Source organism: Pristis pectinata, chromosome 39 (assembly GCF_009764475.1).
Source record: "Pristis pectinata isolate sPriPec2 chromosome 39, sPriPec2.1.pri, whole genome shotgun sequence".
NCBI classification, from domain to species: domain Eukaryota; kingdom Metazoa; phylum Chordata; class Chondrichthyes; order Rhinopristiformes; family Pristidae; genus Pristis; species Pristis pectinata.
In genome coordinates, this window is record NC_067442.1 from 3,379,914 (window position 1) to 3,440,450 (window position 60,537).

General features: G+C 55.6%; 2 protein-coding genes and 1 long non-coding RNA gene across 6 annotated transcripts; all 3 read right to left on the reverse strand.

Annotated features, from left to right (window-relative positions):
- Positions 1-4,430: 4,430 nt before the first annotated feature.
- On the reverse strand, positions 4,431-22,972 carry fxyd3 (FXYD domain containing ion transport regulator 3). Of its 4 annotated transcripts, none has more exons than XM_052045569.1 (8): positions 22,888-22,972; positions 22,132-22,177; positions 11,172-11,201; positions 10,165-10,197; positions 8,795-8,869; positions 7,417-7,453; positions 7,120-7,169; positions 4,431-6,101 (listed from the first exon to the last, which is right to left on the reverse strand). In XM_052045569.1, the coding sequence occupies exons 2-8, from the start codon at positions 22,169-22,171 to the stop codon at positions 6,082-6,084; spliced, it is 285 nt and encodes a 94-aa protein (XP_051901529.1). In that variant the 5' UTR covers positions 22,172-22,177; positions 22,888-22,972; the 3' UTR covers positions 4,431-6,081. The 4 variants fall into 4 exon arrangements, with proteins under 4 accessions (XP_051901529.1, XP_051901528.1, XP_051901527.1 ...); XM_052045568.1 differs by having other exon boundaries at positions 22,841-22,965; XM_052045567.1 differs by lacking the exon at positions 22,888-22,972 and adding an exon at positions 22,764-22,796.
- A 5,723-nt stretch (positions 22,973-28,695) lies between these two features.
- On the reverse strand, positions 28,696-39,896 carry hpn (hepsin; the record flags this gene model as incomplete). Its single annotated transcript, XM_052045572.1, is given in 10 exon segments — positions 28,696-33,366; positions 33,745-33,909; positions 34,083-34,225; positions 38,312-38,359; positions 38,362-38,406; positions 39,243-39,296; positions 39,299-39,429; positions 39,672-39,690; positions 39,693-39,719; positions 39,722-39,896. Coding segments are annotated over 10 exon segments (846 nt in total), but the record flags the coding sequence as incomplete, so codon positions are not given.
- Positions 39,897-42,180: 2,284 nt separating this feature from the next.
- LOC127587278 (uncharacterized) lies at positions 42,181-46,456 on the reverse strand. Its single transcript, XR_007958763.1, has 3 exons — positions 46,427-46,456; positions 44,669-44,794; positions 42,181-42,219 (listed from the first exon to the last, which is right to left on the reverse strand). It is a non-coding gene; the product is annotated as an uncharacterized LOC127587278 (long non-coding RNA).
- Between the last annotated feature and the right edge of the window lie 14,081 nt (positions 46,457-60,537).

Below are 60,537 nucleotides of genomic sequence, written 5' to 3' on the forward strand. Positions count from 1 at the left end.
AGAATATGCGGTGTCCACGGGTACCATGGAGGCGTTCCAGGACCGTTGGGCACTGCAGGGGATAAATGCCATCCTTGGTAGGGATGGGGATATTTTAATTTAGTTTAGTTGTGTTCGTGACTGTGTTTAGTTACTGTTATTGTCTCTGTTTGTTGTAGTTTTGTAGTATTGTAGATTGTGTTTTGTAAGAAAGGATTTTAAGAAAAGGTAACGTTTAGTTCTGCAACGTGAGTCGGATCTCAACACCGACCACCGGGTGTCATCGAGGTAGTCACAAGGAAGGCGCGCCAGTGTCTTTACTTTCTCAGGAGGTTCATCTTGTCACCGAACACTCCAACAACCTTCTACAGGTGTGCTGTTGGGAGTGTCCTGACCGGTTGCGTCACGGTCTGGGACGGCGATTCGAACGCACAGGAACATAAGAAGCTGCAGAGAGTAATGGACTCAGCCCCAATACATCACGGGCACATCCCTCCCCACCGTCGGTGGTATCTACAGGAGGCGCTGCCTCAAGAAGGCAACGTCCGTTGTCAAAGATCCCCCCCAACCTTCCGGGCCGTGTCATCTCCTCGCAGCTCCCATCGGGCAGGGGGTACAGAAGCCTGAAGTCCCCACACCACCAGGTTCAGGAACAGCGACTTCCCTTCAACCATTCGTTTCTTGAACTGACCGGCACAACCCTAATCACTGCCTCAGTACAGCAACACTGGGACCACTGCATTGCAATGGACTTCATTTATTTTAGTTCTAGTTTTGTTCTTTCTTGTAAAAATTGAGCATAATTGATGTTTTTCTTGTGAATGCTGCTTATCTGATGATCTGTGCCTGTGATGCTGCTGCAAGTAAGTTTTTTATTGCACTGTGCACACATGGACCTGTGCATCTGACCATAAACTCGACTTTGGACTTTGACCTGACTCTCCTTCAACCTGTGCCCTCTAGTTTTTAGACTCCCCCACCCTGGGGGGAAAAGACTGACCGTCCACCTTATCTACACCCCTCGTGGTTTTATAAACCTCCATAAGGTCACCCCTCAGCCTCCTTCGCTCCAGGGAAAACAGTCCCGGCCTGTCCAACCTCTCCTTATAACTCGAGCTCTCCAGTCCTTAAAATACGTAGAGTGGACAGCCAGCGCCTCTTTCCCAGGGCACCAACGCTCAATACAAGAGGGCATGGCTTTAAAGTAATGGGTGGGAAGTTCAAGGGAGATATCAGAGGGAGGTTTTTTACCCAGAGAGTGGTTGGGGCGTGGAATGCGCTGCCTGGGACGGTGCTGGAGGCAGGTACATTGGTCAAATTCAAGAGATTACTAGATAAGCATATGGAGGAATTTAAAATAGAGGGATATGTGGGAGGAAGGGGTTAGATAGCCTTAGGCGAGGTTTAAAGGTCGGCACAGCATTGTGGGCCGAAGGGCCTGTATTGTGCTGGACTGTTCTATGTTCTATGTCGTCCCGGGAATCTTTCCTGCGATTCGATAGCTCTTAAATGTTCTTCTTGTTCGTGCCTCCACCACCTCCCCTGGAGACCAACTACTCTGTGGGTGTGGAAATTTTACCCCTCAGGTCCCCTTTGAACCCCTTCCTTCCCACCTTAGTACCGTGCCCTCTCGTTTTAGACACGCCTGCCTTGGGAAACAAGACGCTGGCTCGCTACCCGATCTATGCCTCTCATTAAGTTATGTCTCGTTACCTCTCTGTGTCCTCCCCACCCTCCCTGCCACCTGTAACACACTTCCCTTTTGGACTGAACCAGTTTCGAAGTCCATCGATCCGAGATGTTTAACAAAGTCTTTCTCTCTTCAAGGAGGGAGAGGGAGGAAGGGAGAGGGAGGGAGAGGGAGGGAGAGGGAGAGGGAGGGAGAGGGAGGGAGAGGGAGGGAGAGGGAGGGAGAGGGAGGGAGAGGGAGGGAGAGGGAGGGAGAGGGAGGGGGGGAGTGGGAGAGGGGGAGGGGGGGAGAGGGGGAGAGGGGGAGAGGGGAGAGGGGGAGAGGGGGAGAGGGGGAGAGGGGGAGAGTGGGAGGGGGAGAGGGGGAGAGGAGAGAGGGGGAGGGGGAGGGGAGAGGAGAGAGGGGGAGGGGGAGAGGGGAGAGGGAGAGGGGAGAGGGGGAGAGGGAGAGGGGGAGAGAGGGGGAGGGAGAGGGGGAGAGTGTGTGTCTCCCTCCTTTCTCTCTCTCTCTCCAGTCACCCAGCACAGAGGCCCTTCGGCCCACTGAATCTGTAACCGATCCCATTTCATTCCGCCTCACCTTCCCGTCAACTTCCCACCGCCCCCCCCCCCCCCCCCCCCCCCAGATTCTACCCCTCATCCACAGACACCGGTGGGGAGGAAGGGGGGTGGTGGAGGGGGTGGGGAGTGATTCACAGCGGCCAATTAACCCACCGACACCACGTCTTTTTGTTGGGTTGGGGGGGGACATGGGATGAAACCGGAGCCCCTGGGGTGAAACCCACGCGGGCACAGGGAGAACGCGCAACCTCCACACAGACAGCGCCGGAGGTCGGGATCGAGCCTGGGTCTCCGGGGCTGGGAGGTAGCTGCTCTACCCGTGCCAGCCCAAGATCTGAGATACATTTATTGCAGATTTCTAGCGTTTGCCGCGTACTTAGCCCCGTTACAGGGTGTGGGGGGCTTTGGAGAGGGTGCGGGAGAGGTTCACCAGGACGCTGCCTGGATTAGAGAGCATGAGCTATAAGGAGAGTTCGGAGAAAACAAGCTAAGTTTGTCTGGAGCGGCGGAGGCTGAGGGGAGACCTGATAGAGGTTTGTAAGATTATGAGAGGCACAGATAGAGTAGACAGCCGGGATCTTTCTCCCTGGGGTCGAAATCTCTAACACCAGAGGGCATACGTTTAAGGTGGGGGGGGGGGGGGAGTGAGTTCAAGGGAGATGTGCGGGGCAAGTTTTTTTTACACAGAGAGCGGTGGGGGCCTGGAATGTGCTGCCAGGGGTGGGGGTGGAGGCAGATACGATAGAGGGGGTTAAGAGGCTCATACACAGGATGTGCAGGGGATGGAGGGAGACAGACTGTGTGCAGGCAGAAGGGATTAGTTTAATTAGTTCAGCACAACATTGTGGGCTGAAGGGCCTGATCCTGTGCTGTGTTCTGTGTTATGAGAGAGATGCTCCTTAAAACTGGAGACTGCAGCTGGTGACGTGAACATTTGGGTCTCTGCAATTATAGTCACCACCCTTGTCTCCCAATCTACAATCAACAATTCGTCATAACTATATTTGCCTGGGCCGGTACCTCATACGAGAGAGTGCCTGCCACATTGCAGATTTCATTTTAATCATCGGGTTCCAATTCAGGCAAACACTTCCAGAACGTTAAGATGCACAGGATCCACGATGATTTGGATACTTGAATTCCGAATTGTCCGTAGAAGACAGAGGGCAGTGGTCGATGTTCCATATTCCCTCCAGAGGTCCGAGTCCAGTGGTGTGGCACAGGGATCCGCATCAGGACCTCTGTAATGTGTATAAATAACTTGGATGAAAATATGGACGGGTGGGTTAGTAAGTTCGCAGACGATACAAAGATTGGTGGTGAGGTTACGTTGCAGCTGTATAAAACTGGTCAGGCCGCAGCTGGAGTATAGCATTCAGTTCTGGTCGCCCCCGTTACAGGAAGGGTGTGGGGGCTTCGGAGAGGGTGTAGGAGAGGTTCACCAGGATGCTGCCTGGATTAGAGAGCATGAGCTATAAGGAGAGGTCGGACAAACTTGGGTTGTTTTCTCCAGAGCAACGGAGGCTGAGGGGAGACATGATGGAGGTTCATAAGATTATGAGAGGCACAGACAGAGTAGACAGCCGGGATCTTTCTCCCCCAGGGTCGAAATGCCTAACACCAGAGGGCATACATTTAAGGTGAGAGGGGGAAAGTTCAAACGAGATGTGCGGGGCAAGTTTTTTTTTTTACACAGAGAGCGGTGGGGGCCTGGAATGTGCTGCCAGGGGTGGGGGTGGAGGGAGACGGACCGTGTGCAGGCAGAAGGGATTAGTTTAATTAGTTCAGCACAACATTGTGGGCTAAAGGGCTTGATCCTGTGCTGTGCTGATAACTACTGTGAAAGCCCAATTGGATTAATACGCCCCCTCCCACCTCCGGTCTCCGTATCCCTGGGTCAGACCCACACCGGGAGCACCGTGCACAGTGCCGGTCTCTGTATCCCTGGGTCAGACCCACACCGGGAGCACCGTGCACAGTGCCGGTCTCTGTATCCCTGGGTCAGACCACCCTGGGAGCACCGTGCACAGTTCCGGTCTCCGTATCCCTGGGTCAGACCCACACCGGGAGCACCGTGCACAGTGCCGGTCTCCGTATCCCTGGGTCAGACCACACCGGGAGCACCGTGCACAGTTCCCATCTCACATTTGAGAACATATTTGCACAATTTAATTTGTAATTAATGATAGAATTTCAAATGATTAGCCAATCCCTCTTTATTTGATCAGACAAGTGTGTCACTTATTATAAATCACAGAACATTTAAGGCCACTTTGTTAATTCACTAATACCACAGGAATTAAAAGATTGAAAACAGCGATTTAAAACTCAATAGACATCAGTACGAAGGGTTTGCACATCCATCTCTCTCCCCACCACCATTTCTAACCTGTCCTCCCACAGACAATCCCACCCACCTCATCAGCACAAGTACAATGAGCACAGCCTATGTAAACAGTCACGCTGCAGTTACATCCTCCCACCACTTGGAGGCGCCATAGCAGGCAGATGGGTGCAACTCATACAACAGAGCGGGTCACAGCAAGGGTTGTCGGGTGACAGTACATAGGCAAAGGCACGCAAAATTTTCTGGTTATACTGTCTGCTTTTCACTGGGGGGGGGGGGGGGCAGACTGTGCCTACTGTTATCGGGAGACTTTGCTGCAGTTCCTTTGGATGCCCCACTATTTAAATTGCTGTGAGATGACTTGCTGCAGGCAACAGACCAGTGAAAAGGGCTCTGTACACCACACACTATAATGGCAGATAGACTCTGTAGACCGATACATATGGTAGACACCATAAATCATGCATTAAAAGGCATTGTATACAGTAGATTATAACAAAGTCTACAGTCTGCTCTGCAAAGACTCAAGTATACTTGCTCCCCCAACCAGAAAGTTTTTTTTATTCTCTTTCACACTCTGGCCCCTTCTCTCTCCCATATTCTGCACTGCTCTCTCTCTCTCTCTCTCACACACACACACACACACTGACCCTCACTGGGGGACAGGTCCCACACACACACACTGACCCACTGGGGGAAACAGGTCCCACACACACACACACTGACCCTCACTGGGGGACAGGTCTCACACACTGACCCTCACTGGGGGACAGGTCCCACACACTGACCCTCACTGGGGGAACAGGTCACACACACTGACCCTCACTGGGGGATGGTCCCACACACACACACACTGACCCTCACTGGGGGACAGGTCCCACACACACACACACACTGACCCTCACTGGGGGACAGGTCCCACACACACACACACACTGACCCTCACTGGGGGAACAGGTCACACACACACACACACACACTGACCCTCACTGGGGGATGGTCCCACACACACACACACACTGACCCTCACTGGGGGAACAGGTCCCACACACACACACACTGACCCTCACTGGGGGAACAGGTCACACACACACACACTGACCCTCACTGGGGGATGGTCCCACACATACACGCTCTCACGGTAGAGGAACAAACATTCCACATCCTGCCAATCTCGACACCACCGGGAGACGCACACCAAAACAGATTTACACTCTAATCACGGTTAGAAGAATTATTAAAAGGAAATGTCCACACAGCAAACAGGAGATTGTACGGACAGCTTCTACACAGCGACTACAAAACACACACAGGGACGCAGCACGTCAGGGCAGTCCTGTAGAACCCAGGGTCAAACATTTCTGCCCAGTCCCTGAAAGACTGATTAGATACTTCTTCAGATGTGGTGCTTGGGGACTGAACTGATCTTAAGTAGGTACAGCACACAGAATGTGTACACACTGGGAAAGTGTCCTGGTCCTTTCCGTGGGAGGTGGAGGGCGGCTTTAGCACTCAGTTGCTTCACCTGTAGGCAGAGAAGTTGAAAATAAAATCAGCTGGGTGGTTTATCGCGACGTCTAACGGTACAGCGTCAAGACAACTCTCACGATGCCTGCAAAACTAAAGAGCTGGTCACTGAATTCAGGAAAGGGGGCGGTGTACACGACCCCATCCGTATCCACAGTGCCGAGGTGGCGATGGTCGAGAGCTTCAAGTTCACAAGAGCGAACATCACCAACAATTTGGCCCGGTCCAACCACGTAGACGCCACGGCCAAGAAAGCTCACCAGCGCCTCTCCTTCCTAAAGAAATTCGGCATGACCCCGTTGACCCTCACCAATTTTTTTTTAAACAGATGCCCCACAGAAAGCGTCTTATCCGGATGCATCCCGACTTGGGACGGCAACTGCTCTGCCCAGGACCACAAGAAACCGCAGAGAGTCGCGGACACATCACGGAAACCAGCCTCCCCTCCACGGACTCTGTCTACACTTCCCGCTGCCTTGGTAAAGCAGCCGGCATAACCAAAGATCCCCCCCCCCCCCCACCACCCTGGACATCCTCTCTTCTCTCCCCCCCATCAAAAGCCTGAAAGCACGTAGCAACAGGCTCAAGGACAGCTCTGTTATAAGACTGCTGAATGATAAGATGGACTGTTGACCTCATGATCTACCTCGTCATGGCCCTTGCATCTTATTGTCTGCCTGCATGGCACTCTCTCTGTGACTGTGACACTTTATTCTGCACTCTGCTTCCCTCTGTACTCCCTCGACGGACTTCTGTACGGAATGATCTGTCTGGATGGTACACAGACTAAAACTTTTCTCTGTACATAACAATAATAAACCAATTCCCAAATATTAAAGAGATCCACAGCTCTCGTCCTCAGACATTTCCCTCACGGAGTATGCCCCAAATCTGCCGGTTTCACCGGCTGATGAGGTAGCTGCGTCCCCTCCCGTAAGCCAGTCGTGGGACTAGCCCAGTAGAGAGGGCACCTGCCCCCTGGTTAGAACCACCCCCGAGCAACTCCCCTTCCCTACCTGGTTCGAGGAGGTGCTGTGCTGTTGGAACTCCACTGTTCGAGCGGCTCCTGGAGGGGAGGGGAGGGGAAGAGACACTGTCAGTGACTATCCAAGGCATTTATGTACATAGAACAGGACAGCACAGGAACAGGCCCTTCGGCCCACAGCGTCTGTACACAGACAAAACACACTTACTGACACACACACACACACACACACACACACACACACACACACAGAGGTACTCACAGACGTGCTCACACACACACACACACGCTCACACACACACACACAGAGGCACGAACACATCCCTACCTTTTTTTCTGGTTGAACTTGCATCTGCATTTGGCAGCTATATAACAAAGATAAAAGTTATCAGATCAAAATAATATGACAGGGCAAAGTTTACAACTGAGCGATATCGACACAGTCTGAATCAGTGCAACTCAGACACAGGGTGAGGCTCCCTCCGCACCGTCCCGTCACACACTCCCGGGATCAGACACAGGGTGAGGCTCCCTCCGCACCGTCCCGTCACACACTCCCGGGGTCAGACACAGGGTGAGGCTCCCTCCGCACCGTCCCGTCACACACTCCCGGGGTCAGACACAGGGTGAGGCTCCCTCCGCACCGTCCCGTCACACACTCCCGGGGTCAGACACAGGGTGAGGCTCCCTCCGCACCGTCCCGTCACACACTCCCGGGGTCAGACACAGGGTGAGGCTCCCTCCGCACCGTCCCGTCACACACTCCCGGGGTCAGACACAGGGTGAAGCTCCCTCTACACTGTCCCAATAAAGTAAATCGAACTCTATTACATTTTGAAAAGCAGCCCTAACTGAATGTACATTCCCGTGTCTGAAGACATCTCCCATCCGAGAAACTAAGGTCACATCCAACTCATAAAGTGTGAAGAAACTTCTCTCTCACCCACACCATCTAAAGAGCAGTGTAGTGATCGGGTCTTGTCCTTGTATTCCCTCCCCATCTCTGTGACCCCCCCCGGCCCCCACAACCCTCCCCGCCTCTGTGACCCCCCCTCCCCGTCTCGTCTCCGTGACCCCCCCTCCCTCCCCTACACCCATCCCCGTCTCTGTGACCCCCTTCCCTCCCCTACACCCCTTCCCGTCTCTGTGACCCCCCCCCCCCCACCCCTCCCTGTCTGTGTAACCACCTACACCCCTGCGTTCAGCTGTCCGGGACTGTGTCCCAGCTCTGGGGAGCTGCCACGAGACCAGCCTCCCCCATCGTTTGGGATCGGACGGCAGGGAGCAGGAACAGAAAGGGATTGTTGGAGATTTGGCTCGGAGTCAGGAACAGCAGCTCACGGATCAACAGCCGGCCGTGTGTCACCAGAGGCTGCTGGGGTGTGACGGGTACCGAGATGGTGTAGGGCTGTCAAACTGGGCAGGGGGAGGGTATGTCACCGCCAGCATTGATAAACCGGGCCAGTGCCAGTGAGGGGAAGCCTGCCCTGGAGATAAGGCAGAGCCAAGACCTTGCCCCCAACCGCCCCCGACGCACCCTCACCCTGAGCGACGCCTCCCACAGTCGATCTCCGAGTCTCCCGGGAAACGCAGCCGGTCGATCGCCAGGGTCCAGACGCAGCACCCTCCCCCCACCACCCCTCCTCCAGCTGTGTTCCAAACACCCCCCAGCCCCCTGGGGTTACATTAACCCTTTCAGCACCTACCCAGGAGGATGACGATGCCGATCACACAGAGCACAGCAGCAGCCACCAGCCCGATCACACGCAGCCTGTAGTAATCTGCGGGCGGGAAGGGGGCGGTCAAAGAGAAATGCAGGCCGTTCGTCCCCTCCTGTCTGTGCTGGCCCTCCCCTGACTGACCACCAGGGCATCCACCCCTCCCAGCAGTGCCTTCAACCTCCTGAGGGCGAGGGGGCAGAGCGCCCCACGGGGCAAATTCCACCCCGTTCCAATCCGGGATGTCCAGTCACTTATCCCGGGACGGTGATCCCTGCTCCTGGACGTCACACACCGCTCTCCCTCCACGCCCCCCAACTCCTGGGGTGTCCCTCCCCACTCCCCCCGCACCCCCAGCCCCTCCTCCCTCCCCTCCGTTGCTCTTGCCTCCCACCCCCTTCCTCTCCACCCCTCCCTCCCCTTCTCTTCCCCTCCCTCCCTCTACCCGACCTTCCCGCCCCCACCCTCTCCCGATCTTCCTGCCCCCTCCCTCTGCTCTCCCCCTCCCCCATCACTTCTCCCTCTCTCTCCTCCTCCCCTCCATCTCACATCTCGCTCCCACCCCCCCCCCCCACTGCCCCCTTCCCTGACCTCCGCCTTCTTCCGAGGCATCAGCCGGTCCGTGAGAACCTCAGCCTCAATTCCAGGAAGACTCCAGCCCTTCCCAGTCCCGGGAGCCGGGGTGGGGGGGGAGGGGGGGGGGGTTGCAATCAGATCACTTCCCCGGAGGAGAGTGAGGGAGGAGGGATGGGTGGAGGGGAGTGGGGGGGGAGGGGGAGGGGAAGGAGGGGGGAGGGGAAGAGGGGGGGAGGGGAAGAGGGGGGGAGGGGAAGAGGGGGGGAGGGGAAGAGGGGGGGAGGGGAAGAGGGGGGGGAGGGGAAGAGGGGGGGAGGGGAAGAGGGGGGGAGGGGAAGAGGGGGGGAGGGGAAGAGGGGGGCAGAACTGAGGAGAATGAGGGGGGGGGAGGGGAGGGAGGGGACGTGTCGAGGTCCCAGAATGGGGAGAGGGAGGAGGAGGGGGTTGGGGGGAGAGGGAGAGGAGGCGAGGTTCCAGGATGAGGAGAGGGAGGAGGAGGGGGCTGAGGCAGGGGGAGGGAAAGGGGGTTTGGGGGGGGAGATGAGGGAGACGGGAGGTTGATTCCACAACCCAACCCTCAGTCGTGGGCGGTGCAGCGGAATGGGATCTTGCTGTGCAGAGCAGGCCCCCAAAACCTGATCGCCGATTTCCCCCCCTATTTGTACTTGACAAGGGGCAAGTTCACCCCTCTGTCCCACCATCCGAGGGTCAACAGCCCATTCAATTCCCACCCCCTCAACACCCCGTCCCCGAGGCACCAGCTGCAAAGTGCAGAGACTCACCGTAAGTGAAGCGTTCATCGCTCCTCGAGGGAACTGTGGAGACAAAGAAAGAAGTCAGTGTATGTGTGACCCGTCCCCCAGTGAGGGTCAGTGTGTGTGTGGGACCCGTCCCCCAGTGAGGGTCAGTGTGTGTGTGTGTGTGTGGGACCCGTCCCCCAGTGAGGGTCAGTGTGTGTGTGGGACCCGTCCCCCAGTGAGGGTCAGTGTGTGTGTGGGACCCGTCCCCCAGTGAGGGTCAGTGTGTGTGTGTGTGTGTGGGACCCGTCCCCCAGTGAGGGTCAGTGTGTGTGTGTGTGTGTGTGTGTGTGTGTGTGTGTGTGTGTGTGTGGGACCCATCCCCCAGTGAGGGTCAGTGTGTGTGTGGGACCCATCCCCCAGTGAGGGTCAGTGTGGGACCCGTCCCCCAGAGGGTGTGGGTGTGTGGGTGTGTGTGTGGGACCCGTCCCCCCGAGAGGGTGTGTGTGTGTGTGTGTGTGTGTGTGTGTGTGTGTGTGTGTGACCTATCCCCCAGGGAGGGTGTGTGTGTGTGGGACCCGTCCCCCAGGGAGGGTGTGTGTGTGTGTGTGTGTGTGTGTGTGTGTGTGTGTGTGTGTGTGTGTGGGGGACCCGTCCCCCAGAGAGGGTGTGTGTGTGTGTGTGTGTGTGGGACCCGTCCCCCAGAGAGGGTGTGTGTGTGTGTGTGGGACCCATCCCCCCGAGAGGTTGTGTGTGTGTGTGTGTGTGTGTGTGTGTGTGTGTGTGTGTGTGTGTGTGTGTGTGTGTGTGTCCCGTCTCCCAGTGAGGGTCTCATTCACCAGTGAGGGTCAGCGCGCCCACGAGCGAGGGACGGGACGGGAAGCCAGTGGCGGTGGGGGAGGGGAACCCCAGTCCCCTCAAGTTCAAGCCTGGAGGCAACAGACGGGAGTGGCTGGCAGCTCCTCCGGGGACGAGAGAGCGAAGGGGGTCGTCCCATGGGATACGGGATCATCTGTCGAGCGTTCCCAACCGGATGGTGAAGAGGAACTCACTGTTATCCACGGCATGCACTCCGAGGGTTGCTGCAGGAGTAAATGGGACCATGTTACAGAGTCACTGGACGCAGGGCGCCAAGCGCACGACCCCTGCTCACACTACCCACGCTCAACACTCTCAGACTCCAGAGCAGAGCCAAAACGCGAGCCAGAAGTCAACTCGACACAGTGCCCAGCGTTCCCAAACCCGGAATTATCACCTGCAGACTGAAGAGGTTTGGGGGTTCACGTGGTGGCATTGGAGACTTCACACAGGGTACGGTACCGGCGGGGACGGGTCCGTCGCTGTGTAACACCGGGGTACGGTACCGGCGGGGACGGGTCCGTCGCTGTGTAACACCGGGGTACGGTACCGGCGGGGACGGGTCCGTCGCTGTGTAACACCGGGGTACGGTACCGGCGGGGACGGGTCCGTCGCTGTGTAACACCGGGGTACGGTACCGGCGGGGACGGGTCCGTCGCTGTGTAACACCGGGGTACGGTACCGGCGGGGACGGGTCCGTCGCTGTGTAACACCGGGGTACGGTACCGGCGGGGACGGGTCCGTCGCTGTGTAACACCGGGGTACGGTACCGGCGGGGACGGGTCCGTCGCTGTGTAACACCGGGGTACGGTACCGGCGGGGACGGGTCCGTCGCTGTGTAACACCGGGGTACGGTACCGGCGGGGACGGGTCCGTCGCTGTGTAACACCGGGGTACAGTACCGGCAGGGACGGGTCTGTCACTGTGTACCACTGAGGTACAGTTTAAAACCAGCAGAAATACTTGCCAGCTCATTTTGTTTTCTGTCTGTATCTGTATAAAGGGCTGAAATATCTCCAACAGAGTGTATCAGAGGGGCTGGAGTCAAATCAAAATTTGCCCCTGGAATTGGCCAGTTTCCAAGTCCCAGCCTGTGTCGCAGTCTTTAAACATCCTGCCCGCAAGGTGGAATCCTCCCACAACCAGCTGCCGATACAACTGGCATGAGTCGCTGTTCCTCCCTCCTGTCCTTGTCTAGCCTTCAAGGTCAGAAGCTGAGCTTGGCTCTGCATTTCTGCTCTTCCCTCCCTCCCTCGCTCTCGCTCCCTCTCTCCCTGCCCTTCCCCTCCCACACACATCTCCCTCGCCCGTCCTCTGACGGGAACCTGGGCCCTTTCGATATTTTAGATGTAGATATTTATTTATTAGTCACATGTAGATCGAAACACACAGTGAAATGTGTCTTTTGCGTCGAGTGTTCTGGGGGCAGCCCGCAAGTGTCACCACGCTTCCGGCGCCAACATAGCACGCCCACAACTTCCTAACCCGTACGCCTTTGGAATGTGGGAGGAAACCGGAGCACCCGGAGGAAACCCACGCAGACACGGGGAGAACGTACAAACTCCTCACAGACAGTGGCCGGAATCGAACCCGGGTCGCTGGCGCTCTAATAGTGTTACGCTGACCGCTACACTACCGTGCCTGCCCTCAATCTCTGTATATAAAACCCCATTTAAATCTCCCACCCCTCTCCTTAAACCTACACCCTCTTGTACTTGGTATCCCTACAGGGGGCAAAAAGACTCTGTCTACCCGGTCTCTGTGTCTCGTACACCTCAGGGAAAACAGTCCCAGGGTATCCGAGCTCTCCCCATGACCAAAGTCCTCCAAACCAGGCAACATCCTGGATCTAGCCGGCATCTTTTCCCCCCAGGGTTGGAACGTCTAATACCAGAGGGCGTGCATTCAAGGAACTCAGGGGCAAGTTCAAAGGAGATGTGCGGGGCAAGTTTTTATACACAGAGAGCAGTGGGTGCCTGGAATGTGCTGCCAGGGGTGGGGGTGGAGGCAGATACAATAGAGGGGGTTAAGAGGCTCTGAGACAGACACATGGATGTGTGGGGAATGGAGGGAGATGCACCGTGTGCAGGCAGAAGGGATTAGTTTAGTTGGACATTACTAACATAATTGGTTCAGTACAACATTGGGCCTGTTCTTCTGCTGTACTCTACAAATCTCTGCACTCTCTCCAGAGCGATCACGTTCTTGACCTGAAAATGGTTGGGTGTGTTGTGACAAGGACACAGCGACTCCACAGCGGGAGACAGATAGACTGAGTGATTGGGTGAAAGCCTGGTTTAGCTGGGGAATTGTGCCATGTACCCTGGCATTAGGAATCAGGAGGTGAATAGTTTCCTAACTGGAGCCCAGTTCTGGTCGCCCTGCTGTAGGAAAGATGCCATTAAGCTGGAAAGAGCACAGAAGGAGATTTACAGGGATGTTGCCGGGATTCGAGGGACCGAGTTACAGAGAGAGGCTGGGCAGGTTGGGAGTGTTGGAGACTGAGGGGTGACCTCATAGAGGTGTACAAAATCATGAGGGGCATCGATAGGGTAGATGTACACATTCTTTATCCCGCCAGGGTTGGGGAATCAAGAACTAGAGGGCACAGGTTTAAGGTGAGAGGGGAAAAGAGGTTTAATTGGAAACTGAGGGGGCAACTTTTTCACCCAGAGGGCGGTCCGTCTGTGGAACGAGCTGGTCGAGACAGGTACATCAACCGCATTTAAAAGGTACTTGGATGGGAAAGGTTCAGAGGGACATGGGCCAAACGGGAATAGCTTCGATGGGCATCTTGGCTGGCATGGACCAGTTGGGCTGAAGGGCCTGTTTCAGTGCTGTATGACTCCGGAGAGAGATTGACGAGCAAGTGCAGTTCAGAAGGATCGAGGCATTCTACAGCACGAACCACAGGCAGGGTCCGACAAGTCGTTGAAAGCAAATGGGACCTTGGCCTTCGTTGCAGTTTAAGGATGGCGAGGTTTTGTCCCAGTCAGGACAGGGTCCATCTGGAACACTGCGCACGGTGTTGGTCGCAGATTTAGGAACATAGAAACACAGAAACATAGAAAACCTACAGCACAGTACAGGACCTTCGGCCCACAAAGCTGTGCCGAACATGTCCCTACCTTAGAAATTACTAGGCTTACCCATAGCCCTCTATTTTTCTCAGCTCCATGTACCTATCCAACAGTCTCTTCAAAGACCCTATCGTATCCGCCTCCACCACCGTTGCCGGCAGCCCGTTCCACACACTCACCACTCTCTGAGTAAAAAACTTACCCCTGACATCTCCTCTGTACCTACTCCCCAGCACCTTAAACCTGTGTCCTCTTGTGGCCACCATTTCAGCCCTGGGGAAAAGCCTCTGACTATCCACACGATCAATGCCTCTCATCATCTTATATATCAGGTCCCCCCTCATCCTCCGTCGCTCCAAGGAGAAAAGGCCGAGCTTCCCTCAACCTGTTTTCATAAGGCACGCTCCCCAATCCAGGCAATATCCTTGTAAATCTCCTCTGCACCCTCTCTATGGCTTCCACATCCTTCCTGTGGTGAGGCAACCAGAACTGAGCACAGTACTCCAAGTGGGGTCTGACCAGGGTCCTATACAGCTGCAACATTACCTCTCGGCTCCTAAATCCTAATTTAATCTGGACAAGCTCGAGGTATTGCACTTTGGACGATCGAAAGTACACAGTTAATGGCAGGACCTTTAACAGGCCTGACGTACAGAGGGATATTCCTTCAACCCTCTTTTCGATAGCCGTAATGTGGGGAATAGAAGACTCCCAATCTACGGTTCTTATAATTCCACACATCTCTATCACCCCTCATTCTCCTGCACTCCAGGGTAAACAGTGTATCCGATCAGTGACTAAATCCCTCCAATCCAGGCAACGTCCTGGTGAATCCCCTCCGCACTGTCTCCAGTACTATGGTGACCAGAACCGCACGCACAGCTCCAAGTGCAGTCTGACCCGTGTTTTGTGACGTTGCAACAAAACATCTCAAACAGCCTCCTTGTCTGGAATCAAGGAATCTCCCCGGTACATCAGCCTTGCCACCCCTGGGATCAGTCACAAATCGCTCACTCACTTTCAGGTCAAGAACATGGAGATCAGAATTGCCCAGAGTGAAGCTCCCTCTTCACCGTCCCGTCACACACTCCCGGGGTAAGACACAGGGTGAAGCTTCCTCTGCACCGTCCCATCACACACTCCCGGGGTCAGACACAGGGTGAAGCTCCCTCCACACTGTCCCATCACACACTCCCAGGGTCAGACACAGGGTGAAGTGCTGGATTATACTCCAGTTGTGATTGTATCAAGTCTGTGTACAACTGTAGCAAGACATCTTTGCTCCTGAACTCAAAACCTCTTGCACAGAGAACCGAATGCACACTCACTGTGTCATTCCAAGACCAGACAGTTAATTAAACCCTTTACGCTGTGTACACAAAGCCCAACATTAACCGGTGGTCTGAAATCAACGGAGATTCCATCTTACTGAACAAACAGTTTTGCCCAGACTCATTCAGAGGTACAATCTCAAAGTTCACAGACGAAAACACAATTTGAGGAACGTGTTCTGGGAGTTGGACAAGGAAGAGAAATGAGAGCATCTGGGGCAAGTTGACAGCAGATACAGTTCAAAGGGACGGGGTGTGAGACTGGCTCACACAGATCTCTCTGTCGTTGAGTTGGATCCTCGTTATTCCCACACCCCTATCCTCCTGGGTCAAGAATTCCACCGACTCACAGTTGGAATGAAGAAATGTCTGACCCCCTTCTCCTGAGACCCTGCCCTCTCGGAGGGCATAACAACCTCTCCGTGCCCTCCTTCCCCCAGCTCAACCCCTCTCGGAAACCCGGGATCACTTCCCGATTTCCCTAACCCCGGGGAAGGTCGGCTAATCTACACGATGGGGGGGGTGGGGGGTGGTTGGGGAGGTCTGTTCTTCCTGGAATGGAGGAAGCTGGGGGGTCCTGACTGAGGAGGACAAACAAAGGTAGACAGCGGCTTGGGACGGCAACTGCTCTGCCCGGGACCGCAAGAAACCGCAGAGAGATGCGGACACAGAACGGAAACCAGCCTCCCCTCCACGGACTCTGTCTACACTTCCCGCTGCCTCAGGAAAGCAGCCGGCATAATCAAAGACCCCCACCCACCCCGGTGGGTGTCCTCTACGCCTCTCCCACGGCGCAGCACTCCTGCCCCTCCCCTGGGGCTACCTTCCACCATCTGAGCCACAACCGCGCCCCCTCACAAAGCCCCTTAAAATCTACGCCCCGCCCCCCACCACCACACACACAAGCCAAACACCCTCCCAGAACTAAACAAACCTCGACTTGATAGAGGTGTACAAGATGATAAGAGGCATAGATCAAGTGGACAGTCAGAGACTTTTCCCCAGGGTGACAATGGCTAACACGAGGGGACATAATTTTAAGGTGATTGGAGGAAGGTACAAGGGGGATGTCAGGGGTAAGTTTTTTTTTTACACAGCGAGTGGCGGGTGCGTGGAACGCACTGCCGGCAGAGGTGGTGGGGGCAGATACATTAGAGATATTTAAGAGACTCTTAGATAAACACATGAATGATAGAGAAATGGAGGGGCTATGTGGGAGGGAAGGGGTAGATAAATCTTAGAGCAGGATCTTAGATCTCAGATCTGTGTGGGTTTCCTCCGGGTGCTCCGGTTTCCTCCCACATTCCAAAGACGTCCGGGTTAGGAAGTTGCGGGCGTGCTATGTTGGCGCCAGAAGTGTGGCGACATTTGCGGGCTGCCCCCAGAACACTCTACACAAAAGATGCATTTCACTGTGCGTTTCGATGTACACGTGACTAATAAAGAGACCTTATCTTATCTCTAGAGAAAGAGAGGGCTACGTGGGAGGGAAGGGTTAGATAGATCTTAGAGCAGGATAAAATGTCGGCACCACATTGTGGGCCGAAGGGCCTGTACTGTGCTGTAACGTTCTATGTGAACCACCGCATTCTACAGAGTCAGTCAGCACGCAAACATTTCCTCCATGTAGCGCCCCAGACTATCCGCCCCAACGCGTGTATGCCAGCCCACCAACCAATCCCACTCCAGTGGGAGCTTCCCTCCCCGCCCCCCGCCCCCCCCCACCATAACCTCTTCCCCATGCAAGGTGAACAGTCTCGTAAAACCTCTCAGGGGTTGCAAGTTTAACAGGGGCCATTGAGTTAGCGGCTGACTTCCTGAAAGGGCTTGTTAAGTCGTAAAAAAAAGTATCAGGTGCACTGAATAGTTCTGCCGGCCAAAGGCCACGAGCCAGAAAGTCAAGTGTTCTCAACCAGTCTCAAGGTCAGTATAGCTCAGAGCACAGACCTTGACAAACCCCTGCCTACTCACTGCCCAGCCTTGCAATCTCCCTCAGGAGACACTGAGACATGGAGTCACTGAGCTTGTTAGCAGGGGGAGGGGAGAAAAAGGAATTTGTTCTTTTTTTTTGGGAGGGGAGGGGTGGGGTTGGGTTGTTAGAGAGGGAAGTGTGGAACTTAGGACCCAGGCCGTTGGTGCTACTGGGGGCCGGAGGGTTCTTTTTTTTTACAGAGACGGGGAGGGGTGTAGGGGCCAGAGAGGGGTGGAGGTTCACAGAGATGGGAAGGGGTGTAGGAGCCGGAGGGTGGGGGCAGGAGTCACAGAGACGGGGAGGGCTGTAGGGAGTCACAGAGACGGGGTGTTTGGGCTGGAGGGGGTCACAGACACGGGGAGGGATGCAGGGGCCGGAGGGGATAACAGAGAGGGGGAGGGGTGCAGGGGCAGGGGGTGGGGGGGTCACAGATGGGGAGGGGGAAGGTTACAGAGACAGGGAGGGATGTAGCAGCCAGAAGACACTCCTTTCATAATTCGTAAGGGGGTACATGAGGCACCCCAGCCACTATCGGGGTGGGGGGGGAGAAAACACCCCTCACCTGACTTCACTGACTGTCCAGTGTGTGTCCTAGGTGGTGAAGAGCAAACGGGAGGGGTGTTGGGACCCGAGAGGGCAGCCCGAGGGCAGGGCTCCTGTCTGCAACGGCAGTGCTGGAGGGAGATGAACCCTCGTGTGTGACGTCCCCACAGGCTCTGGGTCCTCACGGCAGCGTCTGCCCAAACCCCATCATCCGTCTCACCCACTGCCGGATACAGTGCAGAGACAGATCCCACACAGCTGCACATCCGCAGGGAGTGCGGGAGGGAGGGAGCAGGAGGGAGAGATGAGGTAGGGGGGGCAGGAGGGAGGGGATCAGGGAGGGAGGGAGGGAGAGAGAGGGGGGGATCAGGGAGGGAGGGAGAGAGAGGGGGGGATCAGGGAGGGAGGGAGAGAGAGGGGGGGATCAGGGAGGGAGGGAGAGAGAGGGGGGGATCAGGGAGGGAGGGAGAGAGAGGGGGGGATCAGGGAGGGAGGGAGAGAGATGGGGGGGATCAGGGAGGGAGGGAGAGAGATGGGGGGGGATCAGGGAGGGAGGGAGAGAGAGGGGGGGATCAGGGAGGGAGGGAGAGAGATGGGGGGATCAGGGAGGGAGGGAGAGAGATGGGGGGGATCAGGGAGGGAGGGAGAGAGATGGGGGGGATCAGGGAGGGAGGGAGAGAGATGGGGGGGATCAGGGAGGGAGGGAGAGAGATGGGGGGGATCAGGGAGGGAGGGAGAGAGATGGGGGGGGATCAGGGAGGGAGGGAGAGAGATGGGGGGGGATCAGGGAGGGAGGGAGAGAGATGGGGGGGATCAGGGAGGGAGGGAGAGAGCTGGGGGGGATCAGGGAGGGAGGGAGAGAGATGGGGGGGATCAGGGAGGAGGGAGAGAGATGGGGGGGATCAGGGAGGGAGGAGAGAGATGGGGGGGATCAGGGAGGGAGGGAGAGAGATGGGGGGGATCAGGGAGGGAGGGAGAGAGATGGGGGGATCAGGGAGGGAGGGAGAGAGATGGGGGGGATCAGGGAGGGAGGGAGAGAGATGGGGGGATCCGGGAGGGAGGGCGAGAGATGGGGGGGATCAGGGGGGAGGGGAGGGCGAGAGATGGGGGGGATCAGGGAGGGAGGGAGAGAGATGGGGGGGATCAGGGAAGGGAGGGAGAGAGAGATGGGGGGATCAGGGAGGGAGGGAGAGAGATGGGGGGGATCAGGGAGGGAGGGAGAGAGATGGGGGGGATCAGGGAGGGGAGGGAGAGAGATGGGGGGGATCAGGGAGGGAGGGAGAGAGATGGGGGGGGATCAGGGGAGGGAGGGAGAGAGATGGGGGGGATCAGGGAGGGAGGGAGAGAGATGGGGGGATCAGGGAGGGAGGGAGAGAGATGGGGGGGATCAGGGAGGGAGGGAGAGAGATGGGGGGGATCAGGAGGGAGGGAGAGAGATGGGGGGGATCAGGGAGGGAGGGAGAGAGATGGGGGGATCAGGGAGGGAGGAGAGAGAGGGGGGATCAGGAGGGAGGGAGAGAGATGGGGGGGATCAGGGAGGGAGGGAGAGAGAGGGGGGATCAGGGAGGGAGGGAGAGATGGGGGGGATCAGGGAGGGAGGGAGAGAGAGGGGGGATCAGGGAGGGAGGGAGAGAGATGGGGGGGATCAGGGAGGGAGGGAGAGAGATGGGGGGATCAGGGAGGGAGGGAGAGAGATGGGGGGGATCAGGGAGGGAGGGAGAGAGATGGGGGGGATCAGGGAGGGAGGGAGAGAGATGGGGGGGATCAGGGAGGGAGGAGAGAGATGGGGGGATCAGGGAGGGAGGGAGAGAGATGGGGGGGATCAGGGAGGGAGGGAGAGAGATGGGGGGGATCAGGGAGGGAGGGAGAGAGGGGGGGATCAGGGAGGGAGGGAGAGAGAGGGGGGGGATCAGGGAGGGAGGGAGAGAGATGGGGGGATCAGGGAGGGAGGGAGAGAGAGGGGGGATCAGGGAGGGAGGGAGAGAGAGGGGGGGATCAGGGAGGGAGGGAGAGAGAGGGGGGATCAGGGAGGGGAGAGAGAGAGGGGGGGATCAGGAGGGAGGGAGAGAGAGGGGGGGATCAGGGAGGAGGGAGAGAGGGGGGGGATCAGGGAGGGAGGGAGAGAGGGGGGGGATCAGGGAGGGAGGGAGAGAGAGGGGGGATCAGGGAGGGAGGGAGAGAGAGGGGGGATCAGGGAGGGAGGGAGAGAGAGGGGGGATCAGGGAGGGAGGGAGAGAGAGGGGGGATCAGGGAGGGAGGGAGAGAGAGGGGGGATCAGGGAGGGAGGGAGAGAGAGGGGGGATCAGGGAGGGAGGGAGAGAGGGGGGGATCAGGGAGGGAGGGAGAGAGAGGGGGGATCAGGGAGGGAGGGAGAGAGAGGGGGGATCAGGGAGGGAGGGAGAGAGAGGGGGGATCAGGGAGGGAGGGAGAGAGAGGGGGGATCAGGGAGGGAGGGAGAGAGAGGGGGGATCAGGGAGGGAGGGAGAGAGAGGGGGATCAGGGAGGGAGGGAGAGAGAGGTGGGATCAGGGAGGGAGGGAGAGAGAGGGGGGATCAGGGAGGGAGGGAGAGAGAGGGGGATCAGGGAGGGAGGAGAGAGAGGGGGATCAGGGAGGGAGGGAGGAGAGAGGGGGGATCAGGGAGGGAGGAGAGAGAGGGGGATCAGGGAGGGAGGGAGAGAGAGTGGGGATCAGGGAGGGAGGGAGAGAGAGGGGGGATCAGGGAGGGAGGGAGAGAGAGGGGGGGATCAGGGAGGGAGGGAGAGAGAGGTGGGATCAGGGAGGGAGGGAGAGAGAGGGGGGATCAGGGAGGGAGGGAGAGAGAGGGGGGATCAGGGAGGGAGGGAGAGAGAGGGTGGATCAGGGAGGGAGGGAGAGAGAGGGGGGATCAGGGAGGGAGGGAGAGAGAGGGGGGATCAGGGAGGAGGGATGAGAGAGGGGGGATCAGGGAGGAGAGGGAGAGAGAGGGGGGATCAGGGAGGGGGGAGAGAGAGGGGGGATCAGGGAGGGAGGGAGAGAGAGGGGGGATCAGGAGGGGGGAGAGAGAGGGGGATCAGGGAGGGAGGGAGAGAGAGGGGGGATCAGGGAGGGAGGGAGAGAGAGGGGGGATCAGGAGGGAGGGAGAGAGAGGGGGGATCAGGGAGGGAGGGAGAGAGAGGGGGGATCAGGGAGGGAGGGAGAGAGAGGGGGGATCAGGGAGGGAGGGAGAGAGAGGGGGGATCAGGGAGGGAGGGAGAGAGAGGGGGGATCAGGGAGGGAGGGAGAGAGAGAGGGGGGATCAGGGAGGGAGGGAGAGAGAGGGGGGATCAGGGAGGGAGGGAGAGAGAGGGGGGATCAGGGAGGGAGGGAGAGAGAGGGGGATCAGGGAGGGAGGGAGAGAGAGGGGGGATCAGGGAGGGAGGGAGAGGAGAGAGGGGGATCAGGGAGGGAGGGAGAGAGAGAGAGGGGGGATCAGGGAGGGAGGGAGGAGAGAGAGGGGGGGATCAGGGAGGGAGGGAGAGAGAGGGGGGGATCAGGGAGGGAGGGAGGGAGAGAGAGGGGGGATCAGGGAGGGAGGGAGGGAGAGAGAGGGGGGGATCAGGGAGGGAGGGAGAGAGAGGGGGGGATCAGGGAGGGAGGGAGAGAGAGGGGGGGATCAGGGAGGGAGGGAGAGAGAGGGGGGGATCAGGGAGGGAGGGAGAGAGAGGGGGGGATCAGGGAGAGAGGGAGGAGAGAGAGGGGGGGATCAGGGAGGGGGGGAGGGAGAGAGAGGGGGGATCAGGGAGGGAGGGAGGGAGAGAGAGGGGGGATCAGGGAGGGAGGGAGAGGACAGGGGGGATCAGGGGGGAGGGAGGGAGAGAGAGGGGGGATCAGGGAGGGAGGGAGGGAGAGAGAGGGGGGGATCAGGGAGGGAGGAGAGAGACAGGGGGGATCAGGGAGGGAGGGAGGGAGAGAGAGGGGGGATCAGGGAGAGAGGGAGGGAGAGAGAGGGGGGATCAGGGAGGGAGGGAGAGACAGGGGGGATCAGGGAGGGAGGGAGAGACAGGGGGGATCAGGGAGGGAGGGAGGGAGAGAGAGGGGGGATCAGGGAGGGAGGGAGGGAGAGAGAGGGGGATCAGGGAGGGAGAGGAGGGAGAGAGAGGGGGGATCAGGGAGAGAGGGAGGGAGAGAGAGGGGGGATCAGGGAGAGAGGGAGGGAGGGGACACACACGGACGGGGAAATGGCTCAGTAAAGAAAATCCAGTCTCTCACCAGCCACAAGCACCACGATCCCGACCAGCGCTCCCAACATGTTGTCCTGGACACAGAGGGGAGAAGATGTGTCACTTGAGCCACAAACACACTTCGGGTGGATTATCCACAAACCCCCCCCCCAACCCCTCCCCACCCCAGTGACCTCCAGAAGGTCATTCACCACCGTCTCTCCCAGCTCCACACACCCAGCGAAAGTTTCTCCAACTTTCTGCACACTTCACTCCCTCCTGTTCCAAAACTCTCTCTTGCCCCCCCCCCACTCCCCTCAAGAGCAAAGCGACAATCTTTTTAAATCCCTTTTTGGGGGGGGGAGGGAATCGATCGAATGGCAAACGGCTTCCAAACGCTCTCCCAGAGCACAGTCGTGCCTTGTGAGGAAAACATTCCAACCATTTCTCTCGGGGGAAGAGATAGGAAAAACACAGACACACACTGTTGCACTGATCCGGGTCAGAGTCGCTTCTAAAATGGGATTGTGAGCAGATTTCCTGCTTTACACAGACACACAATCCGATGCTCACAAAGTCCACGAATCCAAAGACAAGGGGTGAGGAGGGCGGAAGGGAGGGGGTGAGGAGAGAGGGAGGGAGGGATGGCTCCCTTTTAAACACAACAGGCCCAAGACTCACAAACAAAATAACATCCATCAGACACGTTGGGAGTGGGAGGTTTGAAATTGGGGGAACAACTGGGGATTAAAACTCACGACTCCGCAGCTTGCTCCAGACAACACAGAGGGAGTAAGAAACTCACGGCGAAGACGGGAGAGCCAGAATCAACAGCTACGTTGAATAACTAGTCTCTCACCCACACCCAAGGCAAAGGGGGGGGAGGAGACAGAGTCACAGAGAGAGGGAGATTAACCCTTCTGTGTAAAACATTACTGAGATGTTCGTCACGGCTTGGATCTGGCACCCAGAGGGATTTTAACACGTTACTCGCCCTTTCCAGCGCAGTTCTGGATTAAAGTTTTAAATTTGACAAGTCCATTCGGCCCGTCGCTGCCCTGCTGTACGAGGGGATGGGATTCCCCAATCGTCGATGGGATCCCCTCTCCACCCCCTCCGGCAGTGAGGAGGGGGGGGTGTCCTCCTCGCCGTCCCCCTTCCCCCAACTCCTCCCCCCCCACACAGGGCGGCGCTCCCTCGTCTGAGCCCTTCCCGCGGCGCTCCCTCCTCGCCGCCTCTCTACCCACCCCCTCCTCCCGCAGCGAGGCGATCCCTCCCCGCCGCCGCCTCCCCCTCCCTCCCGCCCGCCCGCAGCGAGGCGATCCCTCCTCGCCGCCCGACCCCTCTAGCATGGGGCGGCGCTCCCTCGTCAGGGCGCTCCCTCCTCTCCGCCTCTCCCGCGGCGAGGCGATCCCTCCTCGCCGCCCCCACCCTCCCGCAGCGGCACCTCACCGCTCCCCTCCCACAGGGAGGCGCTCCCTCACCACCCTCCCCTGATTGCCCCATCCCCAGCGGCGCGGGCTCCCTCCTCGCCACCCCTCCCGCGGCGCTCCCTCCTCGCCGCCCCTCCCGCAGGAATCAAAGGAAAAGCTCGGGCGAGGTTTTCAGGAAATGTTGGTTTACAGCGATGACCTTCTCTTCTGAGTTACACGTGTTGAAATAATTGATGTTCTTAACAGGTCCCCGGGAGTGGGTTACAGGCTGGGGTCTGATCCAGGGGTTCGGGGGGTTTATATATAGAATAACAGGTCCCCGGGAGTGGGTTACAGGCTGGGAGCTAATCCAGGGGTTCGGGGGGTTTATATATAGAATAACAGGTCCCCGGGAGTGGGTCACAGGCTGGGAGCTAATCCAGGGGTTCGGGGGGTTTATATATAGAATAACAGGTCCCCGGGAGTGGGTTACAGGCTGGGGTACTGATCCAGGGGTTCAGGGGGTTTATACATAGAATAACAGGTCCCCGGGAGTGGGTTACAGGCTGGAGATGATCCAGGGGTTTCAGGGGGTTTATATATAGAATAACAGGTCCCCGGGAGTGGGTTACAGGCTGGGAGATGATCCAGGGGTTCAGGGGGTTTATACATAGAATAACAGGTCCCCGGGAGTGGGTTACAGGCTGGGAGATGATCCAGGGGTTCAGGGGGTTTATATATAGAATAACAGGTCCCCGGGAGTGGGTTACAGGCTGGGAGCTGATCCAGGCGTTCAGGGGGTTTATATATAGAATAACAGATCCCCGGGAGTGGGTTACAGGCTGGGATCTGATCCAGGGGTTCGGGGGGGTTTATATATAGAATAACAGGTCCCGGGAGTGGGTTACAGGCTGGGATCTGATCCAGGGGTTCAGGGGGGTTTATATATAGAATAACAGATCCCCGGGAGTGGGTTACAGGCTGGGATCTGATCCAGGGGTTCGGGGGGGTTTATATATAGAATAACAGGTCCCCGGGAGTGGGTTACAGGCTGGGATCTGATCCAGGGGTTCGGGGGGGTTTATATATAGAATAACAGGTCCCCGGGAGTGGGTTACAGGCTGGGCTCAGTTTGAATATTTAATGACATCTGGCGCTGTGTCGCGGTAACTGAAGATTTGTGTAATTACTGTACAGTCAGGTTACGCGGGTCAGGCAGTTGTGCCTCTGGTGCTTTGGGCAGTATTCACTGGGGCGTTTGACTGTGACTGTCACCGGGCCCGTGTGTTCCTTGACCTCCGTTGACCTGCTCCCCGTGCCCTCCGGACCTGATTCAGCAGCAGACAGCAAAGCAACTTAAGCCGGGTGCAGTAGCTGGTGAGAAGGGGGCAGAGGCAGACAGAGTGGGGGAGGGAGAGGAGGAGAAGAGGGGAGAGAAGAGAGAGAGAGGGGGGAAAGATGAGGGAGAGGGGGAAGACAGAGAGAGAGGGGAGACAGGGGGAGAGAGGAAGGGAGAAAAGGGGGAGAGAGAAGGGGAGAGAGGGGGGAAGGGAGGGAGGGAGGGAAGGGGTCAGAGAAGAGGGGAGGGGAGAGAGGAAGTTGGAGACAGTGATTTGACAAAACCATTTGTTCACAATGACCGGTGAAGCTCCCGTTCTGCGAGACTCCACTGATATCCCGAGGCGTTTACCTGTCAGTCCAACCATTCCGGCTCCCACCACCGATTCCCAATGCCCGTTGTACCAGCCACGGGCAAGAGGAGCAGGAACACCGAGACAGAGGTCTCAAGGAGTCTGCGCCGGCATAATCAAGGAGCATCTCCCCCACACCTCCCCCTGTGTATCAGACAGAGTGGGGATCTGGTCATTGACTTCAGGAAAGGGGGCGGTGTACATGCTCCTGTCTACATTCACCGGTGCTGAGGTCGAGAGGGTCGAGAGCTTCAAGTTCTTGGGTGTGAAAATCACCAACAGCCTGTCCTGGTCAAATCACGTAGATGCCACGGCCAAGAAAGCTCACCAGCACCTCTACTTCCTCAGGAGTCTAAAGAAATTCGGTTTGTCCCCTTTGACACCCCACCAACTTTTACCGATGCACCATAGAAAGCTCCTATCCGGATGTATCACGGCTTGGTACGGCAACTGCTCTGCCCGGGACCGCAAGAAACTGCAGAGAGTTGTGGACACAGCCAGTGCGTCACGGACACCAGCCTCCCCTCGGGACTGTCTTTACCTCTCGCTGCATTGGTGTAGCAGCCGGCATAATCAAAGACCCCACCCACCCGGGTCATTCTCTCTTCTCTCCTCTTCCATCGAGTAGAAGATACAGGAGCCTGAGGACACGTACCACCAGACTCAAGGACAGCTTCTACCCCACTGTGATAAGACTATTGAACAGTTCCCCTTATACGATGAGATGGACTCTGACCTCACGATCTACCTTGTTGTGACCTTGCACCTTATTGCACTGCACTTTCTCTGTAGCTGTGACACTTTACTCTGTACTGTTATTGTTTTTACCTGTACTACATCAATGCACTCTGTACTAACCCAATGTAACTGCACTGTGTAATGAATGACCTGTACGATCGGTATGCAAGACAAGTTTTTCACTGGACCTCAGTACAAGTGACAAAAACCAATTCCAATACCAAACCGTAGATACACTGGAGGAGTGACCCACGTAAATGTTACGGAGACCAGCGTTCCCTGCCTATGTTATGGGGAACACCACCCCACGATTACTTTTGGGAACAACGGCCACCACGTATGTTATATGGAATGTCAGTGTCTGTGTATCTGACAGGGAACAGCGGTGTACCTGCGACCAGTCCGGTTGAGTTTGGTATTGGTTTATTATTGTCACTTGTACCGAGGTACAGTGAAAAACTTGTCTTGCAAACCGATCGTACAGGTCAATTCATTACACAGTGCAGTTACAATGAGTTAGTATAAAGTGCATTGAGGTAGTACAGGGTAAAAACAATAACATTACAGAGTTAAAGTGTCAAAGCTACAGAGAAAGTGCAGTGCAATAAGGTGCAAGGTCACAACAAGGTAGATCGTGAGGTCAGAGTCCATCTCATCGTATAAGGGAACTGTTCAATAGTCTTATCACAGTGGGGCAGAAGCTGTCCTTGAGCCTGGTGGTACGTGCCCTCAGGCTCCTGTATCTTCTACCCGAAGGAAGAGGAGAGAAGAGAGGATGACCCAGGTGGGTGGGGTCTTTGATTATGCTGGCTGCTACACCAAGACAATGAGAGGTAAAGACAGAGTCTGAGGAGGGGAGGCTGGTTTCTGTGACGCACTGGGCTGTGTCCACAACTCTCTGCAGCTTCTTGTGGTCCTGGGCAGAGCAGTTGCCGTACCAAGCCATGATGCATCCAGATAGGATGCTTTCTATGGTGCATTGATAAATTTGGTGAGAGTCAAGGGGGACAAACCAAATTTCTTTAGCCTCCTGAGGAAGTGGAGGTGCTGGTGAGCTTTCTTGGTCGTGTCATCTATGTGATTTGACCAGGACAGGCTCTTGGTGATGGTTGCTGGTCAGTGGTGTCCCCATGTTGGTGTTGGGAACGCCACTAAACGTCGAGGGGAGGTGGTGAGACTCTCTCCTGTGGGGGACAGTCACTGCCCACTGATGTCTGGGTCTCGCTGCCCGCAGGGGTGGGCTGGTTCTTTGGCTGAGGGCTCGTGGATGGGTTGGAACCAGGAATGCATCGGTGAACATCCCCAGTCCTGACCTTACGATGGAATGAAGGTCACTGACAGAGCAGCTGAAATTGGTTGGGCCTAGGACACGGCCCCCACGGAGATTGTCCCGAGACTGGGGATGGTTGACCACCTTCCCCCAACCTCCAGACCAGTCTTCCTCAGTGCGGGGTCCGACTTGTCACTGGAGACTTTCCCCCTCAGATGGCCGTTGCCCTCAAGCTTCACCAGGCCTCCTCACTGCCACACTCAGTCAAACACTGCCCAGACATCCAGGGTGGTCACCCCCACCACCCCCACTCTCCTCTGAGTACCCAAGCAGCCCAATTGGTCCACATGGGGCACCAAGGTTGAGATGGGGTCTGGTCCTGGGGAAACCAAACATGAATGATCTGGTCATCAGCAAGCAAGTGCTGTGTGACGATACCATCAATGGTGTCTTCCCTCACCTCCATAGAGATCCTCTCCTTGGGAAGGGAATATCAGGATTGGATTTATCCTGCTTTTTGTTTGGAATGGGACAATTCCTGGGCAATTCCCACCACCCCCCCCCCCATTCCTGGATGGATCCCAGCTGGGAAGAGGAAACATCCATCACTGATGGATTGATAGAAAGCTTGGGGGGGGGGGGGGGGGGGGGTAGGTGGGAAGGGGAGAATCCAGCTGCAATCATTTAGGGAGACAGACAGGGAGGGATGCATGGGGCCGGTGGGGGGGTCACAGTGGGAGAAATGTGGGGGCGGGGGCGGGGGGTCGCAGAGACGGGGAGAGAAGACCAAACACATCCACTGCTCTGAAACCGAGAAGCAGACAGGTAGCGGCTGTGTGCCAGGGAGAGAAACAGATCCCCTCCGCCTCACCAGCCCACCTCTGGTGACGAGAGAGGCCGGGACACCACAACCCCGGGGTAAGACTGAAGGTCCCATCTTGAGAAACATCACAGGCAGGCACCAAACAAGCTGGTACATCCCAACACCATACACAGGCAAACAGTTTGGTGAGTAAGTCTATTTTCTTTTTTAAAACATATCAAATAAAAATAGTTTGACAAATATACAATTTAATGTACAGTGGATTCCCACTGTGAACACTGAGTATATGTACAGATACAGAGTAAGGTGTGCAAAATCAAATGTGCAAGAGAAAAGATCAATTTATATTATACAAGTGCATTGTAAATCAGACAAATCAATATTATCTGGTAGGTATAAAGAATGTCTTGCAAATAGGTCTTCCCCAAAATTAATTCCAAAGCTGTGGTTTGTGGGATCTTTCTGTGCATAGCACACCCACCGCTCCCCCTCCCACACAGAAGGCTTAATAAATACACCCCTCCCCCTTCCTGGGGCTATAGCAGCCCCTGTTCTGGGACTCCCAGTTCAGCAGATCCCAATCGGCTTTGTTAGTTTCCAATCTAACGTACCAACAGACTTCAACCTTTCAGGTGTCGATGACATTTCATCAAACTGCTGACTGAAAGGTTCGCTCACCCAAAACATCAATTCTCCTCCTTTCTCCGAGACACTGCCTGACCAGCTGAGTGTTTCCACTATTTTTCAGATTACTTTCATACGTTTTAAGTTCTAACTGGAAAAAATTAGCAAAGTGCACTGTTTAATGGTTTTAGAAACTACTACATTTAAAATGTTACATCTATTTTTAAATAGTTTTTCTTTCAAAGTTTTGTATGTTCGTGTTTTTGAATGAACAGAGAGTGTCAGACACATTCCATAATTGTGTTGATGAGGCTCTATGGGGCACTGGTGAGGCCTCATTTGGAATACTATGCGCAGTTTTGGGCCCTTTAATCTTAGGAAGGATGGGCTGAGGTTTCAGAGAAGATTTACGAGGATGATTCCCAGAATGAAAGGGCTGACACACAATGAGCGATTGTCGGCTCTTGGACTGTACTCACTGGAGTACAGAAGAATGAGAGGGGATCTCATAGAAACATTTAAAATATTGAAAGGACTGGACAGAGTAGATGTGGCCAAGCTGTTTTCCTTGCTGGGTGAGTCCAGGACTAGAGGGCACAGTCTTAGAATTAGAGGGTACCGGTTTAAAACAGATGAGGAGAAATTTCTTTAGCCAGAGGGTCGTGGATTTAAGGAATTCGTTGCCGCATACAGCAGTGGAGGCCCGATCATTGGGGGTGTTTAAGGAGGAAATTGATAGGTATCTAATTAGTCAGGGGATGAAGGGATATGGGGAAGAGGCTGGGAATTGGGGCTAGATGGAAGAATAGTTTAGCTCATGGTGAGGTAGCGGAGCAGACTCGATGGGCCGAATGGCCTACTTCTGCTCCTTTGTCTTGTGATAATTAACCAAGCGACCCCCCCCCCCCCCCCGTGTCTTTTTTTTGGGATGCGAGAGGGAACGGGAGCAGCTGGGGGGGGGGGGACCTACAGAATCAACCGTGCAGACTACACACACACACACACAGGGGCGTCAGATCGAACCAAGGTCACTGGAGCTGTGAGGTAGCAGCTCTAAAATCGATCGGAAAGGTTAATTAGCTGCTGAAAAAAATCACCCGTTACTGAAGGCAAGTGTGAGGAAAAAAAGAGAACCAAATGCAGAAATGGGTCAACAAGAGAGAGGGAGTGACAGACTAACAGGCAGAAACAATCCACATGACACCCAGAAGCAGCGTCGTGTCAGTCAGGGATTCCCCAGCCGGTTGGAACACCGTTCTTCGATCTCCCCTGCAAACTGGTTAGGCCGCTACTGGAGTATCGCATTCACTTCCCGTTCCAGGGAGGGCGTGGGGGGCTTTGGAGAGGTTCACCAGGACGCTGCCTGGATTAGAGGGCATGAGCTATAAGGAGAGGTCGGACAAACTTGGGTTGTTTTCTCTGGAGCGGTGGAGGCTGAGGGGAGGTTTATGAGAGGCACAGATAGAGTATCCCTATCCCACCCCCTAGAGTCAAACGTCTAATACTAGAGGGCGTGCATTTAAGGTGAGAGGAGAGGAAGTTCAAAGGAGATGGTCGGGGCAAGTGTTCTTACACAGAGAGCGGTGGGTGCCTGGAACGTGCTGCCAGGGGTGGGGGGTGGAGGCAGATACGATAGAGGCGTTTAAGAGGCTCTTAAAAAGAAACATGGATGTGCAGGGAGTGGAGGGATGCAAACATTGTGTAGGCAGAAGGATTAGTTTAATCACTAGTTTAATTAAGTTCGGCACAACATCGTGGGCCGATGGTCCTGTGCCGTTCTACGTTCTACTCTTCAAAAAACAGGTTCAGAATTACAGATACAATCAGACTAAAGTAACACAAGAGAAATAATTAAAGGAATTTCAAACCCCTTTTGCAACAACGCAAGCATCAAACTGCAAAAGAAACCACAGGACAATTTTCACCAAAGTTCAAAAGATTCACACCAAGTCTCTTCCTCACAGACATAGCCTGAACTACTGAGAGAGTTTCCTGCATTTTCCAATTTTATTAAAATCGGGCAACTGTTAACTGAGCAGGCACCGTTGATGTACAGAATAAATCTGTGGCGAGTGAGCAAGGTAATAATGCCCCAGGTGAGATTGAGATCAGCAAGCTCGTCCAAACCTCTGCCCTTCCAAACCTCTGCCCTTCCACAGGAGGTCATGGGAGATGGGTTGGCATAGATTGTACTCCAAACAAGCAGTTCTGGAACAGAAACTGTACCAACAAGCTCTCAAAATGTCCTGACTGGTTGCATCACGGTCTGGGATGGCAATTCGAACACCCAGGAAGCTGCAGAGAGTGGTGGACCCTGCCCAGTACATGACGGGCACATCCCTCCCCACTGTCAGTGGTATCTACAGGAGGCGCTGCCTCTAGAAAGCAACATCCGTCGTCAAAGATCCCCCCACCATCCGGGCCGTGCCATCTTCTCACAGCTCCCATCGGGCAGGAGGCACAGAAGCCTGAAGTCCCCACACCACCAGGTTCAGGAACAGCGACTTCCCTTCAACCATTCGGTTCTTGAACCGACCGGCACAACCCTAATCACTGCCTCAGTACAGCAACACTAGGAACACTTTGCACTGCAGTGGACTTTGTTTATTCTAATTGTGTCCTTGTACAATTTGTGTTTAATGAATGCTTTTTTTCTTGTGAATGTTGTGTCTCTGGTGCTCTGTGCCTGTGATGCTGCCGCAAGGAAGTTTTTCATTGCACCTGAGCACACACGGACTTGTGCGTCTGACAATAAACCCGACTACTCAACAGCACTGAGAAATGGTGAATAGATCCTTTTATCATTAAAACCAACAACATTTGAACCACCTTGACAGGGTGCGATTCTAAATGGCTTAGTGTGACAATCCGGCAACTCATTCTCAAAGAAAGAGACCCCGACTTCTGTAAAAATGTTCAATCCAATCCACCCGATACAAGAGGACCTGCTTTAGAGGGCATGAGCCATTATGAGAGGTTGGACAAACTTGGGTTGTTTTCTCTGGTGCGGCGAGGCTGAGGGGAGACCTGATAGAGGTTTATAAGAGGCATAGACAGAGTAGACAGCTGGTACCTTTATCACCCAGGGTCAAAATGTCTAATACTAGAGGGCGTGCATTTAAGGTGAGGGGGGGAAAGTTCAAAGGAGATATGTGGGGCAAGTTTTTATACACAGAGAGCGGTGGGTGCCCGGAATGTGCTGCCAGGGGTAGGGGTGGAGGCAGATACGATAGAGGGGGTTAAGAGGCTGTTAGATAGACTCACGAGTGTGCAGGGAATGGAGGGAGACGGACCACGTGCAGGCAGAAAGGATAATTTAGTTTAATTACTAGCTTACTTAGTTCAGCACAACGTGGTGGGCCGAAGGGTCTGTTCCTGGGCTGTACTGTTTTATGTTCTACACTTCAAGAGATTTCCTTCAGCTGTTGTCCCGATCCGAGCCACAAGTTAGAAAGTGACCCCATCGCAAATGAGAGCCAGATTCAAGGTGCAGGTTTAATGCACAAATTCCTCCAACATTCCCAACCAGTGACATGGGGGGGGGGGGGGGGGCGGATTTACCCTCTCCTTCCCATTTTGTCAATGTAGCTGGGAGATTAACAGCTAAAATAAAAATTTCCAAATTTATTAACTGGTTAAATGTGCAACTTTGTGTGTATGTATTGATCTTTATAAAGGGTTTATTACGTGAAGAATTTATGTCCGGGGAGTGGTGTCGCATCTACAAGGACAAGAATTAGATGCACCACCTGCAACATCGTTGCATCAGACACCACCGCAAGTCACTGCCTGCAATCAAGGCAGAGTGAAGCTCCCTCCGCACTGTCCCGTCACACACTCCCGGGGTCAGACACAGGGTGAAGCTCCCTCCGCACCGTCCCGTCACACACTCCCGGGGTCAGACACACATTGAAGCTCCCTCCACACCGTCCCATCACACACTCCCGGGGCCAGACACGGAGTGAAGCTCCCTCCACACCGTCCCAGGGTTAGACACAGAGTGAAGCTCCCTCTGTTGTACTCTAAATGGGCCAAGATTGAACACTCACTTCCAACTCAATTTATCCCGGGGGTGGGGGGAGGAGGTGGGATGGGAAATGGGCCCAGGATTGAGAAGCTACAAGCAACACTATCCTGGAACCAAGTGGGCCAGATGGGATGCCTATATCCAAGACAATCCCACGAACAACCAGGCCAAGAGAACTTTCCTATCAGTGACGACACCAACTCCCTAGGCTGAATGGTTGGAAGAACGTACAAAGAAGCAATGAGTTCCCAAGAAGAACCGCCATAAAATAGTTCACCTAGTTATTTATTAAAACCAGAAAGATTATCACCTCCTTTCCAAATTCCCTCTGACCCCCACCCTCAGAGAGAAGCAAACGCAGACCTCTCAACACACTCACCCCTCTGGACAGCAGGAGGTATTCGACCACTGGAGCTTCACACATCTTGAAGCCTTGACCCCGACCCAAAACATTTCAGAGTCGGTACATTCAACAAGATCGTCAGAGGATTCTGTAAATTTAAGTTCAGGGGAGTAATCCACAGTTCCTAAGCAACCCTCACGAGGGATGGCTCAGATCAAAAGGTTGGTTTGATTCAAGGTACAAAAAAAATCTATTTATATTCAGGAGACAATATTCGTAGTGGAGGAGCAGAATTCCAACAATTCATTGCAAATGTGTTAACCCATCGAGTAAATCCCATTCAAATCACTGTACACCTGTAAATAAAGGATAACAAGGGATAAGGCACAATCAACACTTTATTCTGGAAGAAACTGCGATATTGCAGCCACAATCTAACACCTCGCCCTCTCTCAGATCCAAAGAAAATCCATTCCCCTCACTTCACAGGGTTCAGTGTCCAGAAATGTTTTCCAATGCTCAGACTTCAAAACAGTCTTTGTCCCCGACCCTGGGAGTGTGTGACCGGACGGTGCGGAGGGAGCTTCACCCTGCGTCTGACCCCAGGAGTGTGCGACGGGATGGTGCGGAGGGAGCTTCACCGTGTCCGACAGGACGGTGCAGAGGGAACTTCACCCTGTGTCCGACCCCTGCCCCGGGAGTGCTTGCTTCAGAGACACGCCCGTGGCTCCTACCTTCATCGCCCGATACAACCACTCCTGGTACTCTTTGACCCGACAGTACACGCCGGGTTTATTAGACATCGCACATCCAGTTCCCCAGCTGACAATCCCACACAGACGCCATCGGGTTCTGTTGGAGAGGTTATCCTGACACACCAGGGGTCCGCCGCTGTCACCCTGAGGGGAGAAAGACCACAGAGTGAGTGTGTGTGTGACCTGTCCCGGGGCGGGGGGGGGGAGGAAGAGGGGGGGGGAGACAGTGGGGGGAGGGAGACGTCACCCCCCGCCCAGTGAGGCTCAGTGTATGTGTAGGTGGGACCCGTCCCACAGAGGGTGACCCCCTCGCTCACCTGACAAGCATCGACACCACCCTCACTGTAGCCAGCACAGAACATCTTGGGTGTGATCTGCCCGTTGTAGTAGTCCGGTCTGTTACATAGAGCGTTACTCAGGACCGGTACCTCTGCTTCCCGAAGCACATCCGACTGTTGGCCTGGACCCAAAAACAAAACAAAATCCTTATCCCAATCATACCACACAGAAAGAGAAGAGGCCCTTCGGCCCACACACATCTGCTAGTACCATTGTCCTCACGGGCACATCCCTCCCCACCATCAGTGGTATCTACAGGAGGAGCTGCCTCAAGAAGGCAATGTCCATTGTCAAAAATTCCCACCATCCGGGCTGTGCCACCTTCCTGCAGCTCCCATTGGGCAGGAGGTACAGAAGCCTGAAGTCCCCACACCACCAGGTTCAGGAACAGTGACTTCCCTTCAACCATTCAGCTCTTGAACCGACCAGCACAGCCCTAATCACTGCCTCAGTACAGCAACACTGGGACCACTTTTTATTTGTTCTAATTGTGTTCTTTCCTGTAAAAATGTGTATAATTTATGTCTAATTTACGTTTTTCTTGTGAATGTGGTGTCTCTGATGCTCTGTGCCTGTGATGCTGCTGCAAGGAAGTTTTTCATTGCACCTGTACACACACGGACTCGTGCGTCTGACAATAAACTGACCGTCACTTAGCACTTTTAGAGGACAAGACGTGGAAGATGTTTCCTTTATATTCTTTCAATAAATGTGAGGTTCACGGGATGAATCATCTTTCAACTGAAGGTGAATTGCAATACTTGCCTTCAACAGTCAAGGTGATGAATACAAAACTTTGGTTGGGCTTCACTTGGAGTATTGCATTCAGTTCTGGTCGCCCCACTACAGGGAGGAGGTGGGGGCTTTGGAGAGAGTGCAGGAGAGGTTCACCAGGATGCTGCCTGGATTAGAGAGCATGAGCTATAAGGATAGGTTGGACAAACTTGGGCTGTTTTCTCTGGAGCGGCGGAGGCTGAGGGGAGACCTGATAGAGGTTTGTAAAATGATGAGGGGCAGAGATCGAGCAGACGGTCAGAATCTTTCTCCCCAAGGTCAAAATCTGAAACACTAGAGAACTCAGCATGCTTGCACTGTAGAGATAACAGGGAAAAATGTTAGGGATAAAATGGTAAAAGGACACTCAGAACTGTAGATCAGAGAGTGTTCATTCTGGGATGAATGACTCCACTGTTGAGGTCAGCTTGCAATAAAGGAAGTTTATTCCGAAGGGAATCCGTGTGAATCTTTCTCTCTGCACCCATTTGCTGGACATGACTCTCACCTTCGACACACGACATGGTCTCACCCCATCACAGATATTTCCTCCGCTCTCCCCCCACCTTCATCCTACTCCAAACTACCTCGCTTTTCCCTCCTCCTCAGTTCTGGTGAAGGGTCCCACACCTCCCATCTGCTCCCATCTCCCCAGGTGCTGCCTGACCTGTTGAGTGTTTACAGAGTTCTCCAATTCAACAATATCACGGAACAGTACAGCACAGGAACAGGCCCTTCGGCCCACAATGTTGTGCTGAACTAATTAAGCCAATGACTCCTAATCCCTTCTACCTGCACATGATCCACATCCCTGCGCATCCGTGTGTCTATCCAAGAGCTTCTTAACCCCTCGATCGTACCTGCCTCCACCCCCACCCCCGGCAGCACATTCCAGGCACCCACCGCTCTCTGTGTAAAAAAAAAACCTGCCCTGCACATCTCCTCTGAACTTTCCCCCCTCAACTTAAATGTACACCCTTGAGTACAGGACATTTCGACCCTGGGGGAGAAAGATCCCGGCTGTCTACTCTATCTGTTCCTCTCATAAACCTCTATCAGGTCTCCCCTCAGCCTCCAACGCTCCAGAGAAAACAACCCAAGTTTGTCCAGCCTTTCTTTATAGTTCATGCTCTCTAATCTAGGCAGCGTCCTGGTGAACCTCTCCTGCAACCTCTCCAAAGCCCCCACACCCTTCCTGTAACAGGATGACCAGAACTGAATGCAATACTCCAGATGTGGCCTGACCAGAGGTTTATAAAGCTGCAACGTAACTTCTTGACTCTTGAACTCGGTGCCTCGACTAATCAAGGCAAGCGTGCCGTACGCCGCCTTCTCCGCCCCGTCGACCTGTGCGGCCACTTTCAGGGAGCTGTGGACTTGGACCCCAAGATCCCTCTGTACATCAGCACTGTTAAGGGTCCTGCCGTTAACTGTGAACTGTCCCTTTACGTTTGACCTCCCAAAGTGCAACACCTCACACTTGCCCACATTAAACTCCATCTGCCACTTCTCTGCCCCGTATCTGCAACTGATCTACATCCTCTGGCAACCTTCTACACCGTCCACACCACCACCAATCTTTGTATCGTCTGCAAACTAACCAACCCATCTACATTTCACCCAAGTGTCAAAAGCTCGGCAATTTTCCCTCCCCACCGAGGGAGTTTTGTCGCGTTGGCAAGGAACGTCATCGGGAACAGTTGCAAATCTCCGATTCAATCCCAATTAGTCCCACAGCCCACTGTATCCATGCCGACTGTCGAGGACCCATGTTATGGATTAGGTTGCTATTGGTGAATGTCCCTTTAAGACATAGCACAGGTGTGTGTGTGTGTGTGTGTGTGTGTGTGTGTGTGTGTGTGTGTGTGTGGGGGGGGGGCGTGATTACAACAACAACAGGAGATAAGGACATGCTGACGTTTTGGTTCAGACAGAGAAGAGACACAGAGAAGAGAGACAGAGACACAGAGAAGAGAGACAGAGGCACAGAGAAGAGAGACAGAGGCACAGAGAAGAGAGACAGAGGCACAGAGAAGAGAGACAGAGGCAGAGAGAAGAGAGACAGAGGCACAGAGAAGAGAGACAGAGGCACAGAAGAGAGAGAGACAGAGAAGAGAGACAGAGGCACAGAGAAGAGAGACAGAGGCACAGAGAAGAGAGACAGAGGCACAGAGAAGAGAGACAGAGGCACAGAGAAGAGAGACAGAGGCACAGAGAAGAGAGACAGAGGCACAGAGAAGAGAGACAGAGGCACAGAGAAGAGAGACAGAGGCACAGAGAAGAGAGACAGAGGCACAGAGAAGAGAGACAGAGGCACAGAGAAGAGAGAGAGACAGAGGCACAGAGAAGAGAGACAGAGGCACAGAGAAGAGTGACAGAGGCACAGAGAAGAGAGACAGAGCACAGAGAAGAGAGACAGAGGCACAGAGAAGAGAGACAGAGGCACAGAGAAGAGAGACAGAGGCACAGAGAAGAGACAGAGGCACAGAGAAGAGAGACAGAGGCAAGAGAAGAGAGACAGAACACAGAGAAGAGAGACAGAGGCACAGAGAAGAGAGAGAGGCACAGAGAAGAGAGACAGAGACAGAAAGAGAGAAGAGACAGAGAAGAGAGAGACAGAGAAGCAGAGGACAGAGGACAGAGAAGAGAGACAGAGACACAGAGAAGAGAGACAGAGGCACAGAGAGAGAGAGACAGAGACAGAGTCCGAGTCCTGCCTGCTGGTCTCTTATTGATGGATGAAGAACAATAATTGTGTCTGTCACCACAATCCACGTACGGATTTTTGGAGCAATCCAGTGGAGTCATTAACCTGTTAATGACAAAGTCATTAACCTGTAAAAGGAAACAGGTACTGTGGGACGGCCACGTCTCGAATGCCTTTTCAGGGTGGCAGATACTTCGGAACAAAGCAGTGGAGATCATCAGTGATTGATTGTGTCATTTGGGTTCCATCGCAGAGACATCTGGATTTCATAATTACTCCGTGTTTCCTCTTCAGTCAACGGTGGTTTTGAAGAAGGCCTTGCTCGAGTTTCACCTTACGGCTTGCTGAACTGAACTATCCCTAGACTTGGAGTTTGGGAATTTGTCACACACACACTTCGAGTTTAGTTTTTGGGGGAATGTTTCAGATCTGACATGTTACTTCTAACATTTTTACTTTTAGTTTTCTTATCAACACAAGTAGTTATTAATAAAATAGTTTCTAACACTTATTCATGATTGGTGTTTTTATTCTGTTGCTGGTACGTAACACCCACTTGAACCAATCCCATTTATTCCCACCTTCCCATCGACTTCCCCCCCCCCCCCCCCCACAATTTAGTGGCCAGTTAACCGGCCTACCTCTGACCTCTCTCGAATGTCCCCAGAAGGTCGCCCACCACCCCCCCCCTCCCCGGACTCAGTCGGCGATATTGAACTCACTCACCGTAATATTCAGTGTTACCCCATCCAGTGACGGTACACACGGCACCTCAACGAGCTCTTGTCCAAAAGCTGGGAGACAGAGAGGTTGGATGTGGTCTAGGGGAAAGATACAAAAACACCTTACAATCGGAAAAAAAAATGAAGTGAATAGATGTGCAGAAGGATTTGACAAGAAAGATATCACCATTGAGATGCCCTGTATGCAGTCAGCCACTCTCCAAAGTTCTGCATGTCCCCCATGACCCATCTGTCATCGATGCACGTAGAAAGCATCCTATCCATGCATACTGGCTCAGTACGGCAACTGGTCTGCCCGGGACCGCAAGAAACCGCAGAGTTGCAGATGCATCAAGGAAACCAGCCTCCCCTCCGCGGACTCCGTCTACACTCCCCGCTGCCTCGGTAAAGCAGGCGGCATAATCAAAGACCCCCACCCACCCGGACATTCTCTTTCTCCCCTCTCCCATCGGGCAGAAGATACAAAAGCCTCATAGCACGTACCACCAGGCTCAAGGACAGCTTCTATGCCACTGTTATAAGGCTATTGAACGGTCCCCTAAGTACGATGAGATGGACTCTTGACCTCACAATCTACCTCTCGTGGCCCTTGCACCTTATTGTCTGCCTACACTGCACTTTCTCTGTAACTGCAACACTTTACTCTGCATTGTTTACCTTCTACTACCTCGATGCACTGTGTAAGGAAATGATCTGTATGGACGGCATGCAAAGCAAAGTTCTTCACTGTACCTCGGTACATGTGACAATAATAAACTAGTCACCAATTAAATTGGTTTCAGCAGTGGGTGGTGTCGGGGCAGGAGGGGGTATTGGGGAGGGGCGTAGGGGGTGATGGAGACAGGGAGGGAGGGGGTGACGGAGAAGGGGAGGGGCGCGGGGGTCACAGACAGACGAGGACTAGCACTCCGTACCTGAGAAGGCCAGCGATCTGCGCAGACACACGAGGGCGATATCATTGCTGTTATCTCCGAGCTGTGGTCAGTGAAGGGCCGGTAGCCGGCGTGGTACACCACCGTCCGCACGGCCACCTGTCCGTCCGGCGGCCGTGGGAGGACTGAGCCGATCAGCACCGTCCAGCGGCTGGGGAAACGGTTCCTCCTGTGGGCAGGGAGAGGGGGGGGACAAGCAACGCAGGTCAGTGCCACAACCCCACCCCCCACCCCCCGATCAGTGGTCTCCAAACAGTGGCTCGGAGAACGACGACGCCAACGCACAGCAAGATCCCACAATTCAATTGAGGGTGAAGGGGGAGAGGGAGAGAAGGGGGGGCACACCGAGAGGGAGGGGAGCGAGAGAAGGGGGGGCGGGGGGGAATGCCAGGGGAGGTGGGGGAGACTCACTCAGGGAAGCAGTGCGCCGCGTGACCACCCAGTCCTCGGAGATGAGGGACCCCCACAGATGGGGGTCCCGTCGAAGAGCAGTCCCACCTGCCAGGGCCACTTCCCTACTGTGGCCGGCTGCCCCCCCACAATCCGGTCGGACCGCCACTTCCGAACGCCGCAGTCTGTGGGGCAGACACAGGGGTCAGTGAGTGGGGTGGGGGCTTGTCTCCACACCACCCCCCCCCCCAAGTGAGACACAGCACATAGGAGCCGTCCAACCACCAAACCCACCCCACCCCAACGAGGGTCTGAGCACGGGGTCCGAACCCCCCCCCCCCCCCCCCCCCCCCCCAAGCGAGAGGGCCGCGTGTGGGACCCATCCCCCAGCGAGAGGCCGCGTGTGGGTGGGGTTCAGGCAGTTGCTGGACGACAGAGTCTGTGGTCGACGATCAGATGTCCCACCTTGGCACCGATACGGACACCGCGATCCGGGACGGACACAGACTGGAATGAAAGAGAGAATATTACCCGAATATGGCAGCTGATCCCTCTCCCCCCATCCCGTCCCCACCAGTACTGTACCCCGGTGTTACACAGCGACAGACCCGTCCCCACCAGTACCGTACCCCGGTGTATACAGTGATAGACCCGGCCGCCACCGGTCCCGTACCCCAGTGTTATACAGCGATGGACCCATCCCTCCGGTACCGTTTACCCCGGTGTTAATACAGTGACAGACCCGGCCCCACCGGTACCGTACCCCAGTGTTATACAGCGATGGAACCCATCCACCTCCGGTACCCGTACCCCAGTGTATACAGTGATAGACCCGGCCCCACCGGTACCGTACCCTAACGTATACAGCGACAGACTTGTCCCCACCGATACCGTACCCCGGTGTTACACAGTGACAGGACCTGTCCCCACCGGTACCGTACCCCGGTGTTACACAGCGACAGACGGTTACCACAGGTACTGTTACCCACTTAATACACTGTATTGGGGATACAAATCGCAGCTTCATCAGGTTACCATGGAAAGAGTAGACCTTGCACTTTATCAGCCGTTGGGAGCAGTTGCTGGTTTCACACAGTAGATAATGTGCGGTGGCATTGAACACAGGCTCCTCGATGGGATTCCCGGAGCTGGATAGCACCCTGTGAACACAACTCTGCGTCAACAGCAATGCAACCCACTGGGTCAAACCTACTGCGATGAGGAAGGATCCCTGGGTTACAGAGAGAGGCTGGTGAAAAAAAATCAGCCAGGGTTCCTGCCCAGTAACCAGGGAGGGGAGGGGGGTCACGGAGACGGGGAGGGGTTGTGGGGGCCGGAGATGGGTGTAGGGGAGGGAGGGGGGGGTCATAGAGACACAGGACACGGCCCCACCCACCTCACGAACCCCATCTGCTGACAGCCCAGACGAGCCACCTCTGCGTCGGCCGGCGAGGAACAGACCAGCCGCCAGGCACCTGTCTCCGAGTCGTACACGGACAGTCGCTCCCCTCTGGTTCACCTGGACTGGAGACACAACAGTCACCACCCCTTGCCATGGCGTGCCCTCCGACCTTGTCACCTACCCCGGCCTCCCGTGCCCCATGCCAACGCCTTCCCCCGCCCGCGCCCCCCCCCCCCCCACCAAAACACTGGGCAGATGTTCACACAGCTGGAGCGCCAGCAAACTCGTGGACATGTCAGATGACCCCCACGTTAGACGCATTCCGCACGGGAAACAGGCCCTTCGGCCCAACCTGGCCCCTGCCGGCCAAATTCCCATCCAAGCCGGACCCATTTGCCCGCGTTTTGGCCCGTATCCCTCTGAACTTTCCCCTCCATGGACCTCTCTAAGTGTCTTTTAAATGTTGTAACTGTCCCTGCCTCGCCCACTTCCTCTGGCAGCTCGTTCCATATACAGACCACCCTCTGGGTGAAAAAGTTGGCCCTCGGGTTCCTATTAAATCTCTTTCTCCTCTCACCCTAAACCTGTGCCTTCTAGTTCTTGATTCCCCAACCCTGGGAAAAAGACTGTGATCGTCCACCTTATCTACACCCCCGGGGTGGGTCTGACCCAGGGATACAGAGACCGGAACCGTGCACAGTGTTCCCGGTGTGGGTCTGACCGATACGGAGACCGGAACTGTGCACGGTGCTCCCGGTGTGGGTCTGACCCAGGGATACAGAGACCGGAACTGTGCACAGTGCTCCCGGTGTGGGTCTGACCCAGGGATACGGAGACCGGAAACCGTGCACAGTGTTCCCGGTGTGGGTCTGACCCAGGGATACGGAGACCGGAACTGTGCACGGTGCTCCCGGTGTGGGTCTGACCCAGGGATACAGAGACCGGAACTGTGCACAGTGCTCCCGGTGTGGGTCTGACCCAGGGATACGGAGACCGGAACCGTGCACAGTGTTCCCGGTGTGGGTCTGACCCAGGGATACGGAGACCAGAAATGTACACGGTGCTCCCGAACCAAAGATGCATACACACAAAGAGCATTCATCTGAAGCAGGCAACAGCAGAACTTACCATGGTAAAGTTCAGTACCAGTTTTCTTGACATATATCACTGGAATAGAGAAAGATGTTTGAATATTCTGAAGTTAACTCAAGCACCTATGTGCTGCCTAAATTTCTACCATGATAAATTACTTCTTTTTTTAAAAAAATGAAAATAAGAAATTCTCCAAAATATTCCAGACATCAGGCTAATAATCTGTCTCCCACTCCAGAGACTCATGTGGAACACATTCCCCAGTGAGGGTCCGTGTGTCCGCATGTACAGTCTCCATGACCCTGTGGGTCTTGTCTCACCCCACCCCACCCCACCAAGTTTCCTCCCAGATCACAAAAACTAAAATAGTGCTCAGTCGGTGGGTTAATCGTGCCCCCTGGTGTGCAGGTGAGGGATATGAAACAGGAATCGGTGTAAATGTGGGGTGGGTTGAGAGATTCGGTGGGCCACAGGTCCTGTTTGTGGTGTTGGGCTCGATCCTGTACGCAGAGATAGGCAGCAGCACACAATGTTCACATCATCAAATAGTTAGCACGGGACAGTTACCAGTGACTGGACCACATGTCAACAGAAGAGCTGGTCATTGACTGCAGGAAAGGGGGCGGTGTACGTGCACCTGCCTACATCAACGGTGCTGATGTTGAGAGCTTCAAGTTCCTGGGAGTGAACATCACCAACAGCCTGTCCTGGTCCAACCACGTAGATGCACGGCCAAGAAAGCTCACCAGCGCCTCTACTTCCTCAGGAGGCTGAAGAAATTCGGTTTGTCTCCTTTGACTCTCTCCAACTTTTATCGATGCACCATAGAAAGCATCCTATCCGGATGTATCACGGCTTGGTACGGCAACTGCTCTGCCCGGGACCGCAAGAAACTGCAGAGAGTTGTGGATACAGCCCAGTGTGTCATGGACACCAGCCTCCCCTCCTTGGACTCTTGGTGAAGCAGCCGGCATAATCAAAGACCCCACCCACCCGGGTCATTCTCTCTTCTCTCCCATCGGGCAGAAGGTACAGGAGCCTGAGGGCACGTACCACCAGGCTCAAGGACAGCTTCTACCCCACTGTGATAAGACGATTGAACGGTTCCCTTATACGATGAGGTGGACTCTGACCTCACGATCTACCTTGTTCTGACCTGCACATTATTGCACTGCACTTTCTCTGTAGCTGTGACACTTTACTCTGTACTGTTATGTTTTTACCTGTACTACCTCAATGCACTCTGTACTAACCCAATGTAACTGCACTGTGTAATGAATTGTCTGGCATACTGATTGTACAGGTCAGGTTTTTCACTGTACCTCGGTACAAGTGACAATTATAAAGCCAATACCAATCTGGAGAACGGTGGACAGTTTGGTGGCCCTGTTCAAGAAAGGAATGTCACATGTTTGGAGCAGTTTTAGAGAAGGTTTACTGGGAGATCTCTGCTGTAAAACTAAGCGGTCACCACATTAAGACAGATGTGGTGACTTTTCTCTCTCTGAGGGCGGCAGGTGTTTGGAACTGCGTTCTTCAAAAGGTATAAAATCGCAAGGGTTCCCCACCCCCCCCCCCCCCCGCACAGAGTTGGGGGAAATGAAACATATTGTGTTCGGTTCTGGTCGCCCCGCTGTAGGAAAGATGCCATTAAGCTGGAAAGAGCACAGAGGGAGATTTACGGGGATGTTGCCAGGACTCGAGGGCTAGGTTACATAGAGAGGTTGAACAGGTTGGGACTGTATCCCTTGGAGTGTAGGAGACTGATGGGTGACCTTACAGAGGTGTATAAAACCATGAGGGTGAATGCACACAGTATTTTCCCCAGGGTTGGGGAATCAAGGGCACAGGTTTAATGTGAGAGGGGAAAGAGATTTAATAGGAACCCAAGGGGCAACTTCTTCACCCAGAGGGTGGTCCGTGTGTGGAACAAGCTGCCAGAGGTAGTGGGTGAGGCAGGTACGTTAACAACATTTAACAGGGACATGGATGGGAAAGGTTTAGAGGGATACGGGCCAAACGCGGGCACATGGGACTGGCTTGGATGGGAATCTCGGCTTGCATGGACCGGTTGGGCCGAAGGGCCTTTTCCCGTGCTCTGAAAGGATGCCAGAGGCAGTTATTGGATTCATCGGAGGTGGAGGGAGATAGAACCTCGATAATCGACAGGGCGAGAGGTTACTGGGAGGGAACAGGTAGTCAGAGCGTCCATGATCTCATCGAATGATGTGCAATACTAAAGGGTAGAGGTCTGGGGGTATCCGAGGGGAAATTTCCAACCCCCTCCCCCAGCCCCCACCAGAGGGGTTGGGGATCTGGAACGGACCACTTGAGGAGGCAGTGGAGGGAGCAGTATCCGGGCAAAAGCTCGAAATGCCCAGGGTACAGCAAAGCACTGGGAAACTGCGTTGGTGTAGCTGGGCTAGCAGGAACATGAGGGTGCGAAGGGTCCTGCTTCTCAAGGGTGCGACTCCAGGAGCGGCGAGATCGGCCCCCCGCCCCCCCCCCACCAACACCTACTCACCGACAACGACCCACGTCACCACAGCCGCCACGAACAGAAACAGACCGTCACCACGGCAACGACAACCATTCTCTTCCTCAGACGGGAAGGGTCCGCCTGTTTCTTGGGTTCCCAACTGGACGCCGTCTGGGGACAGGACATGGGGTCTCCCCATTAACTGTTGACCCTCAAAACCACCCCCTCCCCAACCGCAGACTCAACACGGAACCACCCCCTCCTCCCTCCCCCCCCCCCCCGATCATTCCCACACCCCAAATCCGTGAGGAAGGCCACGGATGGACCAGATTCATGGGAAACGTTCAGACCCGCTCCCTTGCAGTGCACACTTTCCCACACGGCAGCCTCCGGAAAGTTCTTCCTGAACCCACGGCTTCCCCTCTCCCACACGGCGGGCAGACAGTACAGTACAGGGACAATCCCGATGCATCCCGGCTTGGTACGGCAACTGCTCTGCCCGGGACCACGAGAAACCGCCGAGCGTCGTGGACGCATCGCGGAAACCAGCCTCCCCTCCGCGGACTCCTACACTCCCCACTGCCTCGGGAAAGCGGCCGGCATAATCAGAGACCCCCCACCCGCCCCGGACATTCTCCCTTCTCCCCCTCTCCCCTCGGGCAGAAGATACAAAAGCCTGAAAGCACGTACCCCCAGGCTCAAGGACAGCTTCTACCCCGCTGCTATAAGACTATTGAACGGTCCCCTAGTACGATAAGATGGACTCCTGACCTCACAATCTACCTCGTCGTGGCCCTTGCACCTTATTGTCTGCCTGCGCTGCACTTTCTCTGTAACTGTGACACTTTACTCTGCAACTGTGACACTTTACTCTGCATTCTGTTAATTGCTTTTCCCTAGTACTACCTCGATGCACTGATGTGATGAAATGATCTGTATGGACGGCACGCAACGCAAAGTTTTTCACTGTACCTTGGTACAGGTGACAATAATAAACCAATTTACCTGTGTCCTCCAGTCTCAGATTAAGATCTCTTTATTAGTCACAGGTACATCGAAACACACAGTGAAATGCATCTTTTGCGTCGAGTGTTCTGGGGGGCAGCCCGCAAGTGTCGCCACGCTTCCGGCGCCAACATAGCACGCCCACAACTTCCTAACCCGTCCGTCTTTGGAATGCGGGAGGAAACCGGAGCACCCGGAGGAAACCTCCACGCAGACACGGGGAGAACGTACAAACTCCTTACAGACAGCGGCCGGAATCGAACCCGGGTCGCTGGCGCTGTAATAGCGTTACGCTGACCGTGCCTGCCGGATCCCCCCTAACTCAAGAAAAGATTGACCATTTTATCTATGCCCCTCATGGTTTTATACACCGCTCTAAATTCACCCCTCAGCCCCCATAACTCCAGTCCTACTGCAAATGAATAAACCAGCGACAGTGAATATTCCGTGTGAATGTCCTTCACTTATTTCTTGGGATAGAGACTGTGCTCCCACATAAAACCCTCCTTACTCCAGACTCTCCCAAAAATTCACCTGTCTGTCTACCACGTGACGGCAGAGGTATCTGCTTCACAAAGGATCTTTTTCCTTTGAACAAAGAAAGTCCCTCTTCAGAAAAATGCCTGACGATTTACGTATTTTCAATTAACAGACACACTCTAAACATTTAGTTCCTAAAATCCACTTTAGAGATATCCCAGTGAGTTTAAAACGAACTTTGTCCAAACACTCCCTTCTTTAGAAAGTTTTCAAGCACACCTATTTAAATAAGTTGCAAAAAACACTGGTGAAACTTACTTTCGGAACTTGCCATTGCTTCGCTAAAATGCAAACTGTTCGATCTGCTGGGGGGGTGGGGGGGGAGCCAAAATCATCAAGAATTCTACTTTGCCGAGAGAGAGAGAAGGTTAAAATAAGTTATTAGCTCTCTAAAGAGGGCGGTTTGACACGTTAAAAGCCACGACATAAAAGTTTTTGGACTCTAACGTGACTTGGCTCACCTTATCCACGACGCGAGAGAGAGAGAGACGAGGGGGGGGGGAGAGAGACGAGCCGGGGGGAGAGAGACGAGGGGGGGGGAGAGAGACGAGGGGGGGGGAGAGAGACGAGGGGGGGGAGAGAGACGAGGGGGGGGGGAGAGAGACGAGGGGGGGGGGGGGAGAGAGACGAGGGGGGGGGGGGGGGGGGAGAGGAGAGAGACGAGGGGGGGGGGAGAGAGACGAGGGGGGGGGGAGAGAGACGAGGGGGGGGGAGAGAGACGAGGGGGGGGAGAGAGACGAGGGGGGGGGAGAGAGACGAGGGGGGGGGGAGAGAGACGAGGGTGGGGGAGAGAGACGAGGGGGGGGAGAGAGGACGAGGGGGGGGAGAGAGACGAGGGGGGGGAGAGCAGACGAGGGGGGGGAGAGAGACGAGGGGGGGGGAGAGAGACGCGGGGGGGGGGATGAGAGAGGGGGGGGGAGAGAGAGAGGGGGGGGGGGAGAGAGGGAGGGGGGGGAGAGAGAGGAGGGGGGGGGGAGAGAGAGGAGGGGGGGGGGAGAGAGGAGGGGGGGGGGAGAGAGGAGGGGGGGGAGAGAGAGGAGGGGGTGGGAGAGAGAGGAGGGGGGGGGAGAGAGAGGAGGGGGGGGAGAGCAGAGGGGGGGGAGAGGAGGAGGGGGGGAGAGAGAGGAGGGGGGGGAGAGAGAGGAGGGGGGGTGAGAGAGAGGAGGGGGGGGGGGCGAGAGGAGGGGGGGGAGACGGGAAGGAGGGGGGAGAGGGAGGAGGGGGGAGCGGGAGGAGGGGGGGACGAGGGAGGAGGGGGGGGAGAGGGAGGAGGGGGGGGAGAGGGAGGAGGGGGGGGCAGAGTGGAGGAGGGGGGGAGTGAGAGGGAGGAGGGGGGGGGAGAGGGCAAGAGGGGGGGGAGAGTGAGGAGGGGGGGGTAGAGGGAGGGGGGTGGGGGCGAGGGAGGGGTGGGGGGAGGATGAGGTGGGGGGGGAAGAGGGAGGTGGGGGGGGGGAGAGGGAGGGGGGGGGTAGAGAGGGATTGGGGGGGGGAGAGGGGGGGGGGAGAGAGGGGGGGGGGGAGGCGAGAGGGGGGGGGGAGAGGGGGGGAAGAAGAGAGAGTCACTTGATTTTAATCACACATTCAACTTCCAGGTGAGCACAAAACTTTCTTCCCCCTCCCACCACCAAACTTTTTTTTTCTGCTGTTTGAATCTAACAAACTTCTCAAAAGTACTGGAGTTAACTGGAAACAGGCCGCCAGAGGCAATTTACTTAACTAGGGAGCTCCCGTTGTTTCTACCGAGTCACGACCCAACCCGGGACAAACCCCTCGCCGGCTCTTAAAGGGCTGCGCACTCCCCGCAATGAATTCCTCGTGTTTCATGGTTGGTGGGGGGTGGTTATTGGGGGCTGCAAGGGGGATTTGGGGGGTGGTGGAGGGGGGATAAGTGTGTGCGGTGAGTAGGGATTGAGGGGTGGAGGGGGTGGAGAATTGGGGGGGGGGCTGGTGAGCGAGGAGGGGAGGGGGAGATGGGTGAGGGAGGGGAGGGGGAGATGGGTGAGGGAGGGGAGGGGGAGATGGTGTGAGGGAGGGGAGGGGGAGATTGGTGAGGGAGGGGAGGGGGAGATGGGTGAGGGAGGGGAGGGGGAGATTGGTGCGGGAGGGGAGGGGGGCGATGGGGTGAGGGAGGGGAGGGGGAGATGGGTGGGATGGAGGGGAGGGGGAGATTGGTGGGATGGAGGGGATGGGGGAGATTGGTGAGGGAGGGAGGGGGAGATGGGGAGGGAGGGCGGAGGGGGAGGAGGTGAGGGAGGGGAGGGGAGGGAGATGGGTGAGGGAGGGGAGGGGGAGATGGTGAGGGAGGGGAGGGGGAGATGGGTGAGGGAGTGGAGGGGGAGATGGGTGAGGGAGGGGAGGGGGAGATGGGTGAGGGAGGGGAGGGGGAGATTGGTGGGAGGGAGGGGAGGGGGAGATTGGTGAGGGAGGGGAGGGGAGAGATGGTGAGGGAAGGGAGGGGGAGATGGGTGAGGGAGGGGAGGGGGAGATGGGTGAGGGAAGGGAGGGGGAGATGGGTGAGGGAGGGGAGGGGGAGATGGGTGGAGGAGGGGAGGGGGAGATGGTGTGAGGGAGGGGAGGGGGAGATTGGTGAGGGAGGGGAGGGGAGATGGTGATGAGGGAGGGGAGGGGGAGAGATGGGGTGAGGGAGGGGAGGGGAGATTGGTGGGATGGAGGGGAGGGGGAGATTGGTGAGGGAGGGGAGGGGGAGATTGGTGAGGGAGGGGAGGGGGGAGATGGGTGAGGGAGGGGAGGGGGAGATGGGTGAGGGAGGGGAGGGGGGAGATTGGTGGGATGGAGGGGAGGGGGAGATTGGTGAGGGAGGGGAGGGGGAGATTGGTGAGGGAAGGGAGGGGGAGATTGGTGAGGGAAGGGAGGGGGAGATTGGTGGGATGGAGGGGAGGGGGAGATTGGTGAGGGAGGGGAGGGGGGAGATTGGTGGGATGGAGGGGAGGGGGAGATTGGTGAGGGAGGGGAGGGGGAGATGGGTGAGGGAGGGGAGGGGGAGATTGGTGGGATGGAGGGGAGGGGGAGATTGGTGAGGGAGGGGAGGGGGAGATTGGTGAGGGAAGGGAGGGGGAGATTGGTGAGGGAGGGGAGGGGGAGATTGGTGAGGGAGGGGAGGGGGAGATTGGTGAGGGAGGGGAGGGGGAGATTGGTGGGATGGAGGGGAGTGGGAGAGTGGTGAGGGAGGGGGAGATTGGTGAGGGAGGGGAGGGGGAGATGGGTGAGGGAGGGGAGGGGGAGATTGGTGGGATGGAGGGGAGTGGGGAGATTGGTGAGGGAGGGGAGGGGGAGATTGGTGAGGGAAGGGAGGGGGAGATTGGTGGGATGGAGGGGAGGGGGAGATTGGTGAGGGAGGGGAGGGGGAGATTGGTGAGGGAGGGGAGGGGGAGATTGGTGGGATGGAGGGGAGGGGGAGATTGGTGAGGGAGGGGAGGGGGAGATTGGTGGGATGGAGGGGAGGGGGAGATTGGTGAGGGAGGGGAGGGGGAGATTGGTGGGATGGAGGGGAGGGGGAGATTGGTGGGATGGAGGGGAGGGGGAGATTGGTGGGATGGAGGGGAGGGGGAGATTGGTGAGGGAGGGGAGGGGGAGATTGGTGGGATGGAGGGGAGGGGGAGATTGGTGAGGGATGGGGAGGGGGGAGATGGGTGAGGGAGGGGAGGGGGAGATGGGTGAGGGAGGGGAGGGGGAGATTGGTGAGGGAAGGGAGGGGAGATTGGTGAGGGAAGGGAGGGGGAGATTGGTGAGGGAGGGGAGGGGAGATTGGTGGGATGGAGGGGAGGGGGAGATTGGTGGGATGGAGGGGAGGGGGAGATTGGTGAGGGAGGGGAGGGGGAGATTGGTGAGGGAAGGGAGGGGAGATTGGTGTGGGTGGGGAGGGGGAGATGGGTGAGGGAGGGGGAGGGGGAGATTGGTGGGATGGAGGGGGAGGGGGAGATTGGTGAGGGAGGGGAGGGGGAGATTGGTGGGATGGAGGGGAGGGGGAGATTGGTGAGGGAAGGGAGGGGGAGATTGGTGAGGGAGGGGAGGGGGAGATTGGTGGGATGGAGGGGAGGGGGAGATTGGTGGGATGGAGGGGAGGGGGAGATTGGTGAGGGAGGGGAGGGGGAGATTGGTGGGATGGAGGGGAGGGGGAGATTGGTGGGATGGAGGGGAGGGGGAGATTGGTGAGGGAAGGGAGGGGGAGATTGGTGAGGGAGGGGAGGGGGAGATGGGTGAGGGAGGGGAGGGGGAGATTGGTGAGGGAGGGGAGGGGGAGATTGGTGGGATGGAGGGGAGGGGGAGATTGGTGAGGGAGGGGAGGGGGAGATTGGTGGGATGGAGGGAGGGGGAGATTGGTGAGGGAGGGGGAGGGGGAGATTGGTGGGATGGAGGGGAGGGGGAGATTGGTGGGATGAGGGAGGGGAGATGGAGGGAGGGGAGGGAGATTGGTGAGGGAGGGGAGGGGAGATTGGTGAGGGAAGGAGGGGAGTTGGTGAGGATTGGTGAGGGGAGATGGGATGGAGGGGAGGGAGATTTGGTGGAGGGGAGGGGGAGATTGTGAGGAGGGGGGAGATTGGTGAGGGAGGGGAGGGGGAGATTGGTGAGGAGGGGGGAGATTGGTGGGATGGAGGGGAGGGGGAGATTTGGTGGGGAGGGGGAGATGGTGAGGGAGGGGAGGGGGAGATTGGTGGGATGGAGGGGAGGGGGAGATTGGTGAGGGAGGGGAGGGGGAGATTGGTGAGGGAGGGGAGGGGGAGATTGGTGGGATGGAGGGCAGAGGGGAGATTGGGGCTGGAGAGGGGACTGGGTGTGTGGTGACTTGGGAGTGGGGGGATTGGTGGGGGTCGGGGTGGAGGGGAGAGTGGGGGGCTGGTGGGGGTAGGGAGTGGAGGAGGTGGAGTGCGGGTGGGGATGATGGGGTGGAGGGTGGGGATGGGCTTGGGGGGATGTGGGGTTGGGGGGTTAGGGTGGGGGTGTGGAGGGTGGGGTGGAGGGTGGGGATGGGCTTGGGGGGATGTGGGGTGGGGGTGGAGGGTGGGGATGGGTGGGTGGGGCATGGGGTTGGGGGGGTTAGAAGTTATATTGTTCAAAGTGTAAATGTGAGGCGCTCTGGTACTTTCTGAGTGGATAAAGCTAAAACAGATAAAATAAAATGTTACTGGATTGCATTGAAAGTTTTTTTGGAATTAAACAGAATCCTTCACGGTGGGCACTGATTCCTCTGGAGGACAGCGGGAAGTTCTCACCCTCCCAAACCCTTCCACAGTTCTGACCCCCTCCCTCCCCTACACCCCTCCCCGTCTCTGTGACCCCCTCCGTCCCCCTACGCCCCTCCCCGTCTCTGACCCCCCTCCGTCCCCCCTACACCCCTCCCCATCTCTGTGACCCCCTCCGTCCCTACACCCCTCCCCGTCTCTGTGACCCCCCTCCGGCCCCCACACCCCTCTGTCTCTGTGACCCCTCCATCCCCCTACACCCCTCTGTCTCTGTGACCCCCTCCGTCCCCCTACACCCCTCCCCGTCTCTGTGACCCCCCTCCGGCCCCCACACCCCTCCCTCCCCCTGTGACCCCCTCTGTAGAAGTCACCAGGTGCCTCCTGAAACATAACAAACGTCCCGTGAGCAGACTGTTACCCAACCCCCCTGCCCCCGAAACTCAGCCACGAGGAACCTCTGTCCCAGATTTGTAACGCATGGTTCTCTGAAGAAGGAAGGAGTGGGTGGGGGGGGGGTCACTGTAATTGGGACCACCCTCGAGAGGTGGGACATCCAACTAGTAACCACATCTTTGTTCCCTGCCGGAGACACCGTTACCTCCACGGTTCTCGCACCACAAATATTTGCTTCCTCTTAATCCCAGTGTGAGTCCTTCCCAATCCCAGATGTATTGGGATTGGTTTATTATTGTCACTTGTACCGAGGTCCAGTGAAAAACTTGTCTTGCAAACCGATCGTACAGGTCAATTCATTACACAGTGCAGTTCCATTGGGTTAGTACAGAGTGCAGATGCTGCCCGGCCTGCTGAGATCCTCCAGCATCAGAGTGGTTTTTCATCTGGATTCCTGCCTCTGCAGTCCTTTGTTTCTCTAAAAGTCCACTGTAGTGCAGAGTGGTCCCGGTGTTGCTGTACTGAGGCAGTGATTAGGGCTGTGCCGGTCGGTTCAAGAACCGAATGGTTGAAGGGAAATCACTGTTCCTGAACCTGGTGGTGTGGGGACTTCAGGCTTCTGTACCTCCTGCCCGATGGGAGCTGTGAGAAGACGGCCCGGCCCGGATGGTGGGGGGATCTTTGACGACAGACGTTGCCTTCTTGAGGCAGCTCCTCCTGTAGATACCACCGACGGTGGGGAGGGATGTGCCCGTGATGTATTGGGCAGAGTCCATTACTCTCTGCAGCTTCTTACATTCCTGTGCGTTCGAATCGCCGTCCCAGACCGTGACGCAACCAGTCAGGACACTTCCAACGGGACATCTGTAGAAGGTCGTTCGAGTGTTCGGTGACAAGTTGAACCTCCTGAGAAAGTAAAGACACTGGCGCGCCTTCCTTGTGATCATGTCTACGTGTCACAGCTACAGAGAAAGTGCAGTGCAGGCAGACAATAAGGTGCAAGGGCCACGACGAGGTAGATCGTGAGGTCAGGAGTCCATCTTATCGTACTAGGGGACCGTTCAATAGTCCTACAACAGAGCTGTCCTTGAGCCTGGTGGTACGTGCTTTCAGGCTTTTGTACCTTCTACCCAATGGGAGGGGGGAGAAGAGAGAACGTCCGGGGTGGGTGGGGGTCTTTGATTATGTTGGCTGCTTTCCCAAGGCAGCGGGAAGCGTAGACGGAGTCCACGAAGGGGAGGCTGGTTTCTGTTCTGTGTCCACAACTCTCTGCAGTTTCTTGCGGTCCTGGGCAGAGCAGTTGCCGTCCCGAGCCGGGATGCATCCAGATAGGATGCTTTCTACGGGGCATCTGTAAAAATCGGTGAGGATTGATGGGGATGTGCTGAATTTTGGAGAGTGACTGACTGAACACAGGGCATTTCAATAGTCTTATAACAGCGGGGTAGAAACTGCCCTTGAGCCTGGTGGTACGTGCTTTCAGGCTTTTGTATATTCTGCTCGGCGGGAGGGTAGAAGAGAGACTCCCCCTCCTCGCCCCCAGCACCAAGCCCCTCTACCGACCTTCCCTCACCCCCTCACTCACCGACAGTCAGTGTCCTGGGGTCGGGACACTGGAAAACGAGGACGTAGAACGTAGACACAGGAACAGGCCCTTCGGCCCACAACGTCTGTGCCGGACACGATGCCAATCTCACTAACCCCTCCATTCCCTGCACGCGATGCATCTCCCTCCATTCTCTGCACATCCATGGGCCTGTCTGAGAGCCTCTTAACCCCCTCTATCGTATCTGCCTCCACCCCCACCCCTGGCAGCACATTCCAGGCACCCACCGCTCTCTGTGTAAAAAAAACTTTCCCCCTCTTACCTTAAATTCATGCCCTCTAGTATTAGACATTTTGACCCTGGGGAAAAAGATCCCGGCTGTCTACTCTATCTGTGCCCCTCATGATCTTATAAACCTCTATCAGGTCTCCCCTCAGCCTCCGCCGCTCCGGAGGAAACAACCCAAGTCTGTCCGACCTCTCCTTATAGCTCATGCTCTCTAATCCAGGCAGCATCCTGGTGAACCTCTCCCGCACCCTCTCCAAAGCCCCCCACCCCCTTCCTGTAACGGGGGCGACCAGAACTGTGCACAATGCTCCAAGTGCGGCCCGACCAACGTCTTGAACAGTTGCGGGGTGAGTGTGGAGACGGGAGACAGCCGGTGTAAAGAGGAGAGAGGGGGAGTGGGGAGTCAGGGGGCCGGCAGGTGATGGGTGGAGCGAGGCAAGGTGAAGGATGGGGGGCAGATAGAGCAGGGAACAGGAGGGAGAGTGAAGGGCTTTGGGGACAGATGGGTTGGGACACGAGAGACTACAGATGCTGGACTCTGGAGCAACAAACCAACTGCTGGAGGACTCAACGGGTCAAGCAGCAGGAGTGGCCAGTCGACATTTTGAAGGGCGGCTGGAATAAACTCTGCCCTTTCATCCGTGCTACAGTGGGATGCCTCGGGAAGACCACATCCATCGTCGAAGACCACCCCCCCCCCCCCCCCCCCACCATCCGGGCTGTGCCGTCTTCTCGCAGCTCCCGTCGGGCAGGAGGTACAGAAGCCTGAAGTCCCCACACCACCAGGTTCAGGAACAGCTACTTCCCTTCAACCATTCGGTTCTTGAACCGACCGGCACAACCCTAATCACTGCCTCAGTACAGCAACACGGGGACCTAGATCCCACCGCCCGCAAGACGTCGACGTCTCGTCTACTTCTGTGCCACTGGAGTTGGGGGTTGGGGGTGGAAGGGGGTCATACAGGCCCTTCAGCCCAACTGGTCCATGCTGACCGCGTTGCTTTCCTGGGCTAGTCCCACGTGCCCGCATTTGGCCCATGTCCCTCTGAACCTTTCCCATCCGTGGACCCGTCCAGGTGTCTTTTAAATGTTGTTAATGTACCTGCCTCACCCTCTTCCTCTGGCAGCTCGTTCCACGTACTGTCACGAACCAGCAACAAAAGAAACACACTGAGCATGATTCAGTGTTAAAAACTATTTTATTAATCACTACTTATGATAATACATAAAATAAAAGTAAAAATGTTAGTATGTTAGAATTCAAAAATGTTAAACCTCGAACGTTAACCCCAAAACTAAACTCTTCGTGTGTGTGTGTGTGTGGGTGTGGCAAAGTCCAAAACTCCAAGTTCCGGAATGGTTCTTAAAGTTCAGTTCCGCAAGCCATAAGGTGTAACATGAGCAAGGGCTTCTTCAACAACCACCGTTGTCTGAAGATAAGACGTAGATGTAGAAAAACATAGAGAGAGTACATACGAAATCCAAATGTTCCACGATGGAACCCAAACGACACTTCAGTGTTTACTCGGTAGTGACTTCCTCACCCCGAAAAGCATCCGAACCGTGGTCGTCCACACAAATACCTGTTTTCTTCTACAGGTCAGCAACAAAGTGAACTCCACCGGATTACTTCCAACTTCCATACATGGATTTCAGTGGCAAACACAGTTATTGTTTCTCATCCACCGATAGAGAAAACAAGCAGGCTGGTGTCTCTCTCCCTTCTCTCTCTCTCTCCTTCTTCTTCTTCTTACTTCTTCAACAACGTCATTACGTCCTTTATCTTCTATTGACGTAAGCACGCCCCACACACACATACACACTCTCTATCTTAAAGGGACTTTCACTGAGTCCATACCCCACACACACATACACACACACTCTCTATCTTAAAGGGACTTTCACTGAGTCCATAACAGTAGGGACCACCCTCTGGGTGAAGAAGTTGCCCCTCAGGTTGCTATTAAATCTCTTTCCCCTCTCACCTTAAACCTGTGCCCTCTAGTTCTTGATTCCCCAACGCTAGGGGGGGAAAGACTGTGCGCATTCACCCTGTCGATGCCCCTCGTGGTTTTATACACCTCTGTAAGATCGCCCCTCACGCTCCAAGGAATAAAGTCCCAACCTGCCCAACCATAACTCAAAGTCCCTTGAGTCCCGGCAATGTCCTTGTAAATCTCCGTGTGCTCTTTCCAGCTTAATGGCATCTTTCCTTCAGCAGGGTGATCAAAGCCGAACACAATATTCCCAGCCTGCCCAACCTCACCCTGTTATTCATTTATACACCGGTGTCTGAGGTGGCAGTCGTAGAACTTTGCTCCGTCACTGACTTCAGAGGAAGATCTGTGCACAGAAAGAGGCCAGGCAATCTCAGGACTGGCCCCTCCCATTCTGTAAGATCCTGGCAGGACCCATCTCGGATCCAGTCCCATTTCCTTGCCTGGTTCCTTAGCCCCTTAACCCCATCCCTTCCCCCCTCAAGACCAAAACACTCCTTGGGGGGGGGGGGCGCGGGGGAACAGACGCCAAACTCTCAAGGACCCTCTCAGGGGGAAGCAAGGCTGTGGGGAATGGGCAACGTCTCATACTGAGCTCATAGCCCCTGGTTCCAGATACCCTGAGAGGAAGAGCATGCCTCTTTGGGGTCATTTCAGAGGAGCAGCTCTCTTCCCCAATGCAGTGCTTTGCAGCACTCCCCCCCCCCACCCCACTTCCTCAGTACCCCCACCCCCTCCGCGGCACTCCGTCCTCACCCCCTCCCCCTTACGTTTGGAGTCTGTCATCCGACGGACAGCAGGAGAACAGAAGATTTCATCCCCTGAAGCGCATTTGCAAAACCAGACGCGACTTTAGAACAAGCCCCAGGTTTCGTGCTCAGAGGAACTGACGCTGGTTAATTTTTAAAAATTCCTGATTCAATTCAGTGAGCAGAACATAAATTCCACAGAGCTCACGTTGGTTTTAGACTTTTGTACCTGCATTAATAACCCAAACCTCAGTGGGGTGGGGGCACAGAGATTACCAGGTCCCTGGGCACAGAGTTGATCCCTTCTCCCTTTGTGTTCAACTTACAATGGGGCACATAAATTCTGGTGGGACGTTACTGCGATACGAGACCTCATGCCCTTGGCAGCGGACTCTAAGCCAATGTCAATGGGTAACGGGAAAAAAAATCATCTTGTCTGAACCCAAGTGGTTACGTTAATAGCCACAGCACATCACATTGAGTCGAACTTGCTTCAGTCAAATTCCAGAAGAATCCACCAGAGAAAGTCAAATTTATTGCCTCTCTCTCTCACACACACATGTCCGTGTGTGCACAGGTGCAACGAAAAACTTACTAGCAGCAGCATCACAGGCACAGAGCATCAGATAAGCAGCGTTCACAAGAAAAACATAAGTTATACAAGAAGGAAGACAATTTGAACAAAAATAAGGTCCACTGCAGTGCAGAGTGGTCCCAGTGTTGCTGTACTGAGGCAGTGATTAGGGTTGTGCCGGTCGGTTCAAGAACCGAATGGTTGAAGGGAAGTCGCTGTTCCTGAACCTGGTGGTGTGGGGACGTCAGGCTTCTGTATCTCCTGCCCGATGGGAGCTGGGAGAAGATGGCACGGCCCGGATGGTGGGGGGATCTTTGACGACGGACGTTGCCTTCTTGAGGCAGCTCCTCCTGTAGATACCACCGACGGTGGGGAGGGATGTGCCCGTGATGTATTGGGGCTGAGTCCATGACTCTCTGCAGCTTCTTACATTCCTGTGGGTTCGAATCGCCGTCCCAGACTGTGATGCAACCGGTCAGGACACTTCCAACAGCACACCTGTAGAAGGTTGTTCGAGTGTTCGGTGACAAGCCGAACCTCCTGAGAAAGTAAAGACACTGGCGCGCCTTCCTTGTGATGGCGTCTACATGCTGGGCCCAGGACAGGTCGTCCGATACGTTAACGCCCGGGAATTTAAAGCTGCTGACCCTCCCCACCGCCGATCACCCCAACGTAGACCGGCGGGTGTTCACCCTCCTTCCCCACCCTGAGGTCAACCATCAGCTCTTTAGTTTCACTGACATTGAGCAAGAGGTTGTTGTTGGGGCACCGCTCACCCAGGCGTCCCATCTCGCTCCGGGACACCGACCCGTCACCGCCGGCGATCCGTCCGACGACAGCGGTGTCGCCGGCGAATGGAAACAGGCCCTTCGGCCCAACTGGTCCATGCCGACCAAGCTTCCCACTTGAGCTGCTCCCATGTGCCCGCGTTTGGCCCATATCCCTCTGGACCTTTCCCATCCATGGACTTGTCCAAGTGTCTTTTAAACATAATTGTCCCTGCCTCACCCACTTCCTCTGGCAGCTCATTCCAGATAAGGACCACCCTCTGGGTGAAAAAGTTGCCCCTCAGGTACCCTTTAAGTCTCTCCCCTCAAACCTGCACCCTCTAGTTTCAGACTCTCCGACCCTGGGGGAGAAAGATGGTGACTGTCCACCCTATCTACACCCCTGGTGGATTTGTAAACCTCCATAAGGTCACCCCTCAGCCTCCTTCGCTCCAGGGAAAACAGTCCCAGCCTGTCCAGCCTCTCCTTATAACTCAAGCCCTCCAGTCCCAGGAACATCCTCATGAAGGTACAGGATGCTGTCATCTTGAGCAATAAAACAGAACCCCAGATGAAAGGGTCTCGACCCAAAACGTAGACCGTCCCTCTTCCTTCACAGATGCTGCTCGACCTGTTGAGTTCCTCCAGCAGTTGAGAGGGGTGAGGAGGGAGCACCACGCTGCGGGAGGGGCGGCGAGGAGGGAGCGCCGTGGGACGGGCGCTTTGTATCTATTTTGTGTTTGTATTGCAGCAAGAATCAGTTTAGCGGTTAGCGTAACGCTATTACAGCACCAGCGACCCGGGTTCAAATCTGGCTGCTGTCTGTAAGGAGTTTGTACGTTCTCCCTGCGACTGCGTGGGTTTCCTCCGGGTGCTCCGGTTTCCTCCCGCATTCCAAAGACGTACGGGTTAGGAAGTTGCGGGCGTGCTATGTTGGCGCCGGAAGCGTGGTGACACTTGCGGGCTGCCCCCAGAACACTACGCAAAAGATGCATCTCACTGTTTCGATGTACATGTGACTAATATAGAGTCTCTTACATGTCCCTAATGTATGTGCCCCCACAACCTCTGCAGGCAGTGCGTTCCACGCGCCCACCACTCCCTGTGTAAAAAAACATCCCCCTTATACCTTCCTCCAATCACCTTAAAATTATGCCCCCTCGTGTTAGCCATTGTCACCTTGGGAAAAAGTCTCTGACTGTCCACTCGATCTATGCCTCTTATCATCTTGTGCACCTTAAACCTACGTCGAGTTCTTGGTTCCCCAACCCCGTGCCCATTTACCCTTTCTCCGCCCCTCAGCATTCTGTACACCTCACCCCTTGGTCTTCTACACTCCAAGGAAGAAAAGTCCCGAGACTGTCCAACCCCTCCCTGTAACTCAGTCCCTCGGGATACAAGGCCAGCCTGTCCAAACTTCCCTCCCATTCCAGGGATCAGTTCAATGAAGCTTCCAACACATTAACATTCTTCCTTCTGCGAGGACACGGATATTGTCCACAGGACTCCAGATGTGGTCTCGGCCACACAGAGATCCCTGGAGTTAGCAGTGCAGCGAGGTAAGGTGGTGAAGGCAGCGGACAGGAGACTTGCCTTCATTAGCCAGGGCATCGAACACAAGAGCAGGGAGGTCACGATACAACTCTACAACACACCGGTCAGACCACAGTGGGAGGACGGCGTGCAACGCTGGTTCCCACACTGTGGGAAGGAGGTGACCGCACTGGGGCGGATGCAGAGGGGAATCTCCAGGACATTGCCCCAGGACAGAGTGTTCTGGTTACGGGAGAGGCTGGGTCTGTTCTCCCTGGAGCGGAGGGGACTGGGGGGAGACCTGATAGAGGTGGACAACATTACGAGGGGGAGAGACAGGGTGGATCGTAGGAAGCTTGGCAGAAATGTCTCAAGCAAGGGCATAGGTTCAGGGTGTGGGATCAAGAGGGGATCTGAAGGGGTATTTATCCCTGGGGGGCGGGGGGAAGCAGAGATAGTCACAACACTGAAGTATCATCCGGACGGGCACGAAGGGCCAAGGCGGGGAGAAGGGGACTGACTTGGGTGCTGGGAAGTGGGACTGCTTGAGAAGGGTCAGCAGGGACACAATGGGCCTATTTCTGTTGGGGAAGCAGGCCAAGGAATGGCAAACGGAGTTTAAAATCAGGTAAGCAGGAGGCGTCGAATTTTGGGAAGAGAGGGTAGGAATTTCCTGGTGAATGGTTGGGCCCTGGGGAGTGTAGTGTTCCATGTCATCTCTCCTTCCACACGACATAGACCTTCAGGGATCTCTGCGTTAGGGAGACCACATTTGGAGTCCTGTGGACACTATCAGTGTCTTATTGAAGGATGTTTATGTGTTGGGAGCAGTTCAGAGCAGCTTCATTGGACTGATCCCTGGAAAGTCCATGTAGACAACAAATACCACCCTCCCCTGGACGGTCAAAGCCCTGAGACGCAATTTCCCACGCACAAGGCCACACTGACTGCCCCTGGTGGAGATGTTTGGAGATGAACCTAATCAGACCTTGCCTTTCCAAATGCAGATATATCCTGACGTTCCCCACCACCGACGTTGGACTCAACGGTCTGTAGTTCCCTGGCTTGTCCCTTTAAATAAAGGCACAATGTTAGCCACCCTCCAGTACCTCAACCCAAGGAAGATCCAAACATCTCCACCAGGGACCCCATCATCTTCTCCCTGGCTACCCACAACATCCGAGGATACACTTGGTCAGGCCCTGGGGATTTATCCACCTTTGTACACCTCCTCTTTTCCTAATCCCCATGTTTCAGGACATTTCTGCCCTCTTCCCCGAATTCCTTGGATGCCATGACCTTCACCTAGGAACAGACGAGA

Coding starts and splice junctions, on each gene's coding strand:
- fxyd3 (XM_052045567.1), bottom strand. Junction 7,170..7,416: donor AAGTTCAACCAGAAAAAAAG/GTAGGGATGTGT, acceptor CCTCCCCTCCAG/GAGCCGCTCGAACAGTGGAG. Junction 6,102..7,119: donor ACAGCACCTCCTCGAACCAG/GTAGGGAAGGGG, acceptor CTCTGCCTACAG/GTGAAGCAACTGAGTGCTAA.